General features: G+C 50.4%; 1 long non-coding RNA gene across 1 annotated transcript; it reads right to left on the minus strand.

The window, feature by feature from the left end:
• Window positions 1-18,158: 18,158 nt before the first annotated feature.
• On the minus strand, window positions 18,159-28,151 carry LOC123329906. The gene is made up of 5 exons (XR_006545480.2): window positions 27,418-28,151; window positions 24,322-25,796; window positions 22,301-22,394; window positions 20,865-21,760; window positions 18,159-20,205 (listed from the first exon to the last, which is right to left on the minus strand). It is a non-coding gene; the product is annotated as an uncharacterized LOC123329906 (long non-coding RNA).
• Between the last annotated feature and the right edge of the window lie 43,547 nt (window positions 28,152-71,698).

Consider the following 71,698-nt stretch of genomic DNA (forward strand, 5'->3'; position numbering starts at 1 on the left):
TGTAGTCTCGGGGGCCCAGGGACCAGCATCAACCTCTGAGTTGAATCCTGCCTTCCTTGCCTTCCAGCGGTGTGTCCCTCAGCTACTTACTTAACCTTTCCGAACCTCAGCTGTCACGGATGTAAGGCTGAGGGGAATAAAAATTACCCACCTCCTAGCAGTCATGGAAATTAAAATGTGGCCATATATATAAAGTACTTGGAAAATTGCCTGGCAGGACACGTATTTGCTGCTATCATTAGACGACAAGGTGGGAAAATGTCCATGGGGAGGGTGGGGGTACACATCATGAGAAATGCTCTGCTGTTAAAATCTCCCAGATCTGTGTGGCTTTGCTTTTTCCTAACAGCTAGTTATGCCTCAAAAACTTGTGCTTTGGTTTCTCCATCTGCAGAATGAAAGCAATAATAATCTATGAAAGGAAGAAAGCTGGATTGTTAAAAAAAGAAAAAAAAAAAAGGTTACCCTAAGTGTTTTGGAGATAACTAATAACTATTCCTTGATGTTTTAGGAGAGCACAGAAGATGATTAATTCACGCTTGTTCCCATCTGCCCCTCAACCCCCTGCTCCCTGCTTACCAAGAGCGTTCTAGTTTGGGAGGGTGACGGTCCTCTCCTCCCTGGGGCATGCCTTTGGGCAGAACTTCTCCAGATGCACTCAGCTCTGAGACTGAGCCCTGTGGGCACCTGTGCCTCTTGAGTGCACAGACTGGACACATAGGGAAAAGCGGTGGCATGCTGCCACTTGTCCCTGTAGGGACCACAGGCCCTGGTTTTAGATACAGGATGACAATGTTAGAGGTAGATAATGATTTTTGCCCCCATTTTGCAGATGGGGAGACTGAGGCTGGGGGGGTGTCTTATAGCCATTGAGAAGATGCAGAGCTGCACTGATCTTCAATATAGGAGAACTTGAGTTTGGAACACAGCTTCGACAGTGACTGTTTTTCTTTTCAAAACGCCAGCTGCCTTTGAGAAACCTTTCATGCCGGGCCAGGATGAAGTCTTTCCAAGCGCTGCCCTCCAGAGAGCAGAGCCCTGGACTGGGGTTGGCAGATGGGTTTGGGGGTGTTAGGAAGTCAGAAGGGGAATGCAGGATGCTAAAAGTCTTGTTGAGCCCTGTGCATGGGAGAATGTAGCCTGTCCAGGAGAGACTGGCCGGGGCCATCCATTCAGTGAGGTCAGACACCCAGGGCTCCCACCACACCGTCTCTCTGTGCACCCTCATGATGACACAACACAAGGGGTGGATTTAGTCCCTATTCATGTATTTTCTCAATAAACCCAGAGAGAACACTTAGCATTTGCCAGACATTAAGTGCTTGTTCTTTCCAGACATTAGGTCGTTTCATCCTGGTCAGATCAATCCTTATAGTATAATAGCAATACCATTACAGTAACAGATATAACTATTGTCCCCATTTCACAGATGCATTAACTGAGGCCTTGAGAGTGAAGTCCTCGGTCAAGGTCACTCACGGTTAATGAACCACAAACAGCTCCGCCTACCCCACCCGCACCACCCCCACCCCCACCCCACGCCAGCATCTCCATCCCAACCACCACATGCTGTTCTGTGTGGCTTCCCATGATCGGAAGGAAACTCATTCCATGTTGACTTCGCTTCCGCTTTCATTTTCTTCCGACTTTATCAAGGAGAAAGCTTCAACTCGATGTCGATCTGTCTCTAACACCTCTCCAATGCTTACTAATATTTTTTAACAAAGAGAGAGCGAGTCTCGGGCTCCTTGCCTTCCCAGCAACCGAGTTTAATGGGAAGCGTTATTAAGGTGGTTACATCTAGAATGAAATTTACAAAGGCGACCCTTTGTAGAAATGGATTCTAAGCGACTCAGAGACGTGGCTCAGGACCTCAGAAAAGGCAGGTCACTCGGCAGGAACTAAAAAATAAAATAAATAAATAAATAAATAAAAAATTGGTCTTTTGACCCCCTGCCATCGTGAGCTTTTTCAATCCAATTCAGTTCCCAAACGATTCGGCAAACAGCTTGAGAGAGGCAAGCGAGAGCCGTAACGATGTGCGGACCTGGTGAGAATCCTAAATGTGACAGAAATGGACTGTATCATGGTTTTATTTTAACTGGGTGAACGATCCCTTGCGCTCTCCTTCTCTGCCCTCAGTCACTTGAGCCCGAAAGGGTTACAATCCCAAGAAGAGCCTTTTTTTTTTTTCCGTAAGCACAAAGAACTAATATTAGCAGATTGGGGTTTCTGTAAATATTCATTGTAATCTGTGACTTGGTGAGCATCGAATTCCACCCTCCCGAGTGCTGCACATTTATAACTTGTGAATTCATAAATATTTACGAATTCACAGAATCATCACTGACAAATTATTTCATCTGACAGCTCCACACAGGCTCTGCCTGGTTTCGTGAAATTCTGATCAAATCTCGTGTAAACTTCCCGGGTGACAGGCAGAGACTGAGCATGGCAAAAAAAAAAAAAATCACCACCAGATCCTACAGATCCCAGCGGGTTCGTGACCGATATTTACAACCACCACCTCCGCCGCCCGGGCGAGAGAGAGTTTTGTGGTCTGATGGGCCGCCAGATGTTCTCAACCCCTGTACCTATAATTACGGCAACACATCTTTGAGGGCATCAAAGAATGAGCCCATGTTGGGAGGGATACAAGGGTGAAAAGAGACCAGGTTGGGGGCTGGCCAGGCTGGGCTGCAATCTGGAGTCAGCGGGTGGTTTCTGTGTGGTTGTTACCAGGTTTGCTGTCCTTGCCGAACTCAATTTCTTAGCTTCAAATTTGGGATCATATTACTAAAAGCGGAAACACAACAAGGCTGTTGTCACAATTGCAGACGCTGCCCATGAAACCCCAGGTCCACGTCCTGCCACAGAGCGAGGGGATTCAGTAAGTCCTGGCTTTATTATCACTGTTGCAAATCATCGTTTGAATAATCACAGTCTCTGGCATGACCACGTTGTCAGTGATTTTTGAACACAGAAGTGGTCCTGCTCCCCAACCCTTTTCCTATTTGTCATCTAAACATACTTGACAGGGACATTTCTGTGTGCAGTTTTCATTTTTGACCCCTCCCCACCCCCCAGAAAGAAATGATATACTGCTCCACCTGGACTGCAGGTCACCCTAGGTGTTCATCTGTCTCTTAGAGTTCTTCTTCCATTTACCCTCCTTTTGCATGAGCAAGAAATAACCTGCTTCCCTCCTCCCTTCCTCTCTGATTCAGTGGTTGAATGGTCCTGGTAAAAATGAGTTTACCTCCAGATGAGTGGGAATAAATCCCTGCCATCATTCCACGGGGCTGAGTCAGGCTGCTCCAAGCCATGTATGGGCAAGAAAATCCGATTTTGGTGACAGGAGCCGGGCCTGCCTTCTGCTCTGTCTGACGCAGGCCAATCTATTAACAGAGATTATGGGATTTCATTGGGGCTTCCCAGGTGGCTCAGTCACAAAGAATCTGCCTGCCAATGCAGGAGACGCGGGAGGTGCGGGTTCGATCCCTGGGTCGGGAAGATCTCCTGGGGTAGAAAATGGCAACCCACTCCAGTATTCTTGCCTGGAGAATCCTATGGACAGAGGAGCCTGGTGGGCTGTAGTCCATGGGGTCACAAAGAGACGGACATGACAAAGCACACAGGTACACACAGCTTTCACTGACTCAATGCCAGGCACGGTATTCCTGCAGGGGCAGTTATAGAGGCTAAAAGCTATCCCCTGGCTGAAGACTCCCTGCCAGCTTCCCCTAGCACCACAGCAAGCCCTGCCCCTCCCACACTGCCCTCCAACTGCTCTGGACGCCTACTGTTACTTGAACACACCCAAGCTCACACCCACCCCAGGGCCTTTGCACTTCCGGTTCCTTCTGCCTGAATGTCCTCCTGCCTCTCAATCTCCAAGGAGCTGACTCCTTGTTACCAAGGTCTCCTCCTTCACCATCTTTTCAGAGAGCCCTTCCTTACCCTCTGCTTAGAGGCATCACTTTCCATGAAATCATCCTCTTTTTTCACTAACCCTTTATGGTTTTCTTCAAAGCACTTATTCACGGAAACGATCTCATTCCTTTTCTTTCTTCTTTTCCACCATCCTCCACTCACTGTGAGTCCCCCCAGGAAGAAGCTTCTCTGTTACCCTCAGCTGCATCCCTATGACCCAGAGCAGCACCTGGCACACGTGAGGCATTCAAGAAATATCTGTTTGGCTGAACAAGTAAATGCGTGTGGTTACAGAGAGGACAGTCATAGGATGCAAACCAGATGACAGGCGAACTCTAGGCTCCACCTCACGCTTGGGCAACGTAAACCTGGATGAGCCTCAATTTCTCCATCTGTAAAATGGGCAGAGTAATTGGACATCTTTCATAGCATGGAGGGACTTTCGAGACCGCATACACATAAACAGTCTAGCTCTTCCCATGGGGAAGAGTCGCTGATGACTATTTAGTGGTTCAGATGAATACTATGTAAATGATGGAGTCCCGCATTTAGAGAAGCATGGAGACTGAAAAGACTTCCTTTGGGGACTTCCAAGGAAGCCCACATGCCCTAGAGCCCACGCTCTGCAACTAGAGAAAGCCTGTGGCCCACAGTGAAGACCCAACATGGCCAAAAATAAATAAATGAAACTTTTAAAATAATAAAGTACATGAATTTAAACAAAAAAAAACAACTGCATTTGTTTTCGCCCCTCCGACCTTTCCTTCCAGGTCAGACTTCCAGTACATTCCATCTGTGTTTCTGGGGATACCCTGAACTATTTTGAGAAAACAAGCTTGCATCTTAACTGCAGGAGCGGGGCCCCCGTGGGCATGGAGGTAAGGGCAGAGTGATGTTGCCAGAGAGATGCTGACAACAGGAATGAAGACAACATTCTGTAGAAATCCCACCGAGTTGAAGTTTTGCAGCATGAACTTTCCAATTGCAAAGTCTCCACCCAGGGTGTGTTTAGTGTCGCATCTAAGTACAAGGACACGTGAGTGTGTATACACGCTTGCACACACGCACATACACACGTTTCACAGTTGCTTTCAGCAGAAATTAAGGGAGGGGGGGGAAAGATTTGTTTCTTTCTGAACTTTCACAGTTTCAACATCTGCCTGTTTGGGTAAATTTGACAAGAATGATCTCTTTTGTCTTCTCTCTCCTTTATGATTTTTTTCCTTTTCCCTCCCAAACCCAGAAATTCCGTGAGAAGTGTTTTTAAGAGCGCTCGCTGACAAGCGTACACGTGCCGTCCGCAGCCAGGGAGCAAGCGGTACAGTCGCTAACTCGCGAGACAGGAGCTAGATTACAATCATAAATAAATGATTTGCTGTCTCCTCGCATTCAGACTTGTAGCTTTTAAAGTGTGCCTGTCATCGCGGAATCAGATTTAGTCAAATGCTGTGTAACTACAAAATTATCCTATCCTTACCTTTTTATTCTCCCTATAATGGACAGTTAAATTGGATTTTCAAATTTGAAGTGCATATGTTTTTCAAATCCCCAGAGGCTGTCTATTTTTTCATTTCTAAAGCAACTCGCTAATGTTTATCATTACCACACAGAAATATTACAATTCTTAAGGGGCGCCTTACAAAATCAGCGCGGGAGAAATGTGCTTTATCGTCTCAAAATGAAACCAATTTCTCAGCTGATTTGCAATTTATTTACATGTTAGCATTTGATTTCCGGCTGATTTATAACCCCACACGGCTCCGTCTCGGGGGTTTATTTAGAAAGCAGACGATGGTGGTCGGGGGAGGCGGCTGTGGCGCCTGGGTAACATGGACCTCTCCTTCCCCCTCAGGGAGCTGGCGATGCCGGTCTTGAGTCTCTTGGTTTTGTTTTACCTCCAGCGAATTCGGCGTCCCAGCCAGTGCAAATACACAGGGTACTAGGCCCAGCCACTGCATGGAGATGAGATGCCGAAAGACAGCCTTTCCAAAAGAATCCATTGCCTCCTCTGTTCTGAGCAGGGATCTGGGTAGAAGAACGGAGAAGATGGCTGGGAAACAGCGGGCTTGCATCCCTCAGCTCATTCACAAAGCCCGAATGGCAACTGAGTGGCAGATTCAGAGAAGCATTAGAGTGGACAGTGGGGAGTTTACTGGAGTTTGTTGCTTCATCTGTCTGACCATTTGTCCACGGATTCATTCTTTCCTCCATCCATCCATCCAACCCTTCATCCTTCTAACCATTCACACATCCATTCCTCCCTAACTGCCCCCCAGTCCATCCCTCCATCCATCCATCTATCCACTCATCTACCCACCCACTCATTACCCACCCACATACCCACCTACCCAACTATCCATCCATCCATCTAACATACACTGATACAGACATTCAAGACGAATGCTGTGGTTACAAAGATGTCTAAGAAACTGACATGGTCCTCGCAAAGCTCATGCTTAAGTGAAGGAGACGAACAGGTTCCTCTTCCCTGGGTCATCATGAAGCTCAAATTATTTTATACCTGTAAGAGTGCTTAATAAACTGTAAATCATCTTAAAAATATAACCTACAGGTGGAATCACGTTAGAAAACAGGCCCTGCTTCCTTCCTAGCTGTGGAACCATGGGCAAATAACTTTATCTCACCAAGCCATGATTTTCTTGTCTATAAAATGGCAGAAAGGGGTAATAATTATTATGATGTCTACTTGGCAGGGATGGGGGAGGATTTGATGAGACAGATAACCCATATCAAATGCTCAGCGTCATGCTGGGGCCAAAGTGAGCACTTCTTCTTACTATTATGATTGTTACGTATTATTGTATTATTACATATTAATGTATATTATTATATACGGGAAGAAAGAGTCCGTATGTCTGAGAAGATGAGAAAAGATGCTACAGCAGAAATGACTTCTGAAGTGGGTTTGTGGAGGGGGCAAGTTTTTTCTCAGGAGCCAAAAGGAATGGCTTTTCTAGCAGGGAGAGTGGCGTGCACAGAAGTCTTGTGGCTTGAGGATTCACCCGAAGACTCTACAAAAGGAGAGGGACCTGTGACTGGAGCTCGGAACCCGTGGGGCCGAGAGGAGGAAGAGCCTTTGCGTGTTAGGCTATGCAGCTTGGGTTTTGTCCTGGTGGGGTCGGGGGTGGGGGACAGGCAGCCATTGGAAGCTCTTAATCAAGGGCATGGCCCCCGTGAGCAGCACCTTACGAAGCTCTGCTGTGCAGAGAAGAAATCTGCACACAGGAAGCCAAGGGCCCGGACTAGGGGAATAGCTCCCTGAGAGCACAGCAGATTGGACCCAGCACACTGGTGCTGGGCTCGTGAGGAGGGGTGGATTCAAGAGGTGGGTCTTTAAGTAGAATCAGCCAGGACTTGGGGACCAGCTGGAGAAAAGAGGAGGAATAATGAGGGTTTCACTGGCATCCACATGAGCACCCTATCGGAGGCAGAATCTCTGGGACTGAGATGAATCTTGCTCCTCACTTTGCTTGTATCTGCCCATGCCATGCAGAGCTTCTCTGAATACATTTGCATGCATTTATGCTACAGGCAGCCAGTGCTCACTCCTGCAAAAGGAGCATCTCTCTCTCTCTCACTCTCTCTTCCCTTTTCACTCCTTCCCTCCCTCCCTCCCTCTCTAAATATGTGCTCACATCCAGCACGATTCCCCTTCTGGGCAGAAAGTCAGGAGCCAGGAACTTCCCGGGACTTCCTGAGTGAACTTGGATGCATCCTGTATCTCTCCCGGCTTCAGACAGGATAATCTCGTTATCTCTGGGGACTCTAACTCTAGGATCCTGGGGAGAGCGTGGGCTGACAGAGGTCTAGTCCCCTGATGTATGCAATGCGTCCAATTAGGACAATTGATTTTGTAACAGAAAATCTGATTCACGTTAGCTCAAAAATGAAGGGTCCTGGATTCGTGAAGCAGAAAAGTTGGAGATTTCAGGTTCTGGGTGAAACCTGGTCCAGCAGTTGAGTGATGTCACCGTGAAGAACACCATTATTTTCTGTCATCTGTCTCCCACAGAGTCATTCTAAGTCCGATTACCCCCAGGCTCCTTGCAGAGCTCATAACCATCTGCTTTTGTGTTCCCACTCAGTGAGGAGGAAAGGGAGTGTCTTAGCCCCCCAAAGTCCTGAGATCCACTCTGATTGGAGAGCTCAGTTCCCACGCCCACCTCTGAGCCAATCACTTTGGTCAGGCAGAGGAGCATCTGGTAGCCTCTTCCTGGGTCACATGCTCCTGCCCCTAATTGTGGTGACTTGAGCATCTCCATACAGAAGAACCCAGGGCTTTCTGGGAAAGCGTGGATGCTGGGACAGAACCAGAACATGCCCAGGACACACACCATTGAAGAGAACTTTCTTCTCTCTTCATTCCCAAGGAGAGAGGTTCAGTTCAGTTCAGTTGCTCAGTCGTGTCCAACTTTTTGCGACCCCATGGACTGCAGCACACCAGGCTTCCCTGTCCATCACCAACTCCCAGAGCCTACTCAAACTCATGTCCATCGTGTTGGTGATGCCATCCAAACATCTCATCCTCTGTCATCCCCTTCTCCTCCCACCTTCAATCCCAGCACAGGGTCTTTTCCAGTGAATTGGTTCTTTGCATCAGGTGGCCAAAGTATTGGAGTTTCAGCTTCAACATCAGTCCTTCCAATGAACACCCAGGACTGATATCCTTTAGAATGGACTGGTTGGATCTCCTTGCAGTCCAAGGGAACCCTCAAGAGTCTTCTCCAAAACCACAGTTCAAAAGCATCAATTCTTCAGTGCTCAGCTTTCTTTATAGTCCAAGTCTCACATCCATACGTGACTACTGGAAAAACCATAGCTTTGACTAGACGGACCAACAAAAGAGAGAGGCGATAGCTTCAAAAACAGACGTGGTCTCTGAAAACTTCCTGGCTATCCATGTAAAGTGCATGGAAAAACTCAAACAGTAGTGCTGGACCCAGTGACTTTAAGTATCCAAGGTACAGCTGCTTATGAGGAGACAAAGAGAGTCAGGGTCCCTTCCAATGATCTAGGCTTTGTAGTGTCCACTTGATGGCCCAGTCCAGACCACCCGGGACTCCCTCCATCAGCCACAGGCATCAACCATCCTATGCTGGAGAGTTGGAGTGCCAGATGGGAGTACCCTAGGAATTGGGGAGGATGAAACAGATTCAAAGTTGATTGTATTAGACAGGATAGGTCAGATTTGTTGCAGTAACAAACAATCCCCCAAACCTCACCTAACAAAGCAGTGCTTATTTCTCATTCTCACAAAGTTCATGGCGAGTTTGAGAGGCTCTCCGGGAGCTGTCCACAAAGCAAGTCAGTAATCCAGGGAGTTTCGATCTTACGGCACCTCCATAGCATATGTGCTTGGCAGCGGGGCAAAAAAAAAGAGTGGAGAACCATTCTTAATTTCTCCTGCCTGGAAGTCATACACATTCCATCTGCTTGACCATGCCCACCTTCAAGTAATTTTCCCATGTTCCCTACAGGAGCCATGAATTTGGAGATAACAAGGGAGAAGTAAAACTGTCTTGCGAGAGGGAAAGGGTTGGCCCCTCACTTGGGCTTACCTTTGCGTTCCCCCACCAACGGTGAGAAGGAGAAACCGTTATTATCTGCTCTCAACCAGGTGTTCCAGATTAAAGGATGAACTGCCTTCTAGCAGTTCACGTTCAACTTGGGGAGACAGGGCCAATCATTTAAAAAAATGGGGGTGGTGGGAGAGCGACAGGGAGAAAAGTAATTTTAGAACTTGCTTCCTGAGTTTATTGTGAGAATAAAAAAGCAGATGAAGCATATGACATCCTTGGCAAGTCGCCCGGTGGGAATAAGAGCTCTATAAATACCCGCTATTATTGCCATTTTACAGATGAGGCGATCAAGGCTCCTGCTGGTGGAGTGACTCTCTTGAGGTCGTCCAGGGATGGTCACCCTGTGATCGGGTGATGCAGAGTCCTCTGTCAGCCATCTTGCCCTTGACCTCATTCACGTGAGAAAACTCTTCCTCTGCCTTTCTCATTCAAAGCCTGCTAAGCATTTCCTGACCAGCTCTGGGCACCAAGTCCTCTAATTAGTGTGGAGGGAGGCCGACCCTGATGGATCTAAAGGTGAGATGCTTTGCTACGAGCTGGCTTCTTCATCCAAGTTTGGATCCTGCTGTGACCCCCTCCCCCATGCCCACCTTGTGGGTAGCCACTGTTTAATGGTGACATTTGTCACTTCAAGGTAACGGGAGAAGCACTGTCCTACTTCATGACCAAGACTATCTCAGGAATTCATCACACCAAGATGCCAACATTCTAAGGTGTTGTATCCCATCTTTTTAGACCCCCCACTATTTCTCAGTTCTAGAATTCTGGATTCAACCAGTACTGGCCACGAGAACTTCCTACAACAGTGGAAATATTCTATATCAGTACCATCCAACACGGGCTTCCCTGGGGCTCAGTGGTAAAGAATCTACCTGCCAATGCAGGAGATGCGGGTTTGATTCCTGGGTTGGGAAGATCCCCTGGAGAAGAAAACAGCAACTCACTCCAGGATTCTTGCCTGGGAAATCTCATGGACAGAGGAACCAGGCGGGCTAGAGTCCGTGGGGTCTCAAAAGAGGCAGACACAACTTCAGCTATCCAGCAGGGCAGGCACTGAGCACTGAGACATGGCTCACAGAAAGGAGGAGCTGAAGTTTAATTTTATTTAATTGTAATTCATTTGAGTCTAAGCAGCCACATGTGGCCAGTGGCGACTGTATTGGAAATCAGAAGTTGAAATCCTCTTATTCCAACTTTCTCTGTGTTTTGGTTCCTGTTTGCCCACAAGAAGCACAGCTGAAGAAATTCTCAACAGCACCACAGACCCAGTTTGGGTCACTTAATCTGGAATTCAGTAAAAGAAACGGGACTCTTAGGGGTATCCTTCAGATAAAAGATGTTACTTCACAGTAAGCATCCTTTAGCTCTCAGGAACAGCAAAGGTTTGTTTCTTGCTCATTCTGTGTCCATCTCCAGTTGGCAAGAAGCCTGCTCACCATACCCCTCTGGGTATCCAGTCTAACGGGACGTCACCTTCTTAAAAGCTGCTGATCAGAGTGCCAAAGGGGAAAGTGAGCTATGAGGGGTCTGGTGTTGGTTATTATATCTGCCCAGAATTGACAAACATCAATCCTTCCCCCAGTTCACTGGCCAGCACCATTCACATGCCCTAACCCTGCTGCACAGATGCAGAAAGTGTAACCCCACATATTTTGGAAGCGAGGAAAACCAGAACTGCTCGGTCATCTACATTAATGATTACAATGTATACAAGGCTCAAAAACCCAGATAGTCATGGAAGGAAAGTACCACGTTAGGAGAAAAAAAGCAACCTGGGATACTTGAAAGAGCCCTGGACTCGGAGTCCAGAGACAAAGACCCAGTTCCTGGGGCTGGTACTTGTTTACTCTGTGATCCTCAATGTGCAGCTCCTTCTCCCTTGGTATCTAACATTTTTATATTTTGAAAATAATTGAATATATATAATAATTCAATATATATCTGTTACATGTATCTACCACACACACACAGGACCATAGGGCTTATTGTGACTTTATAGTTACTATCCTTTTCTTTATTGTTGGTTTGTTGGCTCAGTCATGTCTGAATTTTTGCAACCCCAGGGACTACAGCACGCCAGGCTTCCCTGTCCTTCACTATCTCCCAGAGTTTGCTCAAACTCATGTCCATTGAGTCAGTGATGCCATCCAACCATCTCATCCTCTGCCATCCCTTTTTCCTCCTGCCCTCGATCTTTCGCAGCATCAGGGTCTTTTCTAATGAGTCAGCTCTTTGCATCAGGTGGCTGAAGTACTGGAGCTTTAGCTTCAGCATCAGTCCTTCCAGTGAATATTCAGGGTTGATTTTCTTTAGGACTGACTGGTTCTGCACCTAATTAAACAAAAACTCTGGATCCCTGGGTTAATATTTGTGCTTTGGGCTACAATTGGCCACACATATCCAATCACCTTTTCTATCTAGAGAAGATCTATTTTTCAGAGGATAAGGAATAACTTTCTCAATTGAAAGACTACATTTTCCACCTTCCTTGCATGTAAGATGGCCATGCGACAGCTTCGGACTAACAATTTGTCAGTAGATGTTTTTGTTGGGTGTATCTTCCAGAAAAGCTCCCTTTGTAAAGGAGGCAATCTGAGCTATCACTTTTCATCCGCAGACTCTCCCTTTCTTCTAGTCTGAATGGAGGGTGTGATGGCTGGAACTCCAGCAGTCATTTTGAGAGCATTCGGATGCAAGTCACACTTTAAAGATGGTAGCGCAACAGCTAGAGACAGCCTGAATCTCTGAGGGCAGCATGGAGCTACTATTCTTCCGACTTCATTTACATGAGGAAGAAGTAATTCTCTACCATGATGATGTCATTTATATTTGGATTTTCAATTATGTCTGATCAATTCCTGATGATAAAACATTGCAAAAATTGATTGTTTTATTGATGACCAAGAAGCGGCTCTCCTCCAGGTCTGAAAAGGAGAATATGGCCCTTGGAACCACATAGGCCTGAGTTCCCATTCCACTGTTCAGCTGTGTGACCTAAGGCAGGGGACTTAGCCTCTCTGAATTCAAGTTTCCTCATTTCTAGAACAGAGATGTTAACAAAGTTCCCCTTCCTCACATGCACAGATTGTATACATGGATGCATGAGACAATATCCATAGAATTCTTATTGTCTGGCACATAGTAGGTGTTAAAGAAAGCAGCAACAACCGTAATAGCTTACATTATTTTGCACTGACTCTGTGCCTTGTGGTGTTCTAAGAGCTTTACATGCACCGACTCATTTCATCCTCACTAAACCCCAGGAGGGCGTATTTCATCATCCTCATTTTACAGATAAGGGAACTAAAACAATAAAGTATGTGTTGAAAAATGATTTGAATATCATGCTGAATAAATGATTGAGGACTCCAGGGGTCCCTGAATATCAGCCACTTGCTGCCTCCGCGGCCTCTGTCACATCTCACTGTGACCTTATTCACCAATACTATTATTGACTTAATATTTTTCAAGTTAATTTTAGATAGAATCACTTTTAAAAATATATTCTCACTCTAAGCAATAAAATATGCCTGGAACCACTGCAGATATATATATATATATACACTTCACAAAGCATATGGTACTACCTACTAGAGCTAAACACACATTTATGCGATATGCTCATGTGCTATAGTTTGGCCCAGCGATTCCAGTCCTGGATATATAAACTATAGGGAAAAAATGCTCGTAACCACCCAAAGACACAAGATAGAATTTTATAGCAGCTCCTTACTCGGATAACTCAAATGCCCATCAGTAGTACAACGGTGACATAGATTGTGATATATTCATTCAATGGAATACTACTCAACAGTACAAAGTACAGACTCCTGATTCCTGCATGGGATGAAGACATAACACGAGGGGAAAGTTTGATACCAAGGGGTAAATCTATTTGTTTGAGGTTCAGAAGATACAGAGGTCAGGACAGAGGTTACATCAGGGCAAGTGTTAACAGGAAGGAACACGAGGGTCCTCCCTGGGGGTCTGGAAATGGGCTGCATCTTGAGCTGGGCGGTGGGCATGCACGTGTAAAATTTAATTGAGTTCTTAGCTGCATCTTGGTGCCCTTTATTATAATTAAGTTACACCTCAATAAAAAGTCTATTAAAATTTGTTCAAAAGGATCAAGTGAGTCATGGGGCTGCATGCAATCATCCCACCCACGGGGAAGCAGAGTGTTCCCCACAAGAGGCAGAATGTTCTTGGTAAATGTCAACTCAACAGGAGACATGGTGGCCCCCGGGACCAATACCTACAGGAGAAGCAGCCACTTCTGTGTCACATCCCGGTCATCCTCAGGTTCCCAGAAGAGGACTGGGCTCTTGGCCACCGAACTCTGTCCCAAGGCTCTGCTGGTTACAACCCAGCTCCTGACCTAGCAGCTGCCAGCTCCTTGCTGCTTCCCCCTTAACACTGGCTCTTGTTCAATCTGCCTCTTTCTCCCTCCCCGGCTCCATTATCTTGCAGCCAGCTTCCAATGAGGGTGTTTGCTTTGGCCACATGTTAAAACTGAAGCATATCCTGGCCTACAAGGGGAATCTTCTCCTTTGCGGAGCCCAGTGGGTGGAGAAGCAAAGGAGGAGGAAGGGAAGGTGGAAGACGGGGAGGTAGGATCTTGATGCATGCCACGCACTTTAGGAAGGATGGAGAAAGGTGTTGAGAAGGGGTAATGTCAGGAGCAAGGTCATGTACCTCATTCACCTTTAAAGCCTCCGTGCGCGCATGCACGCATGTGTGTGTAGACAGAAAGGGAGAGAGAGAGACAGTAAGACAGAAAAAGAAGGAGACACTGACAAAGGGAGGCAGAGAGAAGATACAAAGAAAGGCGGAGCACACATTTTCTCTGAAACACGACCTCTTTCCCACTGCTTTTCAAAGACTCACAAAAATATCTGAGACCACTCCTCCCAAGTCAGCAAATTCATTGGCTACAAAATATTAAAAGACAGCTGAAGAATTTAAATAAGACCAGGTTAACCAACAGTCTACAGTTCTATGTCAATTTGTCCCCACGTCCCCCTCAGCATGAGCTTTGTGAGGCCAAAAGAGAGAGAGAGAGAGCCAAAGAGGAGGCTGATCAGTGTGGTATCCCCGGCCTGTGCCCCTCAGGGTTGGGGATTCCCCCCTCCACAGCCAGGTCACCTCTAAGTCTATGTGTGGGCTGAATGCCAAACATCAGGCCCAGAGAGGGGCTGAGGTTGCTCAGAGACACACAGCAAATCATTCCTTCCTTCATTCAACACACCCTTCCTGGATCTCTTCCAAGTGTCAATCTCTACCCTGGCTGCTGGGGACAGAGAAGTGACAATCTGTCCCCTGGCCCTCCGATCTAGTCAGGAAGAGGGAGAACACATTAAATCGGTCATTCATTTCTGAGCATGCACAGCAAATGTAGAACTAGAGCGGACGTGTGAGTGGAGAAGCTTAACTTAACCCTGCACAGACTTGAGATGGTTTGCTCGTAAAGGCTCCCAGGGGAAGGTGGCATTTGGCCTGGGGCAGCATTAGCAAGGGAAGAAGGGCCACGCCAGGCTGTAGGAATGACATGTGCCAAGGAGATCTAGAGTCTGAAAGAGTGAGATGGACTGAGGGAGCTCGTTTGGCAGGGAGCTCTGTGTTTGGCATGCTGTGTCTCACTGGACCCTGCTCGATGAGTTAGTATGATACCCATTTCCTGGATGTCAAAACTGAGGCCTTAGTCCTGGAGAAATTTGCCCAAGATCACGAAACTGCTAAGTTCCCTCTGGGGTTCACATTCTAATTTCTCTAATCCAGAACTTGTGATCTTTAAAAACAAGATTTAACTCTGTATCTTTTTTTTTTTTCTTCTCTTCTTTGCCACTCCTTGAGGCATGTAGGATCTTAGTTCCCTGACCAGGAATCAGACCCATGCCCCCTGCATTGGAAGCACAGAGTCTTAACCACTGGACCACTGGGGAACTCCCTAACTCTGTACCTTGGGACATTCTGGCCTTCTTCCCTTAAAGGACCCGCCCCTTCCCAAACCCAGGTGTGCTGATGAGAGTTCTCATTGCTCCAGTTCCAGTGCTTAATTCTGCGTGCTACGTGGCTGCCTGGTATATTCAAGATGGCTGCCCTGCGTTAAGTTCTAGGGTTGATTAGCAATGTCTGCCCTGGGTACCAGGTGAAGAAACAATGGTACACACACCACTTACTAAATCTGGGCTAGAGGCTTCATGAGAGAATTTCATTTCTGTCTGGGCTTTCAGGACAAAATCTCCCATCCACCAGCGGCCCTCATTACGCAGGAAGAAAGCTGAGATTTTTATAAGGAAGGGTGACTTGTTTACTAGCTGGGAATCCTACAGGGAGAACCTTGCCTCTCACTGGGACCTGATTTTGAAAGTCCTTCGGTATCACCCAGCCTGATACCCTTTCTCAAGCCCTGCTTCCTCCCACCACCTCTCTCTGACTCTTCTTATATAAAGCATTTTCCCCCCATTCCATCTACTGGGGTTTCACGCAGTCGGAACTGCAGAAAGGAACAGTCCTTCGCAAAGGTAACCCCCTCGTTTTTAACGGGAAGCACAGCCATGAATCAAGCCAGCAAAAATCCTCAATCCAATCCCCCCCACTTCTTCCAAGGGAAAAGGGAGGGGGAAATCTTTGAGAAAACTGGCCCCACCATCAACACGTTTCAGACCCTCTCTCATCTGGCTCGACACCCCAAGTGGCAAAGCAATCGGCACACACCACCAGAAATAAAAAAAAAAAAGAAAGAAATTCTAACAAGACATTAATAGATAAATAAAAATAGCTTCCACAAGAAATGATGAGGAGTCACGCAACAAAATGATTTCTTTCTGTACGCGTAAACTCATGAATAATCAAATTGCACAGTCCCCAAAGGAGCCAGGCGCAGGTCTTGTCAACCTCATCCCGTTCTCCTTCTGGAAGGTCACCTCAAACCTTGGCGGGCCTGGGTGGTTCTGCCCCTCACATCTCCTCCCTACCCCTCACCTTCTCCCAGCAGCACCCCCACCTCTTCCTGAGAGGGGAGAAATTAATTCCCAGTGCTATGGAAACGTGCAGAAAATCTGAATGGAAGACGGGGCCAGTGCTCATGAATCATGAAGCAGAAAGGGGAGTTCGATAAAATATTGGAGGGGGGGTCCCCAGGCCACAGATTTTTTGAGACAAACCAGAGCCCTTGCTTCAAGCTTCTTGAGTGTCACATTTTAACCTACCAGCTGCCTCAAGAAGCAAGAAGATCTTCCCTGCCTTTTTTCTTCTCCCTTAAAAAAAATTTTTTTTTATTTTTTTATTTTTCCTCATGTGTTAAGGGAGGGAACAGTGACAGGGACAAGTGACAGCTCGCTAATTATTCCCTTACTGCCACTGCTGTTCTGGCTTTGGACGCATTGCTCATTTCTGCCCGTCTTTGCACTGAATAATGCATGGGTCCCTATCTGTATTCAAGCGGCACCTCCGGGGACCGCCAGCCTAACTAGCTGATAACTGATTCAGTTTGTAAGCAGGGCCTCTGGGAGTTGCAAGGAAAAGTAGCCAAGAACAAATTTAACACTTCTTTCTCATTTCTTCAGAACATCAAGAAGAGGCAGGTGGGGAAGCGGCTGGGGATGCATGCTGGGTCCTTGAAAGGTACTTGACCTCGAGTTAAGGGGAAAGAGAACCTTGGCCCCAGCTGGGGGAGAGGTTATACTGGTGAAGATGATGACGATGTGATGAAAATAGTTAAGGGTATTTGAAGGCTTACTGTGTGTCTACCTTTGTACTAAACACTTCGCATGCACCCTCTCATTTATCATCACAAGAATCCCTTGCTGGCAATGCAATGGCAGGTGTATCGGTTAGCTATTAGCATGATAATGCTGCATAACAAATGGCCTCCACCCCCACCCCCAATCACAGAGAGGGGCAAACACATTTCCAGCCTTTGCCTGCATCATGTCTGCTAACAGCCCACTGGCCAGAGCAAATCACACGGGCATACCCAGAGTCTAGGAGGAGAGAGGAAGCCAATGCTGCCCACATGAGTCCGTGGCTAGGGTGTGGGTGTCTAATACTGTCATAGGGAAGTAAAGAGTTAAGTACCGAGAGGGAGACTCCAGAACAATCCCTCCTGGGAATCAATACCTCTCAACCCACAGCCCCAAGCAAATTCAACTTTTGCCAAAAGACTTATAGCCTTTGATCTCCAGACTGGGCTCTTCATTAAATGATGTCAGATGCCTACAGTGCAAATGACAATGACCATCAAAATGGCAAATCCTTGGCCAGTGTCTAAGTGCTTTACATGTATTGACTCCTTTTCTTCTCTCAATAACCCATTAAGGTAGGTGCTATTATTATCCCTGTTACAGGCGAAGAAACAAGCAGAGAGAGGCTAAGCAATTTGCCTGAGGTCACACAGCCAGTAGGTGGCAAAGCCAGGATTGGAAGCCAGGCTGGCGGCAGAGAGCAAGCTCTGATCCACGATAGGTGAAAATGGGTTGTCACGTAGGAGGGTGAGTTTTGGACGCAATGGACGCTGTAGTTGCAATGGCAGAGTGCAGTTAGCTCTGAGACATATAAATGAGCAGGGTCAGGCTGGCGCCTGAGCCAAGGCCAACCAGTCCCTGAAGGCCGGGACACCTGCCGCTGGCCCCTTCCAATGGGTGACGTGTTCCGAAACCTGCTGGTGGAATTGCTGACCCCCTGCCACCTGGCCAGGTGGGCCCAGGCACCTTCAGAAACCGTGGGCACTGGAAGCACAGCTGACTCTCCACCATCTAACGCTCCTCTCACAATGCTTGGCTAGGGACCACCATACTCCTTTATCCCCGCTTCTTCCCCAACTAGATCCGGTGATGGCAGACAACAGAAGTAAGGCCAGCTATTATTTCATGAAGGGTGATGAGACAGGGTACAGATCCACTGCTTGGATGTCAAATAATCGCGGATATGGTCCACTTTGAGAACTAGGAATTTACTACTTACCCAGATGAAGATACCCAGTCCGGAGGTCGTGGGCCATTCACACTTGCACAGCTTTGGTCCTTGGAGCTGCGCACAGTGCCTGGTGCATTGTAGGGGCTCAGAGATTCACAGGTGAATGGCTGGGTGAATGGACGCTCACCCATGCAACGCCACCTGCCAACAGCCTTCCAGCGTGCCTTCCAGATGAGAAGCGAAGGCTTGGAGAACTGACTCTATTGAACGAGAACCATTCCTTTCATGGAGGGTTTATTTATGAGCACCTACTATGTGTCAGGCATGGTTAGAGGCTGTGGATCCAAAATCTTTGCCGTCGCGGTCCAGTGAACATCCAACACAACGTCAGTTGGGGAGGAATAAGACGGAGAAAGGGGGATGGGGAGTGATGGGGGTTGGTATAGGTGTTTTCGGGCTTCCCAGATGCTGTTAGTGGTAAAGAACCCGCCTGCCAATGCAGGAGACACGGGTTTGATTCCTGGGTTGGGAAGATCCCCTGGAGGAGGGCATGGCAACCCCCTCTAGTATTCTTGCCTGGAGAATCTCATGGACACAGGAGCCTGGCCAGTTACAATCCATAGGGTCGCAAAGAGTCAGACGTAACTGAAGCGACCTAACACACACACACACGGAAGTTTTCACCTCCTAACCTGTGCCAAGCACCGAGCTGGTCCCTTACATATCTGATCATCTGAAGAGCTCCCCCAGCATCCTGTGAGGATAATATTTCATCATTATACCCATTTTACAGATGAGGAACAACCGAGGCTCTAAGAGAGATGTCTTCCCACATACATGAGACTGGAGGTTAGTACCCAGGTTGGTCGGAGCTGTCTGAGCAGGGCAGGACGTGGGTACCCCTCAGCACCACCAACCCCCCCCACCCCAGGCTAGTGGTCAAGGATGCTGGACTCTAGGTGGGAAGCCGCTCAAGGTCCCCACAGCTGTCACCTGCCCAGGAGTGCATCTGCATTTAGCCGCCTAGGCCTGTCTGCTGGGGCGACACGGGGTTCGCTGTCAGAAGCCGCATGTCAAGGCGGCAGCGGGGGAGGCAGGCGGGCTGTTGGCAGGTGGCTTAAAATAGCAGCGTCCTCACGGCGGCAGGAGCTCCGTTCTCCCGGCCGAGAACACTCGGGAAGATTTCTCAGGCTGGCAGCCACCCCCTTGCTGGGGGGCTCCTGGCAGAGAAACTGTGTTCGATGCAAGGTGCCCCCTTGCTCCTAGGATGAAAGCCAAACTCCAGAACTTTCCTGAGTTGCCCCTCACTCCCAGCTCTGTTCTCCTCACACCCTTTCCTCTGGTCACCCCCACCAAGCTGCATCCAAGACACCCCTTGTCCCTGGCTGCCTAAAAGGCCCTCCCTGATATCTTCTCCTCCTGGAAATGGATTCAATAGACTTGAGCTTGAGCAAACTCCAGGAGATAGCGAAGGACAGGGAAGCCTGGAGTACTGCAGTCCATGGGTTCGCAGAGTCGGACAGGACTTAGAGATTGAACAACAACAACAATATATGTCCGTGGGAATCACTTACAAGGTACTGAAATCTTTTCCTTCAAGCTCAGCTCACTTGCCAGGGGTTGGGAACCTTCTAGATTCTCCCAGGAGCAGAAATCCTTCCTTCCTCCAAGGCATATAGCCCGTTCTCAGATCGGAATTGGAAAAATCCTGGTTTATGGCTCCCTCCAACCTTCTTGACTGGATAGGCCGCTACACCTAGAAAGAGTAACATTGTTCAACCTAGGCTGGCAGGTAACTGGCACATGGGGCAGACCTCTCCTAGCCGTGTACACGGCAGACATTGCTAATCAATCATAGCATCCTTTCTTTCCCAGCCCTGGAGCGCTGAGGCGACCGAGCAATTGGCTAGAGTTGGCACCAAGATGATGCCTTAATGGCTTCTCACTTCCAAGTGTCATTAACTACAGCCTTTCAATAAATGGCCTCCAGAAGCTTGTCTTCAGGGCTGCCTTGGCCATCTGACTGGGAGGCTCTTGAGGGCACGACAATGACATTTATTTCAGCATCTCCTCCTCTCGGCACAGAGCCTGGCAAAAACTAGGCTCTGAAGAAATGTCTGCTCAGAGGGGGAACCGGAGGACTGGGGAGAACGCATTCAGGCAGTGCTGATGGACACAGAAACACCTTGCTGAGGCTTTTCTAGGCCCTGGGACTCTCCTGGGTCCTCCTTCCTGCTCTCTGTCCTCCGGTCTCCAGGGAGCAGAGTCCAGAGCCCAGGAAACCCAAACCACAGGCTCCTTGAGATCAGCCCCAACTCAAACAATGGTTGCCCCGTGACTGACTGCACAGAGATAACAGGTCAAAGATCAAAGATCTTCGGAAGAAAACAGTGGGAGGGAGAGAAAGCGTCTCACCAGATCCTGCACTGTCCCTGCACCTCGGTGTCTTTATTCTGAAACGCAGATAATACCTCTGCCTGGCAGGACGGCTGGAGATACTGAGCAGAAAGTCCTCTCTGGCGTCCAACAGGAGTTAGGGTGAGAATGCTGATGGCGATGATGATTTTACCAAGTCAATCATGGAGACTCCCTAGAGAGACAGAAATGCCTTCGGAGAAACCCGAGCTCCAGCCTCCCCCAGTTCCCACCTCCGTGCAACCTCCCACTCCTGGAAAAGGTGCCAGGAAGAAGGAGGCAGCCCTCACCCCACTTCCAGAAGAGGAGAGCTGCAGAGGGAAGGGAGGGAGCCCTTTCTCTGGAGATAGTATGTCCTGCCAAGATCACTCTTGGTCTTGTTTTATAGCTGGGAAAAGTTAAGACCCGTGAGACAATGGAACTAGCCCAATTCCATGGAGTAACAATCCTCTGCATCTGCACCTGGGATCTGTTGATTCCAGCGACCTTGGTTTTTGCACAGAACCATTCTACCTTGTTGGAAAGGCACCCACCCTGATCACTCACTCACTCATTTACCTTGTTGAGTTTTACCGAGCATGCTCTGGAGGACTTCATAGTCTCGTGGTGGCTGGGGAGGAGCGGAAATGGAGGGTGACCTGACATGCCGTTAAATTATTTCAGCATATAGGAAAAGTGTTTGAGCTGAGTTTGGGGAAAATTTTGCAGAAGGACTGTGCAGGTTGGGTTTTGCAGTATGAACAGGAGTTCATTAGAGGGCCCTAACTGGAGGAAGAGCCTTTTGGGCAGAGGAGATGGGGTAGGAGGAAAGGCAGGGAATCCATGAAAAAGCATGATGTGCTCGAGGACCATTTAGCAGAATTGAGCATCCCATCTCAGAGCGTATGGTGGTGCACCTGCAGGAGGCAAGGCCAGGAGGTAGATCAAACCGGAGCCTAGAGGTCCTCCCACGGCATTTGTGCTTTTCCCTGTGGGCAGGGGAGTCATGAGGTGTGTTCCAGTTCCACTGTTTATGACACAGCTTCCATGTCCACTTCCGCTCAGCTGCCTGGCAGCAGGCTGCTCTCACCAAGGCCAAGGGGAGACGTGGCATGGGGCAAGGATCAGCATGGACTTTCCCACAAGGACTGCTGCTCTCCCAGAGAAACTGTGCCCACCCGGAATTTAAACCACAGAGACTCAGAATCCCACCATTTGACCTCTCCAACTCATGGATGCCACAATTTAAGGAACGGTAGCATTCACCTATTTGCCCCATCATTTGGTTAATAAAGTTGAAAAGCCCCCAGCAGATAGTGTGCTGTGCTGAGTCGCTCAATCGTGTCTGACTCTTTACAACCTCATGGCTCCTCTGTCCATGGGATGCTCCAGGCAAGAACACTGGAGTGGGTTACCATGCCCTCCTCCAAGGAATCTTCCCGACCCAGGGGTTGAACCTGTGTCTTCTGCATTTCCAGCACTGGCAGTCAGACTCTTTACTGCTAAGCTTCCTGGGAGGCCCATAGAAGACAGTGTATCCATCAGTTATTGCTGTGAAACAAATTACCCCAAATCAGTGAGTTATATCCGCAATCACCTACTGATTGGCTACTTGCCTGGGACTCATCTTGGCTGGACTCACTGGTGCCTCTGCTGGTCACCTGGGGTTCTGCTCTAAACTGGGCTTGTCTCTTCCTGCTCTCGGGACCAGCAGGGAGTTAGCGGTGGGTTGGGGGTGGGAGGAGGTGAGGGAGCAAGGGAGTGTAGATGACCTTCTGGAGAAGTTTGGCCCTGAGGACACAGAATCTGGGAACAGGGCCACTGCTCTCACTCAGGGGTTCCTGAGGGGTGAGCTGGGGCTTGTGCCAGTAGGGTCCCCAGCCCTGATTGGGGTGGGGAGAATCAGGAGCACCCAGACACGGTCATGTCTGGATGGGAGAAGTCTCATTTGGATTGGCAGGTCCCTGTGGTCCAATGGATGCTTGAGGCTGTGTCCACCTCATCCAGAGGTCAAGACCCCACCCCAGGTCCACTTCGCTCAGCGGCCCTACCATCAGGGCCACTCACCCAGCTGCGAGAGGAAGCAAGCTCCCCGCTTCCCTCAGCGGCAACCCCCTTGGGGAGGAGAGAGCAGATAGCAGAACCGTGCTATTTACAAGCTTTCAAATGGGTTATTGAATCATAAACCGAAATCACAGGCTGTAACCAAATCAGCAAGGACCAGATTCAATAAAGTGAAAAGGGAGGGGGAATAAAAATCCCACCTAGAAGCTTGTTAAAGCCTTCTCTGCCTCTCCTGGCCCCGCTTTCTGAACGTCTCATTGTTTCTGGTGAATAAACCCAGCCTGGTCTGGTTTGATGCCGGTGCTATTAATTCCATATGTGGTTTATGAGTGGAGGAAAAGGCCGTCATTACGCGCCATTGGAACCTGAAAAGAACCCAACGGGCGCTTCATCTCCGCCTTGCTGGGGCGGCTGCAGCCTCTGCCGAGTTGGGAGTGTCTCAAATTCTAACGCATGAAAACTTTTAGGGTGGGGGCGTGCACCCCACCATTCTGTGGTGACTGTGGAGTCTCCATGTATGAGGGGGGTCTCCATTTAAGGAAGTCCTGGGGTCAGTCAATGACCTTCTGTGAGGCCATATATATGTGTATAGGACTTAATAGTGTATAAAGCACCTTCGTGTGTCTTTCGGAATTATAATGAAAACTCAGAGTGCACGGGCTTCCCCGGTGGTGCCAGTGGTAAATAACTTGCCTGCCAATGCAAGAGACATGGGTTCGATCCCTGGGTCGGGAAGATCCCCTGGAGGAGGGCATGGTAACCCACTCTCATATTCTTGCCTGGAGAATCCCATGGACAGAGGAGCCTGGCAGGCTACGGTCCACAGGGTCACAAAGAGTCAGACACGACTGAGCAGCTGAGCACTCAGGCACACGGTGTTGGAGTCTATACCCGCTTGCACCACAGCCCCATTATTAACGCTGACCCTGCCTCTCCATTAAATGAAGTAATGTGATAGTCGGACGTGGGAAAAACTAATGACCATCACATCTTTGGGTATTCCGGAGGATGTTAATACTTTATCGTGCAAAAGGAGGACTCTGGTTAACAGTGACAAAAGCCATCCCCCGCAGGGCTGGTAAGTCGCCTGAGTGCTGAGATCCACCCCAACAGCACGTCTACCTGACCCAGGCCCCCAGGCCTGCCCTGCTTCCTGCACTTACTCTCCAATCAAACCAACTTTTCTTCGGTTGGTGAATATCCCCTACGCACTTTCATGCCTCTGGGCCTTAGCACAAAGCCTTCCTGATGCCTGATTTTCTTTCCTTCCTTTGGACTACTGGCAAACAGATACTTAGAGATTCGGCTCAAAAACCACCTCCTTCTTGAAGCCTCTCAAGACTCCCCCTGCGAGCAGAATCAATTCTTTCTCTGTGCTTCCTGCAGTTGGAGGGAATTCTCCTTGTATACTTACCAACCCTGGGTTCTCATGATAGGTCTGTGTGTCTGTCTCCTTCACCAAGAACTCGTTGAGGGCAAGAACAGGGATGTATTCATTTCCATGGGATCTGTAAAAATTGTGACTGAAGGAATGAATGACTGCAATTTCTGCCCTGGCTGGACTATAGGGCGACCTGAATGCTGGTCCAGGCTGGGCCATGGCCTCCCCGTGTTCTCTTGGAAAAGGCATGTTACTTTTGAGCACCTCAGTTTCCCCATCTGTCAGTTGACAGGTGTGGATGAGTCAGCCTCCAAGAGCTTTCCGTGGCTGCTGATTCTTCCTCATCCTTCCCCCGCCTCCACCCCCTCTCGCAGGGACCCCATTGCAGTGATCCAGCTCCCCTGTACCCTTCTCTCTGTTACCCGCATCTCCCCACCACCCAGCAGGTCCTAGAGGTTTTCCTGCCAAAAGCTCTCTCGAATCTGTCTTCTCCTCCCCCATTTGCCTCCCTGGTGCCAACTGCCCTCATCTCTTGCCTGGAGGCTGGCAGTAGCCTTAACTTGCCAGCCCCCTTCAGCCACTGCACACTCAGCAATATGTGTGATGTTTTCAAAACACACGCTCAGTCACGTCTCAGCCCTGATGAACCCCTCCCATGCCTCCTCTGGCCCCCAGGCTGTGGACCAGAGACCTCCTGGAAGGGGATGGCCAGCCCCCTCCACCACAGCATGCCCCTGCCCGAACTCTCCATGGCTCCAGCCACGTGGACTTTCTTCCTGTGATCTGTCTTACCCTGCTTGGTCCACATGCCAGCCTCTGAACATGGCGTTCCCTCTGTCTGGAAAGTTCTCAGCCCTAGCCCTCTCCCCATGATCAGATTTCAGCCTGATTATCAGAAGCACTAATCTGAGGAAGCTCAGGGAAGCCCACAGGACCTCCCCAGACCACACGGGCTGTTCCAAGCTCTCTTTCGCCCCCCGTTGCAGTCCTTATCCCAGTTTCCAGTTTAATTTTACTCTGGAGATTTTGCCGCACATGTGTCTCCACCCCTGGACCGCGAGCCAGACAAAGGAATGACAACCTCCCCAGACATCCTCCCCGCACCCCATCTCATGACATCTGCATCATCCAGCCCTGTGCCTGGCAAGAACTCACAAATATTTGCAAAATGAATGAATGTGTTCTCTAGTGCTGGGAACTGGGCTTAAGGAAGGCGTCACACTGTCTGTCCTGCTTGGACCTCAGTTTCACCAACTCTGAAATGGGCTCATGAGCGTTCACCCCTCAGCAACTGATTCCAAGACCACCCGGAGCAGAGTGAGATGCTCCAAGGTCTGGGAGGCAGGAGAGCTGAGGGTTGGTGTCGGGAGGGACCCCAGACGCTGTCAGGATGACTGGGCTACCGCTGGTTTTTGTGACCATCTGCTCGGTTCACTGAGGGCTGGGCAGCGGAGCCAGGGCCGTGAGTCCCGCGAAGGGTCACAGAAATAGGCGTTCAGTTTGCAGACCTGGTGGGGGGAACAGAACTGGGTCACTGTGTCTTGGACGTGGGCTCCTGCTCCGTGGAGTCAGGTCAGGAGGAAGCAGGGACTTCTGTGGGAGCAGGCTGGTTCGGACGGGGTGAATGGGGAGTCCCAAATATCTCCGTAAAGTAGTGATTTTTTAAAAAAATTATAGAAAAACAAACATAAAATTTAGCCATTTAGCCACTTTTAAGCGTGCGGTTCAGAGGCATTAAACACACTGACGTGTTGCACAAACATCACCACCATCCATCTCCAGAACCTTTTCATCACCCTAAACTGAACTCTGTACCCAGTCATTGATGACTCTTGATAATCCCCTCGCTTCAGCCCCTGGCAGCCTCCTCTCTGCTTCCTGTGTCTACGAACCTGATTGCTCTCTGTACCTCCTATAAGTGGACACGTACGGCATTTGTCCTTTTGTGCCTGGTTGAATTCACTCATGACCGTGTCATCAAGGGTCATCCCTTGTATGTGTCTGAACATCCTTCCTTTCTGAGGCCAGATCGTATTCCATTATACAGATGGACCACTTTGTGTTTAGCCATCTATCTTCTAATAGATGGATAGATGGGAGGTTTTACTATTTGGTTCTTGTGAACTGTTTTTGCTGCAAGCATTAGAAGGAAATATTAACATTCATGGTAATAAGGCTACAAGGGGTTGTAGAAAGGGCTTTAGGATTAGATCTGAGTTCCAACCTTGATGCTGCCATTTACCAGCTGTGTGACCTCAGGCAAGTTACTTGACCTCTCTGAGCCTTCATTTCCTTATCTCCAAGAAGAGGGAAAGAACCAACATCTCCTCATGTTGATAGGACTGAGGGTGGTGACAGGCTTAGAACAGGTGCTCAGTAATGCACTAGGAGTTCCTCGTTCACGCTCCTGCCCAGGACTGCTATGTGCGGTTACGTGTGTTGTTCACTGCCCAAGGGCGCCTGGTCCAAGTTCTGGACTTGCTGGTCTGAATCCAGGGGACAGCTCCTGCCAGGAGGGGGCAGCTGTGTCCCACTCCCACAAAGGCACCTCTATGTTTCTGCAGCCCCCAGCCTCAATCAGCCCAGACACCTGCTTGACAGTGAGGGCTGGCAAAGCACAGAGAGGCTAATTAACCAGCCCAAGGCCACACAGTGACCCTTGGACCCCTTCAGGTGTGAGAACCTGGCTCCCAGCCCGGAGAACAGGGTGAAGCGTGCAGCCCTGAGCCTCAGGCAGGCGAGCAGACAGGAGGGCCCATGGGCTGCCCCTCGGCCTCCCACCCCTCCCCCACTCCTATTAAGGAGCGGAAACAGAAATGAAAAACTTCAAGCCTCCGTCTGGTTCACGGTGAGGCCCCACCTTGGGGAGGTGGCCTCGGAGCGGCCGCTGATACAGGGCTCCGCGTGCTGACTGTGCCCCCTCCCGCCCCTCCCTGACTGGCGCGTTCCATCCTGGAATCATTTTTCAGACAGCCCACAGCCCGGCCCGCCAGACTATTTAGTCTGGGTTTGGTGACCCCCGTCTGACTGCAGGCAGGACGTGCTCAGGTTTCGGGCCTCCTCGGTACAATCACTGCGGCGCCCCCCTCCTTCCTGCCCCCCGCCCCGACTTCTTACACAAACACTTACCTTCAGGCCCAGGAGTTCCTGGCACGCTTGCGTCAGACCCGGCCACTGGCTTCCAGAAGGGCGCGCCGAAGCCCGACAACACGGCCCTCTGTCCAGGGGTCCGTGGGCTCTGACCTTCCAAAGCGTCATGTCAGCTTAGCTGGATGGCACTCCCTCGCTGCTCCTCCTCCTCGACTCTCTCTGACCCTGACCAGCGGATAAACAAGTTCATTCAAAGGAAAAAAAGATGGTGGGAATTCAAAATATTTTTTCCGCGCATCCATGGGCGGTGGATTAGCAAATTGTTCTGGCTGCACATCTCAGGCGGGGAAACTGAGGCCTCAGAGGACAAGAGAAAGAAAAGAGTCAAGCCCAAGAGGTGGGAAGGGGCAAAAACCAGGAACCGAAGTCAGATCTTCGGCTCCCAGGTCATCTCCACGTCAGCGAAATTCAGCTTTCGTCTGTTCTCCCTCTGGGTCCTGCACCGCCTTTCAACAACCCTTTTTGAAAATCTTCTGACACTTCCTGAGATGCTAAAAAATTGGGTGTCCTGGAAACAGAACTGCCTTATTTATTGTCATCTTGCGGGCATGTGTGCTGCGTTGCTTCCATCGTGTCTGACTCTGTGTGACCCCATGGACCGTAGTCCGCCAAGCTCCTCTGTCCATGGGATTCTCCAGGCAAGAATACTGGAGTGGGTGGCCATGCCCTCTTTCACGAGATCTTCCCAAGAAGATCGAACCCGCGTCTCTTATCTCCTCTGCACTGGCAGGAGGGCTCTTTAACACTAGCGCCACGTGGGAAGCCCTTATGTCATCCCAGTTGGGTACAATAAAGTCAGGAAGGAGTATGTTGGTGGTCTCTGCATCCTAAGGGGTTTTGATGCCATAAGTCAAGTTCCTTTAAGACCTGCAAGCTCGGACTTCCCTCTCAGTCCAGTGGTTAAGACTCCATGCTCCTGATGCAGGGGGTGCAGGTTTGATCCCTGGTTGGAGAACTAGGATACCACATACCGTGTGGTGAGCCCAAAATAAATAATTAATTAATTTAAATATATATATTTTTAAAACCCTGCATGCTTGGCACCCTGCCAGAAGGGTGGACAGTAGCCAGGACTGATGTCTCATATCTGTTGAGCCCTCCGCCGTGCGCGTGCCGGGCACTGTGGCAAGTTCTCTATGTGCAGTTTCCTCAGAAGGTTGAGGGAAGGGTTATTTCTACAGCCCATTTTACAGATAAAGAAACTGAGGCCCAGAGTAGGCAAATAACTTGGAGAAGGTCACACAGCCAGTGGAGAGAGGAGCCTGAATTCAGGTGTCTTTGACATTTTCCTGTATTTCTTTCTTCACCAGGAACATGTTTGGATTTTTTTAATCATACAAAATCAAAACAGTATCATCCACAGTAACAATAGCAGGAAGCAATATGATCCACCTTGGTGTCCACATATATTACATGTTACCTAGCCTCCTTCAACCCCCCACCTTCACACACACACACACACCAGGGCTAACTGCCGTGGGCAGTTTGGTGGCTATTTCTGCTGATTCCCCCACACCATCAAATACTCATTTATATGCAGATGTATAATTTTATAGGGCTTTCTAAGCCATACATATGTGCAAGATTTGATTTTTAAAAATCAATAGGAAATGTATTGCTTTTGCTATGGGGGGGAGAGAATAGAGATATTAAAAATTAAATCAAATTTCCAAAGAGGACAGAGTTGGGCATTTCAAAGTTGCCAAGGCAAAGTTCTATTCCAGAAAGTTCCGCACCAGCGAAGCTGGCGTCCCCACGGAGATGCTCTCATCCCAATGGCTAGCCGTTGTACTCAGTGGGGGTGGGGAGGGAGGGAACGTCTCTAATTCCCACCAGCTCAGCTCGCCACCCCCTCCCCACTGCCCCTGGTCGATGAGCATTGTGTTCAGTTTGTGGACTCAGCAAAACACGCCGGCCCTGCTCTCTCCCTGCTCGGATTGGAAGGTGATTGCCTGCTAGCCAATTAATTCTGCTTTAATTGCTCCGGCTCTCTAACGCAGACCTGAAGAGCTAATCTGACCGGGGGTGGTTCGCCTGGCAGATGCTGTTCTACCAGCTCTGGGGAGATGCTCAAAGAGTCTGAAAAGAAGCCGCGATTCTCTGTGGGGTCCTCTGGGTGGTCTGGAGGGGAGGCCCAGAAAACGGACCAGAGAAGACGCCACCAGCAAAAGGAGCCAAAGGTGGGGGGTGGATGGGGGGACGGATGGGGGCAAGTGGTAGGGTCTAGTCACCACCCACCACGACCCCTCTGGCATTTATCATTGTCTGACATGATCTTTGTTCTTTTCTTCCAGGGGTCTGCTTTCCTCATTCAAACGTCCGCTGTATCAGTGTTCACCCAACACCCTGTGTACAGTAGGTGCTCAATAAATAGAGACTGACTAAATAAACAAGTGCGTGCTCAGTTGCCTCCGACTCTTTGCAACCCCACGGAGGGTAGCTCACCAGGCTCCTCTGTCCATGGGATTTTCCAGGCAAGAACACTGGAGTGGGTTGCCATTTCCTTTTCCAGGGGATTGTCCTGACACAGGGATGGAACCCACATCTCCCGTGTCACCTCTCCAGCACTGATTGACAGGTGGATTCCTTACCACTAGCGCTACCTGGGAAGCCCCTAAGAAACATATTCTCCTCTTTCCAAATCCTGCCCCTTTTTTCATCTTCTGCCTGCAACCGCTAAAGAAGTTCCAGGAGAATCTCAAGAGATGGATAGGGAAACTGAGGCCTGGAGAAAGGGTTGCTGGGTTTGTTCAGGCCGGTGCGTGGCTCAGGCTGCCTTTCGACTTTGCTCCTACGAATGGCCCTTTTCCAAATAGTCCTCACCCCTCTTTCCCGGAGTGGTGTGGCCGGTCACCTGGTCACTGGCTGCACCAGGCGGGAAGGAGTGGGGAGCATGCGCGCTACTTTCTTTCGAAAGTGACTTCTGTATCAAATCCTTCCGTGCCCTGGAAACAGCCTCATGACACTGAGAACAGAATTCTCCTCTGCCTGTGCCTGGGGAGCAGCTACGCCCCTCCTCTCCAAGAGACAAGCAGTGCAGGCCCTGGAGGGGAGAATGATATGCATCTAATCTCTGACCTTCAAATGAAGGCAGGGATTCATCAAGGGTCTCACGTGGAGGAGCCGGGCGGCTGCACTCGGTGGGGCCCTGCCTAATTCTGTCCTCACCTCAAGCCACTCCTGGCTGCTGCAGACACCCTCCAGGGAGGTAGGTCAGGGAGGAAAGTGGGTCTGGGATGGAGGAAGGTGGAGGTGAGGTGGGGGCTCAAGGGACCAGCGAAGCAGGGTAGGAACAAAGAGGGGAGGAAGTAGAGGAAGAAAAAAAAGAAAAGTAAAAGACAATAGACAAGATGCCAGCCCATTTGGGGTGCAGGAAGAAACCTGCAAAGGAAATCCAAAGAGGAAGAAATAAAGGGGAAGAAAAAACTCAACAGGGCCTGAAACAAAGCCATGGAGAAAACAAAGGGAAAGAAAAAAATGAAGGCAAAGGAAGAAGCAGCCATGCAAACAAGGAGAGAAGCCTACAGAGGCCTCCGGAATGTCATTTGCGCATCCTGCAGGGGCGCGCCTGGGCCACGAGCATGGCCTCCACCTCGCTCGGGTCCCTCACCTCGGACCTGGTACCCACCGGCTCCCAGGAGCCTCTGGGGCAGACAGCTGGGCCTCCTCCTGCCGCTACAGCCCAGTGTGCTCTGATTGGCCAGTCTCCTAGGGCCAGGGAGGCGGGCCACGCCCACCCATCTTTGCTCCTCCACCAAGGCAGAGGCCCCGGAGACCCATGGGCTTCCTGAAGTGTTCTGAGCCACCCCAAGCCCTCCCTCCCCCCCTTCCCCACCACCTAGAAAGCTGTCCAAGTGGAACAGCCTGCAGCTATTACAATAAACACCTCAGCCGCAACCTGTCTCTCATTTGCATATTAGCAGGCTTAATTCTGATGAAATATGCAAATATATGCAAAATGAAATCCATCTCATAATGACACAAGGCGATTAAACAATTTTTATGCTTAAATATTCTGTTTAATGAAATCAAACAGACCTGTGCGTGTGACAAATTCTCCACCGCATGGAGAAATTAGTGGGGATAAAAAAAAAAAAAAAGAATACCAAACCAGTAGCTCCCCTCACCCCCCAGCACGACCCAGATCTGCTTCACCTTTTTGGTGAGAAGAAAGGGGGGAAACGTGTGTTCTTTATAACCAAGTGAACTGAAAATTGTATTACTGAAAACAGCTAAAATAAGTTGGAAGCAAGATGCCTGTTTCTGACTTTTGAGAGGAGCCCCCAAGCCTCACCCCATACCTCCACAATATGGTCATAGTATATTTATCCTCCAGGCTGATGGAAGAAAAGGAGGTGCATGTGGACTGCAGGGAGGCCAGTTCAGCCAACACCCCAGTGCCCAGGAAGTGGAGTGAGGAGCCCTTTGCCCATTTACCACCAGGAGACTGGCTGGCAGCGTCTCTCAGCCAAACTTTCTTGTTTTGTTCAACTGGGCAGAACGTGTTCTTGCTTTGGGCACTGGGAGATAGTCTGAGGGCACCGGCATTCTTAGCCTCGCTCAGGTAAAATTTGTTCTGATATTTACCTGGAGGAGAAGAAGATGACGAGTCAAGAAAGAGAAGGAGGAGGAAGAAGGAGAACAGATAGCAGAGAAAAGAAACGGGTGACAAGAAAGAAGTGTAAGATGGGGGATAGAGTGAAGACGGTTTATAGAAAAGAGGAGTAAATGCAGAAGGAGGTGAGATGGTAAAGAAAAAGAACAAAGGGTGGTTAACATTTCTGAATCATAGGTGTGTGTTTTCTTATATACGATCCCCTTGAATTCTCCTATCAACTCTCTGAGTTTGGTGTTATTATCATCAGTATGTATAAACAATGAGGACATTAAGGCTCAGAGAGGTTAAGTAAGTGATCCGAAGTCACACAGCAGGGATGAGGGAGGGGGGATGCAAGATTTGAAAGGCAGATGCTTCAAGCTGTGGAAGAATTCTCCAAAGGGTTTGAGTATGGGGATCTGGTCTACAAATTCTTCTTAGGAACTCTGGTGTATTTGGGCAAATCTCCCGGTGTTAATTTGCATATGAACCCTTACGGCTCTGGGAAAAAGCCATTTGGAGATTGAATGGAGGGCCTGGGCCCTACGTATGAGCATTAATAACATCACTTTCTCTAATCTCCTAATCTAGAGGGCCTGGCACCCAATTCCCTCCAGTTCATCATTATTTTAATAGTGACCTGTTTGTTGCCATATCCCAAATAGAATGTGCTTTCCAGGAGGGCAGGCGCTCTGGCTGTCCCTCTCTGGACTACACTGAGCCATTGTGAATTCTTATGTCTTGTCTTGCCTTCCAGAAGCAAAGTCGCCTTCAGAGTATCTAGGAGTGTTCCCACAGGAGCCCTACGAATCCCCCATTTAAGACTATGATTTACCAAGCACTGCTTCTGTGCCTGTCACTATCAAAGAGTGAGTTCATATTATCATCTCATTTAATCCTCACAACAACCCTGTGAGATTGGAACTATTATTATCCCCTTTGGCAAATAAGAAAACATACGCTCAGAAACATCAGGTTACTTGTCTGAGATTTCCCAGCTTGGTGAGGCCAAAACTGAAACCCAGGCTGTCAGACTCCAGCTGCCCTAATGATAACAACACCAATAGTAATAACTGCTATGATTTGGTGCATGTCTAGCACTGCATAGAGCCCTCTCATAGCAGCCTTGTAAGGCAAATAGTATATTTATTTCCATGTTATCATCGAGGAGACGGAGGCTCAGAGGGGGTCATTGATATGTCCAAGTTCATAAAGCACGTTGCTGGCTGTGGAGACAAATACCCAGCTATTCAGGCTTGAGGCCAACGTCAGTGGTGGTAAGGAAGCCACTTTGAATCCCCCAAGGGATTTCTAGAGAGTCTTGGCCGTTTATCATCTCTGTCTTCTGGTTCTAAGGTTGATGGAGTTTGAGACAGGGACATTTCATTAGGAAATTAGGAGAAGTATTTATAATTAATATTTCAATTATAACAGAGATCACTGATGAGCTAGCAGCTTCACCACACTGCTGGTGGCAGCCCAGGGAAGAGCGGGCATACTGCTCTCCCGGAAGTGGAGCAGCTGGCTGGGCCCTTCCCATCTGTTTGGTGGGGGTGGGGGGTAGTCACAAGCCCTGGAATAGAATAAAGAGCATTGTTATCTTCAGATGAGCACTTTATGATAAGAAACTGGTGGTTAAATGTCTCTGTTTCTGTGCCTAGTGCTGAATGAGACAGCTTAGTATGATGGGTGTCATTTCAGCATAAAGTTATAAGAATGTCTACAAATTCAAATTCATTCATTCATTCAACAAATATTTATCTGTGCGATGCTCTAGGGAAGCAGCGCTAAATAGGACTTGGTTAGTGCTTTCAAGCATGTGGGGAGACACACTAGAAGATTACAACAATAAATGTAAACGGCACAAATACAGAGCAGGTACAGGGCAGGCACTTCTTCACTGGAGGGCATCAGGCAAGGCGGCCTGGAAGACATCTGAACTACCTCCAAATACAGCTCGGAACTCACCAAAACAGGACAAAGGACTTCCAAAGAGAGGAAATAGCACAGGCAACAGCATGGAGACGAGGAACGGCAGTGTGGAAGGCATGCATGGCTCACAGCTGGTGCTGGACAAAGCCTCGGGGAGAATAAAGTGGGAAATGAAGCTGGAGAAATAAGAGCAAAGGCCAGATTTGAGAAGATCTGTGTACTGATCCTTCCTCTGCCAGAGAATAAACTTGTGACCTTGAGGAGGTCACTTCCAGTCCCAGAGCCTCCGTTTTCTCCGTTTTGAGAAGGAAGAAGGATTAAGCCCTCAACTTTGGCGAACATCAAGCATGCCTAAGAGTGCTATGCCACCAAACACTCTCCTTCTGTGTAACTGAGCATCTCAGGTTCTAACTGGAAGGTCGCCATCAGAGTCAGAAACATGGGCGAGGAAACTATCCCCTGTTTGGGCATCCGGGTGCTTCTGACCCTTCCAAGCACCCAGAACAAGTGGTACCAGCCTGCCTAGGGCATGAATGAAAGTCAAAGCCCTGTGCCCTCATCTCCCATCCCTGCTCATCTCCGCTTGACAGTTGCTTCTGTGAAGCTCAGAAACAACACTCTTAACTGTTTTCTCCCTCCCAGGAGGCTCCCAAGGCTACACAGGAAGTGGTGTGATGACCACCTTCAGGGAAGAGCAGCAGACCCAGGAGTATGGGCAAACTGGGATCCTGCCTCTCTCTCTCCTGGGCTTGGTTTCCAACCAACTGGGTGTGAATGGCCCTCCTAGGAAAATCCTGCTGCTGCTGCTAAGTTGCTTCAGTCGTGTCTGACTCTGTGCGACCCCATAGACGGCGGCCCACCAGGCTCCCCCGTCCCTGGGATTCTCCAGGCAAGAACACTGCAGTGGGTTGCCATTTCCTTCTCCAAAGCATGAAGTGAAAAGTGAAGGTGAAGTCACTCAGTCGTGTCTGACTCTTAGCGACCCCATGGACTGCAGCCTACCAGGCTCCTCTGTCCATGGGATTTTCCAAGCAAGAGTACTGGAGTGGGATGCCATTGCCTTCTCCAGGGAAAATCCTAATCGCACCATATTTTCCCCTATAGGATCATCTTCCCCTGAATTAAGACCCTTGGGGGTACAAGTGGGAAATAGTTCTCCTCACCTCTGCCTCAAGTCTAGAAGGTCTAGTTCAGAAGCCCTAACGCTGACTTTTACTTTCTTCCTTGCACTTTTCAATGTCTGTTCTTCCTCTCTTTATCCCTCTGTCTCTCCTTCCCTCTTTCTTATTTTCTTACACAATTGGATAGTGTCAATTTTACAAAAACAGTAAGTCTACTTCCAAAAACAATATCAGTCGTCATCACACACTGGGACATTTTTGCCAAGTTCCCCATCTCCAGCCAGCGGTGGGCTGTCAGGATCCTGGCCCTTTTGGCCGGACAATGTCCCAGTGGAACGTCCAACTCTCTCTTCTGAACCCTGGATCTTAGCAGTTGCTCTCAACACCTCCTGTTCACTCAGGCTCCTCTTTGAACTCTGCGCCTTCGAGGTGACCACACGACAGAACCAAGTGTTTGGAACATCCATCGTCCCTCTGCCCTGCCCTCTTCCCAGCGGGGAAGAGCCTTTTCTCCCCAAAGTGATGCAAGGAAATCTGGATAGAGTCCCACTTTAATGGAGGCCCACCCTTCCTTTCATTGGGTCTGTTGAAAGCCAATGTTTCTTCTGGAACTGACCACAAAAAAAAAAAAAAGAAGTAGAAGAAGAGAAAGAAAATCCCCAGCAAACCTCAAAATCCCACCCACCACCATGATTCTGGAAGGGCAGAAATCCAGTCCCAGTGTTTCATGGGGCCACAGTAACTCCCTGTGGATGGTCAGTGAGGAGGGCTGGGCCCCAGGCTGAGCATCCTGCCCGGTGAGGGTGGGGGTGGGTTGAGGGGGAGGAGGAGGCTTAACAACTTGTGCAGACCTGTGCCCGCTGCTCCAGCTGGGGCCCAGAGGGCTGGGTGCTGATCTGGGAGACTGAAAACTCCCACACCCATGCCCTCAGGTATTGTTGCAGTATTTGCTGCTGGATAGAGAAGGAAATGGCAACCCACTCCAGTGTTCTTGCCTGGAGAATCCCAGGGACGGGGGAGCCTGGTGGGCTGCCATCTATGGGGTCGCACAGAGTCAGACACGATTGAAGCGACTTAGCAGCAGCAGCAGCAGCAGTCCTCCCTGCCCCCTGCCCAACCCCTCCAAAGACTTCCGAGAAGTATGAGAAAGCCTGAGGTGGAGACAATCACTTTTCCAGGCCTTAATGAATTTGGTGTCATTTGCTAATTAGCTGTAGGCATCATTCATTGTGGGGGCTTCCCTGGTGGCTCAGATGGTAAAGAATCTGCCTGCAATGCAGGAGACCTCTGCTTGATCCCTGGGTCGGGAAGACCCCCTGGAGAAGGAAATGGCTACCCACTTCACTATTCTTGTCTGGGAAATCCCATGGACAGAGGAGCCTGGTGGGCTTCAGTCCATGGGGTCACGAAGAGTCAGATACAGCTGAGCGACTAACGCTTTCACTTTCTTCATCATTCACTGCCTTGGAGACTTAGGGGTTGCTTAAGCTAGAAGGGTTCTCAGGACCCCCTTCAGCTCATAAAAGGGAACCCTGGGCCATGGAGGAAAGGAAATGGCCTGGGACTACCCTGTGAGTGAGGAGCTCGCCTGGAATTCGAGGCTGGGTCTCCTGAGTTCGGGTCCTGTGTTCCTAGCTCTGATTCTCACTCGTTTCATTTCGTTCTGCTTCACTGCGCATTGCATTTGCTCATCTTGTCATCTCACTCTCCCTCTGTTTAATATACTCCAGTCATACCTGGCTTTTAAACCTTTCTACAAACTCATATCTACCTCAGGGCCTTTGCACTCGCCATTCCCAGCTGTTTCCCCATGTCTTTGCATGACTGGCTCTTTTAACAAAATGACTTTCCTCTTTTAACAAAATCTGTGAAACAGACCAATCCTAGGGTACTAAGATGGTCCCTAGGATGGCCCCTAATAATCTTTTTCTAAAAAACTTGATATATAATTGACATATAACACTATATTAGTTTCAGGTGTACAACATTAATAATTCAAAATTTGAATATATTGCAAAATGGTCACTACAATAAGTCTAGTTGTGCCACAACTCCACCACCACAATAGTTACAAAGCTTTATTCTTGGGATGAGAACTTTTATGATCTATGCAACTTTCAAATATGCAACACAGGCTTCCCAGATGGCTCAGTGGTAAAGAATCTGTCTGCCAAGCAGGAGACGCAGGTTCGATTCCTGGGTCGGGAAGCTCCCCTGGAGGAGGGCATGGCCCACTCCAGTATTCTTGCCTGGGAAATCTGTGGGCAGAGGGGCCTGGTGGGCTACAGTCCATGGGGTCATAAAGAGTTGGACACGACTGAGCGACTGAGCAACATCAACAGCAGTATTATTAACGACAGTCATTGTGCTGTGTATTACATTAGAGCTGTGCCATCATTTTCTCTGAGGGAAGGTCAGCAGTGTGCTGACGCCATGCTGGTGAGGATGCTGGGAGCAAGTCCTGGTCACCTGGAGAAGCATGTGCTGTGATGCAGCCAGCCCAGCAAAGTCAGGAGAAGTGCTGGGCAGCACCCAGAGGCCCTGGCCACCTCCCAGGACCTTCCTCTGCTCAGATGCCCTGTATCCTACCTCACTTCCTCCTGAGTGCCAGCTCTCAGTTCAGATCTGAACGAAGACAGTCCTGGCCACCCAACAGCGAACTGAGGTGAGCAAATCAAGCGGGCAGAGTGGACTCCAGGCTCACCATCAGATGTGGTTACAACCCACCTGTCCTCAGGTCTGCAGAGGGAGGGACATAGGTCTGTAGAGTGGAAAGATGAGGTCTTCCACTGGACGAGGCAAAATATCCAGCAAATGGTGGGGCCGTTCCTCCTGGAGCCGGAAGATACAGAGTTAGAAGCCAGACCTGAGTTCCAGCGTCCCCTGTGCTCTGTCGTGTCTGTCTCTTTGCAACCCCAAGGACTGTAGCCCGCCAGGCTCCTCTGTCCATGGAATTCTCCAGGCAAGAGTAGTAGAGTGAGTTGCCCTATCCTCCTCCAGGGGACTTCCTGATCCAGGGGTTGAACCGGAGTCTCCTGTGTCTCCTGCATTGGCAGGTGGATTCTTTACCTGCTGAGTCATCAGTTTCAATAGTGGCTCTGCAACTAATCAACAGGCCAACTAACCCGTGTGTGGGGTGGAGAGAGGCTCGTGCTCACCAACCCTCAGTATATATGAAACGGTGTCCCCAGACGTGGGTCTCCCTGGCTCCTCCCAGCTGGGGAGATTCAGCGGTTTCCTGAAATCCCAGTGGTTTCCTGGGAGTTCACTCTGGGCCCCTTGATCGCAGACAGACGTAGATGAGTTGGCTTGGGGCCAGCACACTCCGGCTGCCATGATTAAGGGGCAGGGGAGATTGGCGCCAGGGAAGATTAAAGGCACTGACACCTCTCTGCATGGCCGGGCTGCAGTAAAAAGGCGGCTGACAAATGTCTGGGACAGGAGGACAGGAGATGCGACATTGGCTGGGGGTGTGGGGCAGCCACTGCAGGCAGGATGGGCGATCGAGGGGGAGGCCGTGCCTACTGCGAGGCCCCAGGCAAGACACGTTGGCAATAGCTTGATAAGCTGGGCAACAATAATATCCACCCCTCAGCATCCATCATCACCATCACCACCAACTCTTGCCTGGACCACAGCCTCTTAATGGCACCCCTGGGTCCAACGCTACTCCTTTAGTCTGTACTTAACACATCAGTTAAGGTGCTCTTTTCAGAACATGTCATATCACATAATTGCTGTGTTCAAAATCCTCTGATAGCTCCTGTTTCATTCCAGAAAAAGCCCTTATGATGTCCACAAGGATCTGCCCAGTCGTTTCCCTGACTCCATCCTCCTCTTCTCTCCTCATCTCCCAGGATGCACCATGGGGCCTTTGCACTGGTGGTACCCCTGTCTGGGCCACTTTTACCCCCAGGTAATGCCCTGCCTCGTGCCCTTGCTGCCTTTGGCTCTCTACCCAAAGCCATCTTTCCACCAATTCCTCCCCTGGCTACCCCACCAGGATGTCCTCCTCTCAACACTCTGTCCCCTCTGCCTGCTTTATTTTCTCCCTTTATCAGCTTACTCTATAGTTTATTTCATCATATCCGTGCCTGTCTCTCCCGTTTGATCGTAAGATCCAGGAGACCTGTTTTCTTCCCTGCCCTATCACAAGGGCCTAGAAAGGTGATCGGGACTTAGTAGGTGCTTAAAAAACACTAAAACAAACAAACAAACAAACAAAACCACTCAAAAAGCACCTTAAGCAGGTGCTTAAAAAACTTTGAAGGGACTTCCCTGGTGGTCCAGTGGCTAAGACTCTGTGCTCCCAGTGCACGGGGCCCAGGATTGATCCCTGGTCAGGGAACTAGATCCCGTGTGCCGCAACTAAGACCTGGTGCAGCCGAATGCATGTTTTGAAAAGGGAGGACTTCCCTGGGGGTCCAGTGGTTACGACTCCATGCTTCCTACGCAGGGCATGCGGTTCGATCCCTGGCTGGGGAGCTAAGGTGGCACAAGGCTCACTCTGAGGCCGAAACAAACAAGCAACCTATTGACTATATGTTACCTATCACTTAGAGAGCCCTTTCTCCCTTCCAGGTTCTGTGTTGTATGGTTCTGCTCTAGTATTTTTTCTCACTCTCACAACAGACTGAAGATGCAGAGATGGTTTCCATTCTCCCTGTTTGACAGATGGGTAAGCTGAGGCCCGGAGAGGTGAGGTCTGGGATGTTCCCAGTGCCTCATGGTTGGGAACTGGGTTTGAAGCCAGCTCAGCACCACTCCAGAGCCTGGTCTGGCCCCTTGGTGACATGCTTTCCCACCTTTGATGAAGGGCCACTCGACCACTGGCCCTTGTCTATGGTTTGTTTCACCAGTCCTCTAAAAGGTTCTGGGAAGTGATAGGGAAGGGCTTCCCTGGTAGCTCAGTGGTAAAGAATCCACCTGCAATGCAGGAGACTTGGGTTTGGTCCCTGGGTCAAGAAAATCCCCTGGAGAAGGAACCCACTCCAGTATTCTTGCCTGGGAAATCCCATGGACAGAGGAGCCTCGTGGGCTACAGTCTATGGGGTCGCAAAGAGTCGGACACGACTGAGCGACTAAAGAACAGCAAAGGGATGGAGAAACTAAAGACAGAGAACTCGCTTCTCAGATCTCGCAGCCAGCAAGGAATCTGGGACTCTTTAAGACATGTTTGATGCCCAGTCCAGGCTCACTGTCCACTTGGCCTCTTTCCCTGGCTGACCTGTAGGATGTAGACATGCCTAGAGCCTCCTCCCTGTACCCCAGAGGCCTGCAGCTTGCCTGAGAGTCACAGATATGGAAGCAGAGGCCAGAGAGGGCCTCAGCTGGACAGGAGGCTGTGATTCCAAGGTGGGGAGGGGGCGGGCTGAGTCTCCCTCCAGGCCTTTCCAGCTCAACCCCTGCTGCTCGGACATGCGCCTCCGGCTTGATGGTTGAGGCCTCTGCCTGAAGTCATGTGAGCATGTGGGCCAAGTGCACCTGCAGGGTCCAGCTCAACGAGCCTTTGTATCTCGAGACTGGGCCACCTGGGGGCCACGCGGGACCCGCGGGGACTGCAGTCACACCTCACCCCAGGCCCTTCCCTGGAGTCGCAATTACAGAGGCATCTGGGCCATTGGCCCTCCACACCCAGGTGTGCGTCCGGGAATGCACTTGGGGACCACTTCAGTCTTGTTCACCCCAGTAACCAACATTCGCTGGATGTTCGAATCATGTCTGTTGAATGGATATTAAACTGGAAGGACTCTCCTCCATTAAACAGACTTCCTGAGAACATCTTATTTGCCAGATCCTGTGCTAAAACGCTCAAGTGTACTCTCTCGATGGAACTCTCACAACGAACCTATGAGGTCCATCCACAGCTCTCCACTTCACCGTTGAAGACACTGGAGCACAGAGAAGTTAAGTAACACGCCTAAGATCACACAGCCTGCGGAATGGGGGTAGGCGGCAGAAGCCAAGCATTCAGACTTCATAGTCGTTGCTCTTGACCACCTCCTCCCAATACCACTAGACCACCCCTCGGCATCTTCATCTGGAGTCAGGGACCCCACCACAGGGTGTCCCCGAAACACGTTCCCCTTACAGCCGGGACAGAGCCTCCAGCAGTAGCAGTGGTGAATGGAGTCAGGCTTCCCTAGGCCACCACATGCTCATATTCGCTTCCATAAAGGCCATTTGAGAAATGAATAACTAAATGCAATGTCAGTTTTATACCTCTGGAAGATGTTGCCCATAAAGAAATTCGCAAATCAGGGGAATAGCCCTCATCCTATTCTTGCATCGTGAGATGAGGTCTCTGTAGGCCTCCCTCCTTTCCTCCAGGACTGTGATCAGCCGCTCACGGCGAGCGGGCCATCCCTGGACCCAGGCAGCCAGCACTGCAAGGGACAACGGTTACATTCTCATGTGCTGCGCTGCAGCTTCGCCTGTGGGTTCAGGAACGAAGAGGAAGGATCTTTTAAAATATTTATTTATTTATTCAGCTGAGTTGGGTCTTAGCTGTGGCACGTGGGCTTAGTCACTCCGTGGCATTGTGGGATCTTAGTTCCTCGACCAAGGATCGAACCCGGATCCCCTGCATTGAAAGGTGGATTCTTAACTCCTGGATACCACTGAAGTCCCAAGGGGAAGTTGTTATTAAAAGTAACCACAGTGGCTACGAGCTCCAGGGGGCTCACCCTGGGCCAGGCACAGTTAACCACTTCTTATGCACATTTCACAGATGGGAACACTGAGGCTTAGTTTAAATCCTGGCCTGAAGGTAGACTGCACAGCTGTGGGCGGGGGGGGGGGGGGGGGTGGAGGGCAGCAGAGACAGCCTCCTGCTTGCTGTCCCCTTGGCCACTGCCATTTACCGGCGTGCCCCCGGGGGCCAGGCCCTTCTCCCAGCCACGCTTCTGCCAGGACTGCCCATGGGGGAGCTCGGCAGTGGCCCGAGACAGCATCTGCACACAGCTTGGGAGAAACCCAAATGCCATTTCCACCTGATAATAAATATGTGTCAGAGAGGACTCGATCCAAGTGACCTTGGGCTATGGGGCCACTGGACCGTGAAAAGCTTTTGACAAAATCCTTTTGCCTCGAGAGGCTGAGCGCAAATTACAGGCGATTATGGACGGTTGGCACGACTTTCCCGGTTGGCCTTTTATTTCTCGTGGGCTGATGGCTCCTCTGCGTTGGAAAGGATCCCAGCCGGGCCGGGGACCGGCCTCCTCACCCTCTCTGGCAGCGTCCACTTCCTCCAGAGCCAGAGGGGACGCCCCCTCCAACCCTGCTTCTCAGGTTCATTAGATAACCGCAACTGGTGGTCACCCTAGCACCGCAAAATCCAACCAGACCACCACAACATTCACCACTTGCCGAGCACCGACTGTATACTAGGCTTTTGGCCAGCCCCACGGATTCTCTCAACCAGTCTATGAGGAAGATCTCTGCTGGTTCTTTTTCTCTGGAGAATCCAGGCTAATCCGTGGTATTGTTATTCGTGTGCCCATTTAGCAGATGCGAAAACTGAGGCCCGCCCACCTGGAGGGACTTCCTGCAAGACCACAGCTGGCACAGGGGTGAGGAGGCTTATGAGTCTCTCCCGAGACAGACTGAATGACTAAGGGTTGGGAGCATTCGGGCACATTGTCCCCGGGGAGGTGAGATTGGTCTGGCTTTCCAGGCCTCCCCCAGAGTGACCTCCGAGTTTCCTGCCTTCTCCACATCTGCTCTCACCCTCCCTCTGTGAATACTTCCCACCCTGCAGTCACCCCGCTGCCCTCCTGCCCCTTCCTCCTTGCACTTGACCATGTGGTCCCTGCCTCCAGGAGGGCGGTCCTTCTGGCGTCCTGGCTTGAGCCCCACCTTTTCCCAGAAGCCTTGACTGGCCCCCGCTCCCTTTGCCGGCTCTGACACTGTTATATATCCACGTGCCCAATACACCCCCGCCTTGCTTTTCCCCCGGGTGAGAGCACCTCGCAAGTGCAAACACCTCTTATTAATAGATGACTTAAGCAATGGATGAGGAGCCTGCCCTCCCAGAAACTACACTGTAACTCCATTCCCTCCCAGAGACCAGCCCATTGGTCCAGTGCCCCAGGGCGATGTGTGTTATCGGCTGTGTGTTGGCGGCAGAGAGAGACCGAGAGGGAGAGACAGGAAAAATTCCCTACGTCACGAGAAGCTCTGAGCTCCCCCAAATGCTTCACCAAGATAAGGGGGATGTAGCTGGTGTCGGAAAGGTTGTTGGGAGATTAACACAAGATTCCGAGGTGAGGGAGAGAGAGGAGGAGACCCAGAGAGACGTGGGAGAGAGAAGAGGTGGGGAGGAGGCAGGACTCGGGAGGGACTTGGAGAGAGGCCCAGAAGAAGATGGATGGGGACTTTTTAGGCCAAGAAAGGCAGCCATTGACCCCTCGGCCCTGGAGGAAGGGAAATCAGTGGTGGCAGGGACCTGCAACAGTGAAGCAAGAACAGAGACGGGGGCCAGAAGTGAGAAGCCAAGAAGGATCTCGGGGGCAGTGCTCCAGACCCCAGGTGCCCATGCAGGCTTGGCGTCTACCGCCCTCTCTTGCCAACCTTCTGGGAAAACCTGCAAGGCAGGAGTTGTGACACCCATTTTATAGATGCAGGAACTGAGGCTCAGAGAGGGGCAAACTCTACTTAGGCCACCCGGCCTGCAGGCGGCAGAGCCAGGAACGAACCCGGGTCTGTGGCCCCATGCCCAGGCTGCTTCTGCGAGGGATGCAGAGCTGACAGGGAAAAGGGTTAGAGGGGAGGGCATGGGGACAGGGTGACCGGAGAGTGGACCCAAGGGGAAGAAACCCCGGGGACAGTGCGTCCTCTCCAGGGTTCCTCACATGCCTGCCTGAACCCTCCTGCCTCAGCTACGACAGAGTTAAGGACCTGGCACTGCCCCTCCTGGCCTGGACAGGGGTTGAGGTTTCCTCCTCCCCCAGGGCCTGGTGGAAATGGAGCTGCCAGACCCTTCTGCCTGCACAGCTAATAAGCCCATGAGAGAGCTGATCCCACCCCGTAAAGCTGGACGGGGGGCGGTCGGCAGGAGGGAGCCAGAGCCACTGGGCTGCTCACCCCTGGACCTGGTGACATGCCTGCTGACCCCAGAAGGTCCCCACAACCTTGACAGATGAGGGAGCCTTATCAGTCCAGCTCCCAGGCCTCTCTTTCCCCTCTTCACTCAGACCATCTCTGCCCTGCCTTGAGATACCACACAATGCTGAAGGAAGGACAAAAGTTCAGTTAGAGCTGACAGGACCCCCAGAAAGCAACGGTTCCCTTTTTTGTTGTTGTTGATGAGATGGGGCAACTATGGCCCAGAGATAGCAAGCTACCTGGGTTAGGTCACACAGCAAGATGGGGCAGGGCTGGGATTCAAGCTCTCACACATTGTCCTCCTAGACTCCCAGATGTTCTTTGCAGCCTTAGGCATGTCTCTCTTGGGGAGGACATGACTCCATTTGCCCCTGGAGTGATTGGAGCATGTGATGTGATTTGCTCTTAAAACAGCAGAAGATGAGAAAGTTGGGAACAGAACTTACATAAGGCTCTGCCAGGTGTTGTTCTAAGAAACTGCCCTGTGTTAATTTACTCCTCCCCCAAATCCTACTATTATAATCCCAATAATCCTATTATTATCCCAATTTTCAACTGAATATGAAGCCCAGAGAGGTTAAGCAACTTGCCCAAGGTCACACAGCCAATTACTGGCAGAGTTGGCGTTTGATCCTGAGTCCACACTTTATTATCCTCCTCTCCCCATGGAGGATGGAGCAAGCTTCCTTTGGGGTGGGCAGAGCCAGGCCCTGAGTTAAACGCCTTCTGGGCGGGTAAGACTCTGGGGAAGCTCACGGCCTGGGGTGGTGGTTAGTGGTCATGAATTACCATCTGGTATGATATTCTGATGACTGCCAAGGCTGGGCACAGAGTTAGTCGCGGTGTCCAATACCTAATGCACAAATTGTTTGGGATGGTTAAGCCCCAGTCTCAGGTCTGCTCATCACCGAGAGCTTGTCCTGGACCCCTGGTCTTGCAGTGGGTGATAACATCAGGGGCTCGAAGTCCAGCCTGCCCAGATTTGCCTTTGGCCAGCTGTGTGACCTTGGCCAAGTTACTTAACCTCTCTGGGCTTTACTTCCCTCATTGGTAAACTGGGGATAAGACTACAGGTCTCATAGGATGAAGATGAAAGCAGTGATTAAATGTAAAGTTCTTAGAACAATGCCAGCCCATCGTGGTGCTCAATGCATCACTATGACTATCGTTAACAGGGGTCAAATCTCCCAGCCCAAAAGGGAAAGGGATTTGGACTTTCCAAATCCAAAAGGGAAAGGAAGGGCAATAGGGAGCCATCGAAGGTTGTAGGCAGAGGAAGGATGTGGTCAGAGGAGTGTGTGAGAAAGACTGTGCGGCATGGAGAACATATTGGGGTTCTGCGTGGTCCTCACGTTCAGAAAACAAGCAGGAAGTGGACAGGGGATGTCTCCTGGAGTATGGAGGTCCCTGTATTCCTGGGCAGGGGACCATGTCCCTGAAGCTTAAGTTGTCTTTGATGAGCAGCCCCAAGCCCAGTCTCCTGAGCCCTGGCCTCCCCGCGGCGGGGAGGTGTTGGAGCCTCCTGGAGCACGGGAGCATTGCTGATCTGGGGTCGGGTGGGGGGGATCCTCAGAAGGCCACAGGCTGCTTGGAGGGGCCGGGGAAGCAGGGGTCACGCAGCCGCCTCCCCCACAGCGGCGTCACTGACCAGGAATGCAAGGGCGCCCGGAGGCCTCGCTTATCGCTCTCCCAGAGCGTCTGGAGCAGCCCCGTTCCTGTCGGCTGTCCATCCAGATGGGCTCTAAATCAGCGGGCTCGTCTCTCCCCCGGCCACGGTCGGCACACAGCCTGGACCCTGGCCAACGCTGCAGCTCAGTAGCCCATCCCCTGGCGTGTCTGCCTCTCAGGCTCACCGACTGTGGGTTCTGAGACGGACCCTCCTTCGGGCGCCAGGGGCGGCTGGACACCTGGCCTGGCTCGTGTCAGCCCAGAGATGTCGCAGCCTGGGAAACGGCGTGGGTCAGACAGGCCTGGGTTTGATGTCGGACTCTCCCGGTCTGGAAGCCTGGCCTCAGTTTCCTCATCTCAAAAATGGGTCCTAGTCACAGGACGCGTCTCCTTGGGTAGTTGAGGATTCAGTGAGGCAATGAACAGGACCACACCTGATAGACTTTGGTGTTTCTAGCCTCTCTCATTAAATCCATAGTCTTCAGCTCTAAAGCTTGTTTTATGGGATCGATGCAATTACTCATAGACAGCTTTGGACAGAATCCACTTCTGGGTTAGTGCCTCCAGATTATTCCATAAACAGCTCCCAGTATACCCTTTTAATGCATCTGTGTTTGTTTGCCAGTTTTACAGGAACCTGTTTATTTAGAAACAGAGGAGGAACCCCAGCTCTAGAGGTATAGTACTGGATCTTCCCGTCCCTTTAGCCTGATCTCTCAGCCCCAGAGAATGCAGACATTTCAAATCACAAGTTATGGAATACGTCTGAAGGTGACCAGAGTTATAGGAAAGAAACAGGCACGGAGGGGAGGAGCATCAGTTGGCCCAAGAGTGGGAGGGTGTGTTAGAATTTTAACAGCACGACTCTAAATATTCCATGAACAGAGGAGCCTGGGGGGCTGCAGTCCATGAGGTCACAGAGTCAGACATGACTGAGCGACTAACAGTTTCACATATAGTTTAGGGTTTTCCAGGTGGCTCAGCGGTAAAGAATCCATCTGCCAATGCAGGAGGCACGGTAGACCGGGTTTGATCCCTGGGTCAGGAAGATACCCTGAAGAAGGGAATGGGATCCCACTCTAGTATCTTGCCTGGAAAATTCAATGCACACAGGAGCCTGGCAGGCTACAGTCCAGGGGGTCACAAAGAGTCAGACACGACTAAGCGACTGAGCACACACGCATATATAGTTTAGCTTTTCCTTTAAAATTTTCCACTTTGGTCATTGCATGATGTTCATAATCTGTGAATATGGTAATCCACGATCACAACTTATAAATGTGTGTTTATGTTTGTACACGTGTATGTACACACGTGTATATGTCCATGCATGTACTTATTGGGGTTGAGTTTGAACAGTTCGGACACCCCTGAATTATACAGACTCAACAGTATGACTCTGATGGTTGGGAGAGCTGGAGGACCCAGGCTTCATCTCTAGGGCACTGCTTTCCCCTTCAAGCTGGTCTTAGAAATCAGCCCCCTCCTCTCAAATTCTGGATCATTGCTGAGCCCACTTTGAAGGCACTGATCCTCAACCTCCCCATTTCACAGGATAATCGGGGTCCAGCAATGAGCCACGCCTCCCCCAAGGACACAGAGCCGGTGAGTGGCATGACGGGGACTATAACCCTGTCTTTGGATTCCCGGCGGTGGGGGGGGGCGGGTCTCTCTCCTGAGTCAGAACCCTGTAACGCTGCCTGGAAACGCTGGTCCAAGAGCGAGGCGGTAGAGATGTGGGTAGGAAGACGGAGACCTGGCCCAGGCCCGAGATTTTTCTTCTCGTCCCTCGCCTGCCCAAGAGGCCACTTAAGCGGAGTATAACCACCCCGTGATGTATCGAACTCTCTCTCTGCGCATAAATGCAGCGGGTCAAGCGCCAGGCAGAAATGCCACATATATTTCCTCCCATTAGATGAAATATGCCCCTAATTTGGCTGGGGTTTTGTTTTATTAGACCTGTGGCAGCGAGGGGGCCCCGCTGCAGAATAACCTTCTCCTGATCGCTTAGTTCTCTCTTGAGGATGCGGAGGGCCCGAGCAAGGGGGAAAAGAAATGTCCCTGCCTACTATTTCTCAGGACGCATTCCCAGAACAAAGATCTTTTCCAGCCAAGGAGATGTCGGTGCGGCAATTCAAAGAGGACCGCGCCTGGAAGAATGGTCTCGGGGCTGGGGGCTGGGAGAGACCGCCTTCCCACACCAACTCTCTCAGTTAAGGATGGGAGACCGAGCACGCGGCTTCTACCCCCTCTCCCCGCCCCCATTCCCCGCCTCAGTTTCTCCATCAATATGCTGGACAACAGAAACCCTGCCCCCTTCCTACACTTGCCTGGAGGGTTAAATACAGGAAAGAATGCATTTGACTGGGCCAGTGAACGGCCCAAAGAGGGTATTCGTATACCTCCAAAGTGAACGTCATTGTTTGCAAAGAGATGTATTTCTTGACCCTGTTATTGGTGAATTCTGCTTGACAGGGTGACTTTTTTTCTCCTACACTCTCTTAGGGGGGCCTTATACTAACTAGTTTTAAGACCAATGCGTGTGCCTTAGGGCCCTATCTGTAACAGGAGGGAGGGAGATGTGAGTCACTGGGCTGGTCCGACTCAGCTCTGGCGCATCCTTCCTGGAGTGCCGCGCCAGTAGCCATGATCAGAGGGCTCAGGTGTTAGGATATCTGCTCAATGATGCCAGGTGGGCTCAGGTGGGCTGTCTCCATCACGCTGAGGTTTGGTGGAGTCGGAGGGCTGGGAGGACACTGGTCACTTTTCTTTGTTTTAGCTCCGAGGACCTCGCCCTCTGCCGCACATTAAAATCACCTGGGGAACCATAAAAAATATCCACCCCCACCCCAGATCAATTAAGATTAAGTCAGACTCGGGTTGTGGGGAAGGAGGGGGTCCTACTTTCTTAAAGCCCCCTGGGTGAGTCTAATGAATGGCAGGATAGCCAGTCACAGCTTGGCCCCTTTACTGTGATTAAGCAGGTGGTGGTGGTGGTTTAGTTGCTAAGTCGTGTCTGACTCTTTGTGACCCCTTGGACTGTAGCCCACCAGGCTCCTCTGTCCATAAGATTCCCCAGGCAAGGATACTGGAGTGGGTAGCCATTTCCTCCTGGAGGGGATCTTCTTGACCCAGGGATTGAACCCGCAGCTACATTGCAGGCAGATTCTTTACCACTGAGCCAGCAGGGAAGCCCTATGATTCAGGCCGTTGGTGATCTGGTACCAACTGTGTGTCATCACTTAATTATTTAATTCTCACAGCAAGCCTACAAATACTATCTTTATCTAGCTGGGGCACTGATGCTTCGAGAGGCACAGACTTGCCCAAAGTGACAGAGAGGCAGGATTCGACTCAGTCTGTGTAAGCTTCTCTGAGCCTCCCTTCTGCCATCAGCTGAGGGCCCCACATGTGGACCAGCAGAAGCCAGGATGCTTTATCCACACCTGGTTCAGTTCAGTTCAGTTCAGTCTCTCAGTTGTGACTCTTTGCAACCCCATGGACTGTAGCACGCCAGGCCTCCCTGTCCATCCCCAGCTCCGGGAGCTTACTCAAACTCATGTCCATTGAGTCAGTGATGCCATCCAACCATCTCATCCTCTGTCGTCCCCTTCTCCTTCTGCCTTAAATCTTTCCCAGCATCAAGGTCTTTTCAAATGAGTCAGTTCTTCAAATCAGGTGGCCAGAGTACTGGAGTTTCAACTTCAGCATCAGTCCTTCCAGTCCACACCTGGAGGATGCAGTAAACGAGTCAACAACCAAGGAACAAGGCTATCTCTCTGCCCCCTCAGAGTCCCTCCTGCAGGAAGCTGGGGTTTCCAAATGGTTCTCCAGCGAGCATCTCACGTGGGATCTGAGAAGGGGAAACTGTTTTTGAATTCCCTCTTCACCAGCCCAAATCAACCCTCTCTTTTTCAAAAGCCTTGTGGAACCCAAACTGGCAGGGAGATGCTACTCATCAGAATAAGGCTCCCCAGCAACGATCTGACTATTTCTCGTTGTGAGCAGTAAGGGGGCAGAATAATCCAGAGAGATATTTTTCCTCTATGCAATTCCATTTTTGTCTCGACTTATCTGATCCTCTAATTCTACTAGGGACTTTATTTCCTTATGGAGTTAAAGCCCCAGAGCTCAAATTCTTTTTCTTTTAAGCTTCCAGAAACTGAAGACCCTATTCGGAGCTGAGCCAAAGACCCATGAACCCTGGAGGAGGAGAATTGATCCTGAGTCATCACACTTGCTTACAAATCTGCTGGGAAGGTTTTTTCTCTACTTAAAAAAAGAAATTATTGGAGTATAGTTGTTTTATAATGCTGTGTTGCTTAGTATCCTTTTTTTTTTTTTTTTCTTTTAAGGAGTTGGATGACAGATAGCAGCCGAGGAGGGATGGTGGGTCCTTAAAGAATGAACTGTGGGGGCCAAGTCTGGGGTTCACTGCCAATCGCTGGCTGGCTTCTGTGGGCCTCAGTTTCCCCTGCCATGAATCTGAGCTATATGTTGTCCTCTGTCTCTGATCAGAGGACCTCTTAGCCCAGCTGAGGGCATGAGCTCTTGAAAGCAGAGAGCTCATTTCTCTGGCCCTCCACCCGCGTTCAGCAGTGTGCCCAGTCCCCCCTACTGCACCTCCCTGTTCCTGTGCCTCGTGGTCCACCTTCAACCCCGCCGTGGGCAGGATTGACGGAGTCTACCTCTATACTCATTTCCAATGTATCTAGCTTTCCTCACCCCTGCTGCCACCCCCAGATCAGGGCCACCATCTTGGCCCTTCTCTCCTGGACACTATGGCAACCTCCTGAGGGGTTTCTGGGCTCCCCCCACCCTCAATTCATTCTCCAGCCTGAGGGCATTTTCAGATGTTCTCTCAGCTCCTGCATGCATACGTGCTAAGTTGCTTCAGTCGTGTGTGACTCTTTGCAACCTATGGACTGTAGCGGGCCAGGCTCCTCTGTCCATGGGATTCCCCAGGCAAGAACACTGGAGTAGGTTGCCCTGCCCTCCTTCAGGGCATCTTCCTGACCCAGGGACCCAACCCACATCTCTTCTGTCTTCTGCATTGGCAGGCGGGTTCTTTACCACTAGCGCCACCTGGGACCAGCCTAAAATCTTTTAATAGCTTCTTCATACTCTTAGAACCAGGGCTAGCAAACCACCACCGGTGGACCCAGTCCAGCCCTGCCTCCTGTTTTCGTAAACAAACTTTCACTGGATCACAGCCATGCTCATTTGTCTGTGATTTTTATCCACCTGCTTTCAGGCTACAAAGGCAGAGTTGAGCAGAGAGAGACCATATGATCCATCAAACCTGAAATATTTATTATCTGGCCCTTCACAGAAAACGCTTGCAGAGCCCTGACTTGGAATAATACCCAAATTCCTCACCGGGGCCTTCCTTAGGAGGGTGATCCCACATGCTAAATTGCTTTTGTCGAAGATTCTACTTTTCCAAATGTTCCAGTTTTCCATGCACCCACAACAGCGTGATTTTGTAACAACTCCTCTTATCTTGAAGTTAGTCTGCTTCCCCACCCTTGGAAACTCAACCAGCCACATAACTTACGTTGACCAATGGAATTCAGCAGAAGCAATATCATGTCAATTCCAAGCTTAGGACTCAGGACTGGATCACTTACTGTCTCTCTGTGGAACGTTGCTGCTGCCATGAGAACCAGGCTGAGCTAGCTTCCTGGAAGATGAGACATGTGGGGTCTAGTCCCTTCCAGTATCCCAGCCAAGCCCTGCCCCACCACGTAGAACATCCCTGCTGACCTGCTGCTGATCAAGGACACAGCCCTGCTCGGCAGAAACCCCCACTGAGTTACAGGCTCAGGAGCTGAATAACTGCTTATCATTCAAAGCCACTATGATTATGGGATATAAATTTGTAAAAGAAAAACAAAACTGGTAGTTTTTACTTATGGTTAAAAATGGATGAAAATGACTAGAACAGGAGGTGAATGGGGAGGAGGTGATGGAATGGAGATAGGTGTAAATGTCCCTTGGGAGTTCTTTTTGCATACTCTTGAACCATATAAATATGTTACAGATTCAAAGAAAAAAATCAAAAAGGTTGAAAAGGACAGCAAACCCCCAAAATTGAATACAAATAGAAACAAAGGAATCTAAGTATATAAGACTCAGTGGAAAAGATTGACGCCGGGAAATATTGAGGGCAGGAGGAGAAGGGGGCGAGAGAGCATGAGATGGTTGGATGGCATCACTGACTCAATGGACATGAGTTTGAGCAAGCTCCAGGAGTTGGTGATGGACAGGGAAGCCTGGAGTGCTGCAGTCCATGGGGCTGCAAAGAGTCGGATGTGACTGAGCGACTGAAGTGAACTGGGAGATAGTGAAGGACAGGGAAGCCTGGTGTGCTGCAGTCCATGGGGCTGCAAAGAGTCGGATGTGACTGAGCGACTGAAGTGAACTGGGAGATAGTGAAGGAGGGAAGCCTGGCGTGCTGCAGTTCATGCAGCCACAGAGAACTGGACGCGATGACTTAGCAACTGAAAAACAACAACTATATAAGAAAGCTGAGCACCGAAGAATTGATGCTTTTGAACTGTGGTGCTGGAGAAGACTCTTGAGAGTCCCTTGGACTGCAAGGAGGTCCAAACAGTCCATCCTAAAGGAAATCAACCCTGAATACTCATTGGACGGACTGGTGCTGGGGCTCCAATACTTTGGCCACCTGATGCGAAGGACTGACTCATTGGAAAAGACCCTGATGCTGGGAAAGATTGAGGGCAGGAGGAGAAGGGGACAAAGGGATGACAGAGGATGAGATGGCTGGATGGCATCATGGACTCAATGGACATGAGTTTGTACAAACTCGGGGAGATAGTGAAGAACAGGGAAGCCTGGTGTGCTGCAGTCCATGGGGTCCCAAGCAGTTGGACATGACGACTTAGTGACTGAACAACAACTTAATTGAATATACTCTAAAGGCAAGACAAACTGCAAAAACACTTTAAACTTTAAAGAACAGGTTGGCCCTGATAGTTGGACTAGTGTGATTTTGAAACTATTTCATGTGGTATATAGGACAGAAGAGATGAACATATATTTTGAAATTTGGGGAAAACGGTGGAATCAGAGAGATGGCAGGAAGGAATCCGTGAAATGTGAGGAAGAACCTGATGATGACAGATTTGAACTGGTGGCGTCCCCATGAGCTCATGTGCCTCTTTTCTCCTCTGGGAGATCCTAGCAGCAGCAGCATCCCGGAAGGAATGAGCACGTCTCAGACAGGTATCATAGTTTCTAAACACCATTCTCCACTGAAAGGAGGTGTGTGGTCTTAGAGAAAGGGCTGATTTCAGGACTGATGGAAAGAAAATGCAAGATGAGCCTGGAACATTCTTTTACATCAGGAAGTAAGAACGTGCTCCAAGAATAAGGAAGACATGCGAACAGCCCCAAAGGCCAGCTTGGAAGAGTTCCTGCTGACCGTATCTGAGACCATCTGAGCATGATAAAAAGCTAACGGATAACATAAGAAATGAAAGAGGGGAGAGGCAGTGGGGAAGTTTTCTTTACCAAAAAAATATTCAAGAATAAGTGCAAGAAAAAGAATGATACATTAAAAAAAAATCTCCATGTTGCAACCACTGCAATATTTGATTCTGGCAAGGATTATTTAATGGATAAAAAAAAAAACCCTACTGGGTAAAGGTTACCAATTTATGAGAATGTTGACCCAGTCTCCAGGTGTCACCTTTGTATTATTTACAGAGGGAACAGGGTAGACCAGGAAGACCCCACCTTGACCAGCTGACCATCATAGCACCCCCAGCGATAGGCCCAAGTGGCATTATGCGTTCCTGGAAGACAGGAGGTGGGAGGCACACGTGTACCTTTGCGACGAGAATGCCTGAAGGTTTGCCTTGCATCTGACAGCGAGGAAGCAACTGGACACACCCAGACTGTGAGACGTTCTACAACACAATTGGTCTGGACAGTTCAAAAATGTCCATGTCGTAACAAAGGAAGGAAAAACAGTGAGGTTCTGTTCCAGATAAAAGGTGCAGTCGCATTGGTGTGAAGGTTCTTGGGCGTGGTGACTGTGGTGTGAGTACAGGAGATGCTCCTTGTTCTTAGTGCCTGTTGAAGTACTTAGGAGGAAGTACCCTGAGGTCTGCGGGGCTTCCCTGGAGGTTCCGATCGTAAAGAATCTGCCTGCAATGCAGGAGACTCGGGTTCAATCCCTGGGAAGAAGCCCTGGAGAGGGGAATGACAACCCACTCCAGTATTCTCGCCTGGAGAATCCCAGGGACAGAGCAGCCTGGCGGGCTGTAGTCCACAGGGTTGCAAAAAGTTGGACACAACTGAGTGACTAACACTTCACTTAACCCTGAGGTCTGCAGTTTACTTTTAAATGTGGGGGAGGGTTGCGGGGGTGGGGGGACGGAGGAAAGAGAAAGCACACAGGTCAAAATAAAGTGAAGGTAAATATGAGCACTGTTCTCCCAACTTTTCTGTACATTTCATCTGGAGGAGGGATGGTGTCTTCTGCATCCCTGGAACGTAAGGGCTCAATTAAGATGCTCAGGGTAGCACTGTTTGAGGGCTTAAGGCTGCTTGGACGCTCACTGCCCCTTTCCCAGCAGTGGGCTGGTGACTGGCCCTCTCTAAGCTCCACCTTTTCTGGCTGCAAAGGACGACCTTACTGAGCACCTAATGCTGTGGGAGGGATGGAAGGGAGGGGAGTGAACAAGACAAGGTGCAGATGGTGTGAGGAGCATGGGTAGGCGCTATTTGAGCCAAGGGGAAATGGACCCATCATGCCCTCAGTAGGCGTCCGTGCCCACAGTAGGTGTCCATGCCCACAGTAGGCATCCATGCCCACAGTAGGCATCCATGCACACAGTAGGCGTCCGTGCACACAGTAGGCGTCCACGCATACAGTAGGTGTCTAGGAAGGATCAGATCCCCCCTTTCTCCCTCCACACTCCACTCTCCTTCACCCAAGGTGAGCTACAGTTTGAAGCCACTTTCTGCTACCCTCTGGGCCCCTGCCAGGGCACCTGGGAGCCTCCAGCCTCCCATAGGCTGGTGGAGACAGGTGTCCCCCGGTCACTGGGCACTGCTGTCCTTCCTCCAGCCCAAGCTCAGAACCACCCTCCCCACCGCCACATCTAGGTCTCCTGGCGATAAGCAGGAGGGAATCGGAAAGCTATTTGCTAAACTTTTCTCTGGCCATCCCCTCCCTCTCCCTGGCCGCGCGGCCCCGACTTCCTGGCAGGCCAGCGCTCTGGCTGCTATTTCATCTGGAATTACTGGAATCGCACTGTCTCCTGTCAGCTTCCTCTCCTCCCTCCCCCAGCTCTCCTGGAAGGCGGGAGGGCCGAGTGGTGGAGCTGCCAGGGCCCTGGCACCGCCCAGCGCAGGCCCCGCGCACACACACCCCAGGCATGCAGACCCCTCCGCCTCCCTCTGTCTCCTTGTCTGTGTCTTGCTTTCTTTTCCTCTCCTCCTCCGTGTGCCTGTGGTCCTCAAGACTCCCCGTCCCTCATCCCCCTCTCTCTCCGCTGCCGTCATTCTCCGTCACTGTCTTTCTGGGTCCCCATCTAGCACTTTGTACCTTCCTCTCTTGGTATCCATTTTTCTTTGCCTTTGTCTCTTCAAGGGCAATTTCACTCCAATTTCTATATATGCTAAAGACAACGTTCCCTGTATAGGATTTAGGATCGTTGCCTTCCGGGCCACTGCCTGAGTTCAAATCCCCAGCTCTGGATTCAACGATGGGTGTGTGATTTTCCTTAACTCCTCTGTTGCTCAGCATCCTCACTTCCACCCTGAGAATAAGAGAACCTCCGGCATCAGGTTCCTGAGTTGTTACAAAGTGACACAGGCGAGCACTCAGTACAGTCTCCCGCCAGTCAGAGTCCACCCCATGCGCCTCCATCTACAGAGCTTTGCTCTGCCTCTCTTCAACCCCCATCTCCTTCAACACCCTTTTCTTCCAAAGGCAAAGCTCCATTCCCCTCCCCCTCAAGTGTGGGCTAGACTCTGCAATCTACGACTAAGGAAAAAAAAAATGCGGCCAAAGGGACAGTGGGTCACTTCCTGAGCCTGGGTCATAGAGGTACTGGGGTTTCCCTCTGCTTTCTTCTGGGTCATTCACAAGAGGGGGACCAGCCGCCATGCTGTCAGGATGCTCAAGCAGCTTCCTGGAGATGCATAACGTGGAAGGAACGGAGGCCCCCTGCCCACGGCCGGCATGAATTTGCCAGGCGTGGTTGTGTACCACCTTGGAAACGAACCCTTCAGCCCCAGCTGAGCCTTCAGATGAGATGGCAGCCCTGGCTGACATCTTGACTGCAACTTCATGGGAATCCCTCAGTCAGAGTCACACGGTGGCACAGAAACTGGGCCACAAATTAACACATTCTTGATTCCTTTACTCTGAGACCATACTTAATTTTGTTCACAGATTCTTGTCCTTCTTTCCGACTAGAGGGCAGGTTCCGTGCAGGCAGAGGCTGTATCTGTGCAGGTCCCCGGCGTGCCCCTACAGCCCTGCACACGGAGTTCACTCAGTAACAGAGGGATTGTGACTGGAGGTCAGTGATTTCAGGCTCAATCCTAGCAGCCTCTCCTGTGGATCTCGGCCTCCCAAGGGAAGGCAGGAATGCCTGCCCAACTTCCTTTTCTTTCTTTGGTGGGTTTCTTGCACTTCCTGTGGCTTTCTCTAGGTTTTATTCCTGGATACCTGACAGAGAGGGGACAGCACAGCTAAGGAGCCACCCGTGGGAGGAAGGGCTCTGCGTGCTTTGTCCACTAACAAGCTGTGTCCAAGAAAGATAGCTCCCCTTCACAGCGGGGACAAAAGTAGCCCGAGCGCAGGATTCTGCTGGAGGTGGGAGGCAGGTGCTGCATGGCTGAGGACCGGGGACGCTCTGCTCTCTCTGGGCAGCAGAAGGTGGCCACTCTGATAACTCACCCGCATGTGAACTACACCCTCTCGTTCATTTATACATCCTTCCAGCCCATCGGCTGTTAATGCATTGTCTACTGATGGCTGCTGATGTGTTTATATCTCTATGAATTCATTCATTCATCCTATACCTTTATATCAATGTGTGTGTGTGTGTGTGTGTGTGTGTGTGTGTGGTGTGTGTTAGTTGCTCAGCCATGTCTGACTGTTTGCAACCCCATGGACTGTAGCCTGCCAGGCTCCTCTGTCCATGGAATTTACCAAAGAATATTGGAGTGGGTAGCCATTCCCTTCTCCAGGGGATCTTCCTGACCCAGGGATCGAACCTAATTCTCCTGCATTGCAGACAGATTCTTTACTCTCTGAGCCACCAGGGAAGCTCCTTTATATCAACACTTATTAATAAATCTAGGCATCCACCCATTCTGAATTCCTCTGTTACCATCCATATATTTTTATTTATCTATTTTGAATGTTTATTTATTTTTGGCTGTGGTGGGACTTTGTCGCTTGGCGAGGGGAGACTACTCTCTAGCTGTAGTGTGCAGACTTCTCGTGACGGTGGCTTCTCTTGTTGTGGAGCACAGGCCCCAGGGTGTGGCCTCGGTAGTCGTGGCTCCCAGGCTTGCTAGGGGTGGTGCACAGGCTTAGTTGCCCCTCGGCATGTGGGATCCTCCTGGACCAGGGATCAAACCCATGCCCCCTGATTGGCAGGTGGATTTTTTACCACTGAGCCACCAGGGAAGCCCGCCATCCATATATTTTTAATTTCATCTAAGCATCTTAGTGCCCTTAATGTTAACTGATGACACGACTCACCCAACCCTGTGTCTATTTATCATATATTTTCATCCACTCACTATTCTCAATAAGCCTGCGATTCAGTTCAGACTCCCAAGTGTTCACTCTGAGCCTCCTCTGCATGAGGTGCTGGGTCAGGCTCTGGGATTATGGGGTGGACAAGACAGACCTGGTCCCCACCCGCACACAAGTTACCCGAACAATTTCCTTGGATGCGTGTGAGGTGCCGGCTGTGGGGGATCCAGCAGTGAGAACAACATCACCACTCTCTGAAGAGTCGTGATGTGTGGGGCCTGCAGGGTGAACGCAGTGCAGGGCCCCAGACGCGTTGCCAGGTCTCCCACCAGAATCCTTAATGCTGCTGAACCTCAGTTTCTTCCTCTGGGAAATGGGGACATCGCACACACACACATCACATGTGACGTCCAGGTGAACATGTGAGTGCAGCGAGGCAGTGCCTCTGAAAACTCTAAGGTGCACTGCATTTGTGAGAGTGTGTGTATGTGTGTGAGTGCGTGATCCCTTGGGTTTCCTGTCACATAGGCATCACCCCAGCTGGGGTCATCACTGGCCTTTTGAAGATGGTAGCTGGCACCCCGCTTCTGTAGCGCTGAGGTTATTGACTGTGACTCCAGGGGCCCCTAGGGAACTCAGAGTCCTTCCTCCTCAGGGGACCAGGAGATATTTCTTATCTATTTCATCAGGGAACTTCTTTAGATGCCTTTAAACTTCCCAGGTGGCGCTAGTGGTAAAGAACCTAACTACCAATGCAGGAGACATAAGAGATGCAGGTTGGATCCCTGGGTCGGGAAGATCCCTTGGAGGAGGGCAGGGCACCCCGCTCCAGTATTGCCTGGAGAATCCCGTGGACAGAGAAGCTTGGCGGGCTACAGTCCATCAAAGAGTCTGACACGTCTAAGCAACTGACAAACACTTCCACTTTGTGGTTTATGAAGCAAGCTCAGGGCTTCAGCTCACGTGTGTGATTGGGGGTGGGGAGCCCCACTGTCCACCAAGGCCCCAGCCTTGAAGCAGGAGGGGTTCCTAGAGCTGGTCTAGCCCAGGGGCCTCAGACTGAGCACTGCAGGCTGGCAACTCTGATCCGGTCCAAATCGATTTTGAAGATTTCAGTCCCAGTGAAGCCATGTGGAGAAGCTGGTGAGAAAGCTGGGGGCCTGGGGCCCTCTGGAGGGAGCAAAGATGGTCAGCGATCCCACTGCTCTATTCATCCCCCCGTCACCTGCTTCCTCCTTCCCAGCCCATCCTGGACCTGGCACATGTTCCAGAATAAGCCCACAGTGGTTCACACAAGTGTTAGTCACTCAGTCGTGTCCGACTCTTCGTGATCCCACAAACTGTAGCCCGCCAGGCTACATGCCCATGGGATGCTCCAGGCAAGAATATGGGAGTAGATTGCCATTCCTTTCTCCAGAGGATCTTCCTGACCTAGGGATAGAACCCGGATCTCCTACACTGCAGGCAGACTCTTTACCATTTGAGCTACAGGGAAGTCTACTTTGCACAGGCTGTTCTTTATTCATAAAATTCCTTTCCCCTCACTTCCTACCCAGATAATCCTGAGTCATCTCTCAAGTCTCCATCTAAGATGACATTCTGGGAAAGGCTCCCCTGACCCATCCAGGGACTGAGAGACAGGTGGGTATTCCTGCCTTGTCGTCCCACAGACCACCAGAGCCCTCACGGGACTGCCTCGAGGTTGTCTGTATCTGCTTGCTTCTCCATCTCTCCCCCTGGACTGCGGGGCAGGGGGTGGCGGCGCTGGAGACTTGGTGTGGGCCCCATTCACTCTGGGTCCTTAGGTCCTAGGATAACAAGAGCATAGAGATGTGTCCAGAGGTGTTTTTTTGAGTGAATGAGGAAAGTGGGAGAGAAAGAAAGAAAAAGAGAGAGAAAGAAAGAGATACAGGAAGGAAGGACGGGAAGAGGCAGGGAGGGAGGGAGGACTGGGAAATAAAGAAAGAAAGAAATTTGATGCACAAAACCATGGGTCTCATTTCTTTCCAGCCAGGGTACCTTTACAGCACCATCATTGGAATAAGCCTCAGAAAAATCAAGATATTTCCCTGAGGTTCCCCTGGCAGGTGAGAAGCAGGGCCCACCTTCGGTGCTCTTTTGCTGTCAAATAGACCACGTTTGGCAAAGAGGAGGGACCCGGAGTTGGAGTCCAGAGATCCGGCTTGCAGGTCCCTCCAGGGCCACAGAGAAAGCCCATACTCCTCTCTGGGCCTCAGTTTCTGCATCTGTAAAGTGGGAGCAAGCAGCATCCAGATGCCCTGTTGTGGGGATGGCCGGGGACACATTCACAGAGGAGGGGAGCCGGTGCGGGAGACGGGACACACTCTAGACAAAGGCAGGGGAGCTGGACCCAGGGGCCAGGGGGACAGGAGGGAAAGAGGCTGGAGCGCCAGCCCGGAAAGTGGAGGCCAGGGGAGCCCTGCATGTCCCGGTGGGGCCCATTCCTCTCTTCGACCTTGGCTCTGACCTCAGGATGTTTCCCCACCTCGCGGGATCTGAACGCACAATTCCATCCCTCCAGGTTTGCGAAGAAAACGTCTCCTGGCCCCGGTTGCATTGCACTCTCCCAGCCAAATCTCTGAGCTCAGTTCACTCGAGGCGAAATATTTGGACACCAGGAAAGCATTAAGTAATTGGTGGGGTTTTTTTTTTCTGCCTTTTCCACTTGAGTCTGTTTGTTTCCTGCAGGGTTGCCTGACACCAGCCAGCCTTGAACTTGGTCCTGCTCCCGCCACAACAGGGACCCGGGGGCTCAGCCCAGCGTGTGCACTGTGGACCACAGCCTGCCTGACAGCCAAGGTACACAGATGGCAGGGGGTGCTGGAGAGACTCTGAGGGTCTTTAGGGGAAATCAGAAAGGTGGATCAGGGCCCTCAAAACCCCAGCAGACTGTACCCCCATCACGACATATGGAGCACGGTTCAGCAGATCAAAAGAGCAACTTAACTCTGAGAAAACACCCCCTGCTAGCTCCACCCAAGAAAGTGATGAGCCCGGGGGGTCCTGGACCTGAGAGACCCCGACAGGCTCTGCCTCTTCCAGCCTTGCACAGATCACTTCATCTCTTTTGCATCTCTGATTTTGGATTGTTGTGATGGCTGCTCGGTGGAGCAAATAAAAACACATGTTTGAATTTCAGAGACTTGATGAATAATGTTTTTAGAGTAAGTATATCTCATGCAACGTTTTGGATATACTTACACTAAAAAAAATAATCTTTGTTGCTCTGAAACGCAAACTTAATGGAGCATCCTGTATTTTATCTGGCTCCTCCAGGTGCTATAACAATAAAGTGAAATGAAGTGCACGTAAACTTCCTGGTGTGCCCAGCTCCATAGCAAGTGATCTGAACCCCGGTAGCCATTTCTATGACAGTCAGATCAGGAACACTAAGTATTAAACATGAATGCTAATTAGTATTAGCTAGCTGTTAATTAGCGAGTTGTTAATATTAGACAGATCAAACCGGTAGATCCTAAAGGAAATCAACCCTGAATATTCATTGGAAGGACTATTGCTGAAGCTGAAGCTCTAATATTTTGGGCCACCTGATGCAAAGAGCCAACTCATTGGAAAAGACCCTGATGCTGGGAAAGATGGAAGGTGAAAGGAGAAGGGGGGCAACAGAGGATGAGACGGTTAGACAGCGTCACTGATTCCATGGACATGAATGTGAGCAAACTCCAGGAGATAGCGGAGGACAGCGGAGCCTGGCGTGCTGGAGTCCATGGGGCTGCAGAGAGTCGCACATGGCTTACAGCCTGAACAACAACACAAACAGTTATTCTTAGTTCATATTAGCTAATATTAATGAATTAGTATCAATATTAAGACACATCATTTACTGAGTAGTTACTACCTTTGAGACACACCCTTTGCGTTATTTCCTTTTCACCAGAGCATGGTGCCTCTGGGGCAGTAAGTGACAACACCCGTTCCATCTTACTGCCGTGAATCCCGAGACCTGGAAAGATGAAACGCTGCACAAGCTGCGGCCGGGACTGTTAACAGTTTGCAGTGCTGTTCTGAGTGCCTTGCAAAGGTCACCTCCTTGATGACCTCACTAACTCTATAGACCGTTAGTCTCCTATGACAAATGTCTCTATTTTGCAAACAGGGGTACAGAGCCCTAAGACTCACCCAAGGTCACACAGCTCATCAGTGGCTGAATAAAGCTTCACCCCCAGGCAGCCTGGCTCCATCTTGACCCTAGGCTGCCTCTCCAGCCTCCCGTATAGATAGGATGAGGGCTTCCCTGGTGGCTCAGGGGTAAGAAGCCACCGGCCAATGCAGGAGACTCGGATTCGGTCCCTGGATCGGGAAGGCCCCCTGGAGTAGGAAGTGGCAACCCACTCCAGTAGTCTTGTCTGGGAAATCCCATAGACAGAGGAACCTGGTGGGCTACAGTCCATGGGATCACAAAGAGTTGGATGCGACTTAGCAATTAAACAACAAGAAACTGGGAAATAGGTTCCAAGACAGAAGACAGGGGTGTGGGGCACAAGCACACGGGGCATGTCACTAGCTGTATCACATTTAATCCTCCCCCTCCCACTTGAGATGGGGCAGGAGGTGGGTGCTGGAGGGACCTGGGGTCGCTCAAAGGATAGAGGAAGTGGGTGGGAAGGGGTCAGCAGGTGGAGTCCAGGTACTCACTTTTGCCCCAACAGAGAAATTCTGACACTTCCTGGCTGTGTGACCTTGGGCAAGTTGCTTGGCCTCTCTGGGCCTGGATCTCCTCTCTATAAAAGGGGTGTGATAATCAGGCTTTCCATTAGGAGTGCTGTAGTCATTAAATGGCTCAGTCCATGAAAATTGCTTAGCACCGTGCCTCCCGGCACATAGACACTGCTAAATGAATGTGAGCAGTTGTGGTCATTTTTATGCATCGGTCTTGGTTTGGGCTCCTTCAGGGCAGAGCTTGAGAGGAGGACTCCAGTGCAGGGGGCTTCTGTAGGGGGTGAACTCAGGAAGGCTGCATAGAGGGATGGGCGGGGGGACAGGGAAGGGAAGAAACCAACACAGGTGTGGTAATCAGCAGGGATGTGCTTGGGACAACTGGAAGCGCAGGTCCTGCTGGGGACCGCCTGCGCCTGTATGAGGGCATACCTCAGAGCTGTCCCACCCTGGGCCGAGGAAGCTGGGGTATTCATCCTCCAGCTCCTGTCAGTTACTGGTCGAGGGCTGCTCCCGGGAACGTGAGCTCCCCAACATCCTGGCCTGACTCCCTGCTCAGGCTGTGAACCTGGAGAGTGCTTGGGCAAAGCACCCGGCTGTAGGCCCAGGGGGCTTGGGGACAGTGAGTGACCAGCAGACCTGGGCAGGGCACTGACCACATCTATACAGCATCCCTGGATGGCTTGATTTAATTCAAATTAAAGACATCTTTGGGACTTCCCGGGTGGTCCAGTGGTTAAAAATTCACCTGCCAGTGCAAGGGACATGGGTTCAATCCCTGGTCCAGGAAGATCCCACTTGCCATGGAGTGACTGAGCCCTTGCATCACAACTACTGAAGCCCTGGTGCCTAGAGCCCACGGTGTGCCACCAGAGAACCCACCACCGTGAGAAGACTGCGCTCCGTAACGAGAGGGTAGGCTCTGCTTGCTGCAACTAGAGAAAGCCCCTGTGTAGCAACAAAGACCCAGGGCAACCAGAAATAAAAATACAAAAACAAGATTTAAAAAGCGTCCTCTGCTAAAACGGTAACAAGACCATAACAATATCACAAGTTCAGGCTGAAAACCAGAGACTTGATTTGACACCCAGCCCAGTGCTCTTTTCCAAAGATGGGGTGCTTAGCTGTCCAAAGATGCACCCCAGACCTACCTCTGCTGCAAGAAGGATGTGTGGCAGCTGTCGGGGTTCTAGGAGTCAGAGCCGCTGAGGGAAGAGGACGCGGCCTGGCCTGCACATCCCACTGAGGCAGAGGCGCACCCATAACGCGGGCCAGATACGCCCAAGCGGCTGGTGAAAGCAGGGCCTGTTGGGGTCCAGTGCTCAGCTTTGATTCAGCTTCTGAGCCAAAGTTTAAAAGCAAAAAGAGGAGAGGCGGCTCCATCCGGTTGGACAAAAGTACTCTCTAAGTGGCTGGGCCACAAGTGAATCCATCCACCCTGGAAAGAGGATTACTATTTAGGTTACTTATTACAGTATCTTCCACGAGTCTGTTGCTTTTATATGGATCATCTCATTATGTCCCTCCACCCACTTAAACATAGGTATTGCCTGTATGCCCATTTTCATAACGGGAGAGTGGACCCTCAGAGAGAGAAAGCAACTTGCTTAAGGTCACACCACAAGCAATGGTCAGATCAGGGATGAGAACCCAGAAGTGGTAATAAGCAGCCTCCCCCAACACGGGCAACGGGAATAAAAGTTGCTTGAGGACACTCTGGGGGGCAGTGAAGCTCAGTGGTCGGCCTGGAGCCTCTGGGATCAGATTATTTACCTTATTTCCAGACTCTCTGATTTTCACGGGCTATGTGTTTCATCAAGTGATATAAACTCTCTGGGACTCAGTTTCCTTCTCTCTCAAATCGGGACATGAAGAGTAGGTGCTTTCCTGGGTGGTTATCAGAGCAGTCAAGTCTCTAGAGTAACTGATGCTCCAAAAATATTCCATCCCTCTGGTGGGGGGGACTGATATTTTGCAGGGGGTCTCAGAGGCAGAAAAAAATGAACTTTCAATGATGGGAGCCCAGTCATAGTGAAGGTCAGATGTGAGAGGCCAGCTAAGCCCACCTGTGGACTTGCCCCAGCTCGCCACCAACCCCTTTCAGAGGCTCCTTTCTCCCAGGGCTACTTAGAGGGAATCCCAGTGTACCACCCAGAGCAGGGTGGTGGACAGCTTCCTTGGCATCCTGTCACCCACTGGGCTCTCGCTGCATGGCATGCAGGTTCTGTCCTAAGCACCTCCCTGGATTTTATCTACAACCCCTTGAGTGAGAGCCTCCTAGCGTTGCCATTTTACACGGGAGCAAACTGAGGCTCGGAGAGGCAAGGTTCTGTCAGCTACAAATTGGCACTTGCCATTGGCACTTGCCATCTCTACAAGGATTAAATCATGAGCTGCTACAGCTGCTGACTTTCAACACCCCTGATAGGAGTTCAGGGTGGGGAGCAGAAATGAGGCACTCCATGCTCTGGGAAAACTTGGCAGAACAGGTCTCCAGATAGTTGGATATTTTCAGGAGATGATTTTTGAGTCCAGTTCTTGTATCTCCTCGTATCTAGAAAAGTGCTAAAATCCTTCATAGTGATGTCTGCTACTCATGACTCACAGCAACCTTCATGGGACTAGCAGAAACCTTCAAAAAAAATATGTGCTTGGGACTTGCCTGGCCGTTCCGTGGTTAAGATTCCTTACTTCCAAAGCAAAGACGATGGGTTGAATTCCTGGTCAGGGAACTAAGATCCCACATGCCACTTGGCAACAAAGAAATAAATAAAGATCATCATAGATCACTCCTATCTTTTTTAAAAAAAGATATTGATTGCATGTACTGCCCCTTCACCAAAATCACATATATACTGACCTCTCCCCTCAACCTCTTTGGAGCAATTTCTCAATTATCTGAAATGCTGTCTGCTGGGCTACAGTTCTCATTTTACCCCAAATAAAACATAACTCACAAATTCTCATGTTGAGTATCTTTTTTTTTTTTTTAAGTCAGCAGTCCCTTGCCCAAGTCACACAGCTGGTAAACACTGGAGTCAGAGATCCAGCCCAGGACCACCCATCTCCAGAGCCCAAGAGTCTATGCACCACCAGCTAAACTAGGAAATGTGGATCTGCTCCTGCCAATAGCTGGTGAAGACACACCAGAGGTGCCACCTTGCAAGGGCAGATGGCGACCCCATGATCCTGCCAGGCAGGGCCAAGGAGATGCTGGTCACATCTCGTCAGCTGGACTGGATGCCCCTTGTCGTCCTGCTGGACGTTTAGTGTCTCAGTGGAAACCAAACTCACAGGCCTCACAATTCCCAGAGCCTCTGGCCTAGTCAGTCCCCACCCTCTCCCCACCCCCCCGCCCCTCGAGCCCCAACCTAAGTACAACCCTGTTCAAAACATCCTGTCTCCATGAGCACATCACCCAGATGCTCAGACCTTGCAAGATTCAGGAAGCCATCTGTACGTGAAAAGAGAGAGAGAGAATTAAAAAAAAGAAAGAAAGAAAGAAAAAGAGAGCGAGTGATTTCATCCTGGACACCGGGCCACGTTAGCTCATGGCCCAGTTTTCTGGGTCAAGGATGGAGGTGTATGATACTCTTATGCAAGGCATTTGGCCACTGAGAGGCTTGAGTTCCTAAAGATTATTATTTTAACAAACCCAGCTTTGACGTGTCCAAAGGCAGCGGGAGGCTCTGAAGGGTTTTCCAAGAAAGCGTGTGTTTCTTGGGGTTATTATTTCAGACTCAAGTTCAGGGAGGGAGACTGTTTTGCTCAACTCGTGTTTCTGGAAAAACAGGCTCTTGGAAAGTGTTGGACGTGGTGGGCAGGATGTGGACTGGAGAGCTGCTGGCCTGGGGAGCGGGGGACGGGAGGAGCGTGGGAGGAGAAGGGCCAGCTCTCCTCAGTGGCCTCTTCTCAGGCTGGGATTCAGGAACCTGGCCCCCGTCCGAGGGTCTGAAGGTCTGAGGGAGGAGGTGCTTGAAGACAAGAGTTGGTTGATGTCTCTGCTGCCTCAGTCTTGAGGAATATGCCATGTCCAGCCAGTCTTCCCTCTCTGGATCAGGGACAATGGGAGAGGAGCAGACAATGGAAGCAAACTGCCATCTTGGTTAGCTTTGCAAGGCATAAGCTGAGGCCTTGGGGTGCTGCCCACATCCCTGGCCCATTGTGGGCCTCAGTTTCCCCACTGGAATCAAGACCTTGGAGAGTGTCTGTAGTCCAGTCCCTCCAACTTCTCCCCAGTCTCTTCCTCGTGCACTGGGCTCCAACCTTCCACACTTCATTCAGATCCGGGAAGTCCCATGGTCCTACCAGATTCAGGGCATTTGCTCCTGCCTAGAACCCTCCTCTTTGTCTTAACTCACTCCTGTCTCATCCTCTGGGTGTTACTTAGATCTCACCTCCTCGGGAAAGTCTTCCTCAATCCCCCAAACTACGTCTGGGACCGCCTGCATTAATTACTTGGCCAGTGTATGTCTCACCCACTCTGGGGTCATGAACCACAGTCACCTCGTTCAGTGTAGCCTCCCTGGCATCTGGCCTGACGCACAGTAGGTGCTCAACAAGCGAATGGGAACATTCCCATTTGTGCATGTCCCAGCCCAAGGGTGGGGCAGAGCTCAGACTGGGTCTGCCAGATCCCAGGCCTGTGGTCAGCATGTGACCCCAGGCAGGTACCAGACAGACTGAAGGACAGAGGGAGACACCTTCAGTTTAGGAATGTGTGAAAGGCCACGCGCCAAGGAAGGATGCTTTTTCACCGACGGGGCATCCTTGGAGGCCACCAGCCAATCAAAACACGAGCTTCAAAAGACAGGGCGTGATTGGCCGAGGGTGGACCAGTCGTGCAGGCTCATGGACTCCCTTCTCCGCAAGCTTCCTGCGCTTTTTCTTGTTCCCAGGCTTCGTTCCAGGCATCACCCGAATCCGCGGGGTGGAGATTCCTCCAACAATCTCCCTGCCTAGGCCAGGATCCCACCCGGGGACCGCGTGTTTTCACTCCTTTCTTGCTCCTGGAGCCGGCTCCTCGCGGGACCCGCCATGCTTTCAAGCCCAGAGGTGAGTCATCGCCCCGTCACGTGTCCCCATGAATGTCAAGCGTCTCCCTCTTCAGAGCCTCGCGCCCTGGACTTTGTTTTATGGGGCTGGGCTGTCTGGGGCCGCCGCCGATTTCATCCATCAACCCGGGACCATTCCAACAGTAATGCTGAATTTATAGAAGTGGTTAAGCAAAGTGTTGACAATATGGACGGCGTGTTTCTGATTAACACGGCGATTCCGAGGGAAACTGCCAACTGTGGGGAAGTCAGTAAAACACAGCAGCGATTTCCCAGGCTCGGTGAGCTCCGGCCTCGACATCACGGGATTAACAGATGTTGCGCAAGGAACTTGCAAAGCGTTTGGAGGCGTCGCTTGACGGAGAATGGAGGCTTATACACAAACCAGAGCTCCTCTCTCTCCCCTCCTCTCTCTCTCGCTCTCTCTCCTTCTTCTTTAGAGATTAAATCTGGATTCTCTTTCGGCCTAATAAGAATTTCCACTGAGAAATGCTGTCAGCTTCGGCGATGCTCCCAGAACAGTGCCTCTAACACCCCGCCCCCCTTTCCGAAAAGCCAACATATGTAGAATATTTCCTGGGTCCCAGATATCTTACACAAATCATCTAGTGTCATCCACGTCGCAAGGTAGAAACCGTGACTATCTACATTTTAAAAATAACTTTTTAGCTTGAAATAGTTTGACTCATAAGAAGTTACCAGAAAAGGCCAGAGAATTCCCATGCACACCTCTCTTCCTCTCCCTCGATGATGATAATATCTTACATAGTCAGAGTACATTGTCCAAACCGGGACACTGAATTTGCTACACACCTTATTGGGAGTTTATCAGTTTGGACATGCATTCTTTACATCTGTATCTATGTCTCTACCTACCTCTCTCTCCACCTATCTCATGTGTGTTTGTGTGTATATGTATGGACAGATAATATCATCTATATCTATTTTCTGCCTAGCTACCTACCTATCTCACGTTGTGAGTGTATATGTATGTATAGATAGATAATGTCATCTATCTGTCTATTCATCCACCCATCCAATTATCTATCTTACACTGTGTGCATGTGTGTTTGTGTGTGCATTTGTATAGAGAGAAAGATACTATCATCTATCTATCTATCCAATTCAATGACATTTTATCACAGCTATAGAATAAAAGAGCTTCCCAGGTGGCTCAGTGGTAAAGAATCCATCTGCCAATGCAGGAGACACCAGAGACATGGATTTGATCCTTGGGTTGGAAAGAGCCTCTGGAGGAGGAAATGGCAACCCACTCCAGCATTCTTGCCTGAGAAAGCCCATCTGCAGAGGAGCCTGGTGGGCTACAGTCCATAGGGTCACAAAAAAGTCGGACACCACTGAGCGTCTAAGCACACAGAGAATAAAAGCACCATCTCACTGAGATTACGTATGGCTTTGCCCCGACAAGGAAACGCTCTTAGACCACCCTGCAACAGTCACACGCTCCCTTCGACCCTCATCCCTGGAAGACACTGTAATGTTGTCATTTAAAAAATGTTATGCAAATGAAACCACACAGCATAAAGCTCTGAGTGGCTTTCTGCCCTCAGCAGAATGCCCCTGACGTCCATCCAAGTTTATGTGGGTGTCCATAGTTCTTCCTTTTTGTTGCTGAGTAGTATTCCAATGGAGATATACCTCCATTTATCCATTCACCCGATGAAGGATGACCCGGTTGTTCCCAGTCTGGGGTTTTGATGCATAAAGTGCTGCAAACACCCAAGCACAGGTTTTTATGTGCTTGTTTTCACTTGACAGATGAGGTAACTGATTCGAGCAAGGTGAAATGATTTGGCCAAGGACATGCAGCCAGCAATTTGAGGGAAGATTTGAACTCAGGTGGGAACTCCAGAGGCTGCAAGGCTGCAAATAAACAGTACTTATAAATAATTAACCCTAAGAAGGTATTAACGCTCCAGGAAGATGCACTGTGTTTATCCTCTGGCTTTGTATTCCTGTAAGAATATGCCATGAGCCCCTCCAGGCCTGTAAGACAAGTTGGAGAGTCAAATCTCACAGGGTCAAAATCCATCCCTTGGCTTTGGCCCGCACGGGTTTCCCAGTAGAGCCTCCGGTTCTCCTCCACCCTTCTCTGGCTCATCAGAAAGCCACTCGCTGTTTCCTCTGGAACAGCCTCTGAATTTCCAGTCGCCTTGGTTCGGCTCACAGGGTCTCTCTGCCCCTCCCTCTGTGGCCACCATGCTGGCTGCAGCTCACACCTCTCTCTTCCTTTAGTGAGTACCTCTCCTTGGAGAGGTCCCTTCATCCTTATCCCCTGCCTCCCCGCCCCCCAGAGACATTCTTGGCTCCATGAAAATTTATCTGCTCCTATAAACATGCATCTATTCATTGAGCAAAGCTCCCTGAAGACCAAGGCTGTGCCAGGCATTGAGTTGAACCCTGGGAAGCAGAAATAATCTATAACCTCTGAGCCCAGCCTTGGATAAGTTGGTCTACAGATAGAAACACACATCAGACAGAGGGACGAATGGATGAAAATGGAGAGGGGAAAAAGCACTAGGCTTGGAAATGTGGAGCCCTGAGTTCAAGTCCTGGATGGGCTGTATTTAGTCTGCTCAGATTGCGCTAACCAAACACCATACACAGGGTGGCCGAAAGAATAGAAACGTGTCCTCTTGTGGTTCTGGAGGCCAGAAGTCCAAGGTCAAGGTTCCAACTGACTTGGTTTCTGGTGTGTGGACTGCAGTCCTGGCTCATAGACGGTCACCTTCTTGCTAAGTGCTCACATGGCCTTTCTTTGCTGCAAGTGCATGGAGAGAGAGAGGGAGAGAGAAAGAGGAAGACAGAGAGAGGGGAAGAGAAAAAGAGGAATAGAAAGAGACAGGGGGAGAGAGATAGAGAGAGAGCACGAGGAAGAAAGAAAGAGAGGAAGAGAAAGAGAGAGGGAGAGAAAGAGAGAGGGAGAGAGACAGAGGAAGACAGAGAGAGGGTGGGGGGAGAGAAAAAGAGGAATAGAAAGAGGGAGAGAGAGAGTGAGGAAGAGAGAAAGAGAGAGAGGAAGAGAAACAGGGAGAGAGACAGAGGAAGAGAGAGGGGGAGAGGTAGGGGGAGGGGGGAGAACGAGGAAGAGAAAGAGACAGAGAGGGAGAGAGGGGAGGAAGAGAGAGACAGAGGGCGAGGCAGGGAGTAGGGGATCTCTTCCCATAAGGACACAAACCATCAGATCAGGGCCCCACCCTGACGACCTCCTTTCGCTTTATCACCTCCTTACAGGCCTGTCTCCAACAACCCTCATGCTAAGGGTTAAAATTTCAACATATGAATTTGGGCAGGGTCACTCTTCGGTGGTGGGACTTCCGTGGGCTCGTTTCCCGCTGTCTGCCCCGCCTTCTTTCACAAGTTCTATGAAGAGGCATGGAGATGATTGATGACTCAGATGCGCTTTCTCCCCAGACTGGCTCTGCAAAGTGAGGGGCTGCCCCCCGCCCTCCCCTCGATCTCCTGGGGGAGCCATACCTAAGATGCCCGAGTCACCGGGAGCAGGTGTCCTGTTTCGTTCCCGCCGCAAGGGAGGGAGTCCAGGTGCTTCGCAGACTCTGCAGCCTGGACCCCTGGAGAGTAGAGCATCCGACTGGAGTTGGGGGGGTAGGCGGGGGGGGGCGACAGCAGAGGGCCCCCCCTGGAGAGACTGACCTGAGGTTCTGTGCCTCCATAAACAGCCCAGGCAGCCCACACTCCCACCTGCGGCTGCGCTTCCTCCCAGAACCTTTCATGCTTGTTCTGCATCTGATTCCGCCTCCCCTCCTGTGGCCTCCTGCTCCCCATAAAACTCAATCTCCTTTTGTTTTCAATTCAATTAAGGGCCAATAATTCCACCCACAAGGCCACACATTGAAAGTGCTGTCAATAAACCAGCTGTGGGCAAAGACAGGGCTGCCTGGCGGGGGGAGGGATGCAGAGACATCTCTAGGGTCCTAGTCTAGGGGAGAATGGCGAAGGAGAAGGAGAAAAGAGCCCCTGGTGGGAGTCTGTCCAGACTTCTTGACCTGGCAGTGGCACTTGTTTGCTGTGTGACCTTGGCCAGCAGCGGCCCTCCCTGGGCCTCAGTTCCTCCATCTGTAAAATGGGACCAAGACGTACTATTGTGAGGGTTTTTTTTAGCTCTTTTCTTCTACTCACCTAGACTGTATGATTATTTCTGTGCTAATTTAATAACTAACTAAAAACCAGCCACATCCACTGACCCAGCCGGAGGGGCCTGTTTGTAGAATCTGTCCTCCAAAATGTTTGCACAGATATGCAAAGACATTTGTTTAAGGATGTCCCTCACTATGGGGTTAAGTAAATCATG

Source organism: Bubalus bubalis, chromosome 17 (assembly GCF_019923935.1).
Source record: "Bubalus bubalis isolate 160015118507 breed Murrah chromosome 17, NDDB_SH_1, whole genome shotgun sequence".
Classification (NCBI taxonomy): domain Eukaryota; kingdom Metazoa; phylum Chordata; class Mammalia; order Artiodactyla; family Bovidae; genus Bubalus; species Bubalus bubalis.